General features: G+C 33.8%; 9 protein-coding genes across 16 annotated transcripts; 7 read left to right on the top strand and 2 right to left on the bottom strand.

The window, feature by feature from the left end:
• The first annotated feature begins 769 nt into the window (after positions 1 to 769).
• On the top strand, positions 770 to 1,472 carry LOC132315027 (norbelladine synthase-like). The gene is made up of 2 exons (XM_059813790.1): positions 770 to 1,035; positions 1,135 to 1,472. Exons 1-2 carry the CDS (start codon positions 852 to 854, stop codon positions 1,416 to 1,418), a joined length of 468 nt encoding a protein of 155 aa, XP_059669773.1. The 5' UTR covers positions 770 to 851; the 3' UTR covers positions 1,419 to 1,472.
• Positions 1,473 to 11,364: 9,892 nt separating this feature from the next.
• Positions 11,365 to 12,229, top strand: LOC132312883 (norbelladine synthase-like). The gene is made up of 2 exons (XM_059811443.1): positions 11,365 to 11,671; positions 11,827 to 12,229. The coding sequence occupies exons 1-2, from the start codon at positions 11,491 to 11,493 to the stop codon at positions 12,111 to 12,113; spliced, it is 468 nt and encodes a 155-aa protein (XP_059667426.1). The 5' UTR covers positions 11,365 to 11,490; the 3' UTR covers positions 12,114 to 12,229.
• Positions 12,230 to 13,738: 1,509 nt separating this feature from the next.
• LOC132315026 (norbelladine synthase-like) lies at positions 13,739 to 14,461 on the top strand. Its single transcript, XM_059813789.1, has 2 exons — positions 13,739 to 14,002; positions 14,102 to 14,461. Exons 1-2 carry the CDS (start codon positions 13,750 to 13,752, stop codon positions 14,392 to 14,394), a joined length of 546 nt encoding a protein of 181 aa, XP_059669772.1. The 5' UTR covers positions 13,739 to 13,749; the 3' UTR covers positions 14,395 to 14,461.
• A 3,700-nt stretch (positions 14,462 to 18,161) lies between these two features.
• On the top strand, positions 18,162 to 19,609 carry LOC132312882 (norbelladine synthase-like). The gene is made up of 2 exons (XM_059811442.1): positions 18,162 to 18,439; positions 19,204 to 19,609. The coding sequence occupies exons 1-2, from the start codon at positions 18,190 to 18,192 to the stop codon at positions 19,488 to 19,490; spliced, it is 537 nt and encodes a 178-aa protein (XP_059667425.1). The 5' UTR covers positions 18,162 to 18,189; the 3' UTR covers positions 19,491 to 19,609.
• A 1,911-nt stretch (positions 19,610 to 21,520) lies between these two features.
• LOC132312881 (histone acetyltransferase MCC1-like) lies at positions 21,521 to 26,739 on the bottom strand. 6 transcript variants are annotated; one of them, XM_059811439.1, is made up of 7 exons: positions 26,503 to 26,739; positions 25,137 to 25,216; positions 24,499 to 24,654; positions 24,258 to 24,402; positions 23,935 to 24,034; positions 23,624 to 23,852; positions 21,521 to 21,971 (listed from the first exon to the last, which is right to left on the bottom strand). In XM_059811439.1, exons 3-7 carry the CDS (start codon positions 24,618 to 24,620, stop codon positions 21,773 to 21,775), a joined length of 795 nt encoding a protein of 264 aa, XP_059667422.1. In that variant the 5' UTR covers positions 24,621 to 24,654; positions 25,137 to 25,216; positions 26,503 to 26,739; the 3' UTR covers positions 21,521 to 21,772. The 6 variants fall into 6 exon arrangements, with proteins under 6 accessions (XP_059667422.1, XP_059667416.1, XP_059667420.1 ...); XM_059811433.1 differs by having other exon boundaries at positions 24,499 to 24,779; positions 26,503 to 26,738; XM_059811437.1 differs by having other exon boundaries at positions 24,499 to 24,722; positions 26,503 to 26,738.
• Positions 26,740 to 29,368: 2,629 nt separating this feature from the next.
• Positions 29,369 to 33,875, top strand: LOC132312878 (heat stress transcription factor A-1b-like). Of its 3 annotated transcripts, none has more exons than XM_059811431.1 (3): positions 29,369 to 29,498; positions 29,624 to 29,857; positions 31,602 to 33,465. In XM_059811431.1, the coding sequence occupies exons 2-3, from the start codon at positions 29,636 to 29,638 to the stop codon at positions 32,886 to 32,888; spliced, it is 1,509 nt and encodes a 502-aa protein (XP_059667414.1). In that variant the 5' UTR covers positions 29,369 to 29,498; positions 29,624 to 29,635; the 3' UTR covers positions 32,889 to 33,465. The 3 variants fall into 3 exon arrangements, with proteins under 3 accessions (XP_059667414.1, XP_059667412.1, XP_059667413.1); XM_059811429.1 differs by adding an exon at positions 33,673 to 33,875 and having other exon boundaries at positions 29,388 to 29,857; positions 31,602 to 32,932; XM_059811430.1 differs by adding an exon at positions 33,520 to 33,666 and having other exon boundaries at positions 29,388 to 29,857; positions 31,602 to 32,932.
• A 1,832-nt stretch (positions 33,876 to 35,707) lies between these two features.
• Positions 35,708 to 40,822, bottom strand: LOC132312880 (syntaxin-22-like). Its single transcript, XM_059811432.1, has 7 exons — positions 40,329 to 40,822; positions 38,990 to 39,083; positions 38,532 to 38,770; positions 38,100 to 38,174; positions 37,218 to 37,375; positions 36,999 to 37,099; positions 35,708 to 36,169 (listed from the first exon to the last, which is right to left on the bottom strand). The coding sequence occupies exons 1-7, from the start codon at positions 40,505 to 40,507 to the stop codon at positions 36,104 to 36,106; spliced, it is 912 nt and encodes a 303-aa protein (XP_059667415.1). The 5' UTR covers positions 40,508 to 40,822; the 3' UTR covers positions 35,708 to 36,103.
• Positions 40,823 to 43,871: 3,049 nt separating this feature from the next.
• On the top strand, positions 43,872 to 46,854 carry LOC132312877 (laccase-17-like). The gene is made up of 6 exons (XM_059811428.1): positions 43,872 to 44,043; positions 44,191 to 44,342; positions 44,472 to 44,716; positions 44,834 to 44,962; positions 45,319 to 46,281; positions 46,589 to 46,854. Exons 1-6 carry the CDS (start codon positions 43,933 to 43,935, stop codon positions 46,717 to 46,719), a joined length of 1,731 nt encoding a protein of 576 aa, XP_059667411.1. The 5' UTR covers positions 43,872 to 43,932; the 3' UTR covers positions 46,720 to 46,854.
• Positions 46,855 to 58,724: 11,870 nt separating this feature from the next.
• LOC132312876 (binding partner of ACD11 1-like) lies at positions 58,725 to 63,115 on the top strand. Its single transcript, XM_059811427.1, has 5 exons — positions 58,725 to 58,877; positions 60,358 to 60,461; positions 60,596 to 60,671; positions 62,204 to 62,284; positions 62,358 to 63,115. Exons 1-5 carry the CDS (start codon positions 58,872 to 58,874, stop codon positions 62,865 to 62,867), a joined length of 777 nt encoding a protein of 258 aa, XP_059667410.1. The 5' UTR covers positions 58,725 to 58,871; the 3' UTR covers positions 62,868 to 63,115.
• Positions 63,116 to 70,332: the final 7,217 nt, after the last annotated feature.

The raw sequence follows: 70,332 nt of genomic DNA, 5'->3' as shown, positions 1-70,332 counted from the left end.
AGAAGACATTATATGTATTATATATATACAAACTTATAACTTGTAACGTTTTATACCATCGATATAGTATTAAAATAAAATGATGTAATGGTAAAAATAAATGAGTATTACTTTGTGGCCTTGTCCACCCACGATTTAAATAAATAAATAAATAAAGAGATTTGCCTTGCATGTGAGTTAACATACATGCAAAGATAGTTTCTGTTGGGAGAGTTTTCTTCTCCATGTTCACAGCTTTGTGTTGCGTCCTGCTTGGGCTTTCGTTATTTCTGTTGCTCCTTAGGAGCTGCCTTTGGGCTTGTATTTTGGTTAGCCTGGGCTAACTATGTTCCTTTCAAAGTTTATTAATAATAATATTTATTTACTTTTCAAAAAAAAAAAAGATAAGAGTGGATGACCACCTATTTTGATTTCTACTCTCTTTGGTTTTTTTTTAGCATATTATGACGTACATTTTAATTTTTTTTATGTCGTGTTTGACTTCAGAGAGCCTGATCCAAGGGATATTGACTTATTTGACAGAAAATAATAATAAAAAATAATAATCTGGTCAGCCGCCGCTTATTTTATTCACTTTATTCAGAAATTTTCCAGGATAATTTGTCCAAAATTCTGGTCGAGCACACCTTTATTGAAATATATATTATATATATTTCAATAACCTTGTCCTCAATCTCATGCATACAAACTAGGTCTTATGTGCATTTATAGTTCAAAACCTGAAGTGGTAAATATTAATTAATGTCCGTCTATATAATATACAGATACACATACTCTCTATATAAGACTTGGGATGAAGTAGTACAGAATACCCAACAAGCCAATATCACAACCCACCAAGAAGAGAAAAAATGTTTGGTACAGTTTCGGAAGAGATGGAAGTGAAAGTTTCAGCCACAGAAGCATGGAAAGTCTACGGAACGCTTCAGCTGGCAAAGCTTGTTGACAAAGAGCTCACTGATGTCGTTCACAAACTTGAGATTATACATGGTGATGGAGGCGTTGGCACAATTCTCAAAGTAACATTTCCACCAGGTATATATGTGTGTGTGTGTTTGTGTGTCCGATTGAATATATATATACATATATGTAGTATTATTTTACTGAAAAGACGTATGTTTTTTATTGAATTAGGGACGCCTTTGTCTTCTTACAAGGAGAAGTTTACAAAGATGGATGAAGAGAAGCGACTGAAAGAAGCAGAGGTGATTGAAGGAGGTTATCTTGATTTAGGGTTTACTCTGTATAGAAGTCGGTTTGAAGTGATAGAGAAAAGCAAGAATTCGTGTATAACCAAGGGCACAATTGAGTATGAAATCAAGGAAGAGGCAGCTGCTAATGCTTCAATTGTTAGTATCCAGACGATGGTGAAAGCTATGGAAATTGCAGCCAATTTTCTCACCAAAAACAAAAACTAAACTGTGATATGCATCCACCTTCAAAATTGTCAGTTTATAAGTGTTATAAAATAAATTTCGATGCAGCTTGTTTACTTCTTTTTTTTCGATAAATTAAACTTTCTTTTATATATATAAATTTTGTTGTTGTAACTAGAGATGGCTTTTTTAGTTGTTTTCATTTTTATATATCTGAGCAAAAATTCAAACTTAGACCAACCAGTATTGATGAACTATACGGTGAATTTTGAATAGCAAAATATTATAATTAGCCAAATTAGCACAATTGCTTATTGTAAATTTTGACTAGCAAAATACTATAACTAGCCAAATTAGCATAATTACCGACGCTATTAGCAAAATACTATAACTAGCCAAATTAGCATAATTACCGACGCGACTAGCAATACACATATACATTGCCGGCCGGTACATTATCACTAAACTGGCCCCTTATATACAGTATTTCTATAGAGACTAAGTTTGAAAGCAAGTGTTTGTTTATGCCCTCACGGTGCTAGCAGAGTTGGTGGGAGGGGGGACCTCCAAGTGCTAGACCACCAAATTTAGTATTTATTGAGTGTGGGTTCGATTCTCCTTAAGCGCTACAAGTTCCTAACTTACCTGTTACTCGTACTATGGAGCCGGGGTGGGTAGCAGGGAAATTATCAGATAGTTAGAAGTCCAAAAGAAGAGTAGTTACGAGGGTTTCCAAAAAAAAAGGGTGGGGTGTGTTTGTTTACATTGTTGTAGTTTCTCACGAGGGGGTGATGTTAATATTTTTTTCAACAAATATAATAAAATTCTTTTTTCCCATGTAAGCCAGATTGGGTCGTACCAGGTTAAATATAGTGTTTCTTTGTTTTGTTTGTGTAGTTTATTATTTGTTGTTTGAAATTCTATAACTATTTGTCACTTGCTTCCGTTGTGCCAAACGATGGTTTTGCTTACTGTAATTTTAGCCGAATGAAAGCCAAGATTGGTGTAGTTGGTTGAATGTTATATTCAATCTTGAATTAACCATTTTTCAGACCAAATAACTAACACAATACTCGGGAAGAAGCTTGAACTCAGCTCCCGTTTTGAATTAACTCTCAGTTTATCTATTTATACATTCGCTCTATCTTTTATTTTAGAATGTAAGAAAATATCATTAAACTAATTATGTTCATGTTGTTATTTTATTTAGGGTAAAGTACAAATAACCCCCTTGTACTATTGACAAATTGCAACTAACCCCCCTAAATTAAAAGAAAAACCCCTAAACTATGAATTTGTTGCATTTTAGTCCATTCCGATGACTGACTTAACCGGAAAAATAAAAAGTCTGAATTGCCCTTATGATTATTCACTACTGTATAAGGTATATAAATATATATGCGTTTATATATATATATATATATATATATATATATATATATATATATATATATATATATATTTCTGGTTTTAAACTGAATTTATATATATGTGTTTATATATATACATAACGTTGGAGATTGAAGAGAGAGAGAAGCATCAGGCTGGAGATTGAATCGTGAAGAAAATGAAGGAAAAAGATGGTGGCGGCGGCGGCGATTATGGTGACGGAAGAGGAGGTAAGTCGGCGATTATGGTGACAATGCGGAGTCGATGCGTCAAAACCCAAATCATCCTCGTCGCCGCTGGGATCTCGCTGCCATCATCTCCTGCGCCTGCCCCGCCACCGTCTCTTGCGGTGACAGCTGGAACGAGCTCGGATGGTGGAGAGGACCGGCGAGCAAGGTGGGCTGAACGGCGATGGGTTGGTTCGGCCATGGTTAACTCGCGGCGATGGGCTGGTTGCGGCTTAGCTGCACAGCGGCCGAGCTTCGCCTTATCCGCCAACCTCCCTGTTCCGATCGGGACGGTCACCCACTTCTCATTTTCATCAACCCCAAATTACTCCGCAATCATTCTCCACAAGTGCTTCCACTTGAACAAATCGTCGTTGCTGCAATTGAAAGCTTCGTTGCTTGCGTACGGATCCATCGCCACCCATACTAGTGCTCCGCTATCAGACCGGAATCTGACGCCACCGAGTAGCAGTTCCATGTCGCCTTCGTTCCCGAGGGAGAACCAGAGATTGTGTTTGAAGGGGGTGATGGCAGTGGGTTAGTGGGGGTTTGGTTTCACGGTGTGTGATGGGTTTGATGGAGAGAAGGTTGGGCTGTGGTTGGTGATGACGGGTGATGGTGGTGGCGGGATTGGGGTGGTGGCTGTGGGTTTGTGTACTGGTTCGATTGGGTTTGGTGGTGTGTCGTTGAGATGCCGATGGAGGTGGTAGTGATGGTGGTGGGTTTGATTTCGTTTAACGGTGTGTTTTGGCATGAGTTCAGGAGGATTTCGTGGTGGTTATGTTGGTGGTTGCGGACAGTGGTGGTGGTTATGTTGGTGGTTGCAGAAGGTGGTGGTGGTCGTAGATGACGGTGGTGGTGGTTATAGGATAATTTGGTATTTTCATATATAGAAGGGCATTATTGTCCAAAAAACTTAGTTTGTCTGTCGCGTGTGAATCACGCACTCATTTTTGGACTGCCGGTCACCGGATGGGGTGATCTGCAACTTTTTTGTATAGTTTGAGGGATTTTTTGCATTTTTGATAATTCAGGGGGTTAGTTGCAAATTTTTCTATAGTTCAGGGAGATTATTTGCACTTTACCCTTTTATTTATAAAATTAATTATAATGATACTTTCGAAGTTTGACTTATTGATAATCATATATTATAAGTTAATTTTTTTTTTAATAATAACATCCCTCAAATTTGATAAAGTTAACAAAAACACTCCTATGACAACTGACACATGACATATGATGAATTGACATTATTATCCTTTAACTTATAAATTAATTTATTTAAAATATAAAATTACCTTTTTAAGCTTCCATTCAATCTCAAACCCAAATAAACATGTATGCATTTCTATATCTATATACATATATATATATATAGATATTTTGTCCCGTCTGTTTTTTATTTGGACAAAAATAGCCTCAATACAATCTCTCTACTTATAAAAACAAATGGGTATTCAAGTAATTTCGTAAACAAATACCCACTAGGTCAGCGATTGTGGGCCTGTCTTCTCTTCTCTATCATGCAATTTATCTCTAAAATGCATTGCAGGGACCATGTCGCTACCGCCGCCGCCGGCGGAGATCAGATCTGGCCATCAAACCACCACATCTCCCCAACAAAACCCGCCACCACCATCCCGCCGCACAACCACCAACAGCAAACACATATTTCCTAAGGATTAAAAACCACCAACACCACCTCAATAGCTAAACACCGCCGCCACCCCATAGCTGATAACCACCGCCGCCACCCCATAGCTGATAACCACCGTCGTCATCCCCATAGCCGAAAAGCACCGCTACCATCCCCATAGCCGGCAATCTCCACGTGGGGGTGAGGCCCCTTCCGACAGCGCGTGAGGCCTCTTCCGGCAATGGGTTGGGGCCAAAAATGGGCGATTTGACTGCATAGTGCCATCCCCTTCCCTTCGACGATGACGATCTGAAACCTCCAGCGCCGAAAATTAACGCAATCCGAGACATTGATTGATCTCGATCTCCACAACATACGCACCTTATTACTTGTTTTCAACACCAACCAGACGATGATTTGCTCCGATTACTCTCAGGCGGCGGTTTCACACGTTGTTGACTGGATTGCAGAGTTCGTGAGAGATGACAGAGTTAGGGCCTTGGCAGAGGTGAGGCTGGTGGACACGTGTAAAAGCCACACGCTTTTAAAATTGCTAAAAGGGTAGTTTCGTTAATTAAAATAGTTGATATTTTAAAGGATTAAGTGTATTAAACTCCCTAAACTATTCACTCTATTGCAAGAAACCCCCTTAGAGCAGGTTCAATAGTGCAATTTCTGGCGATTCTAGGCCAATTTTGAAGAGTGGGCTGCTCCAATAGATTCTTTAAAAAATGGGCCCTATTAAAATAATTTTGATCGAAGTAGCCAAAAACCAAGATTGGTTTGGCGAATTGCGGGCCTGCATCAGGTTTCTTTTTTTTTTTTAATTCTGGTCCAAATAGTATTTTAGCCCAGAACACTATTTGGGAAGGCCTGTTTGGTTGGAAAAAAAAAAGAAAAAATTAGTTTTTTGGTTGAATTTGGTCTTTTTTTTTTTTTTTTTCCCTCAAAATAGTTGAACCAAAGAGCCGTTAAGGCACAGTTTGGCTGACACAAACAGTGCCTTAAAGGTTTTTTTGGGCAAAAAAAAGTTAAAAAAAAAAATTAATAAAAGTGTTTTTTTTTTAAAAAAAAAAATTTGCTTTTTAAAATATTCCTACTAACATATGGTCGTTTTAGGCACTATTTGGCTGACTCAAACAGTGCCTTAACGGCTATATTGGCACAAAAACCTATTTTTGAATTTTTTTTTTGAAAAAATTCATTATATATATATATATTATTTTTTTTATTTATAAAAAAAAACCTTTCATTTTTCCTCTATAAATACATCAACCCTTACTATTATTCACTTCATATCCAATCCATCTTATCTAGTTTTCGACCTACAACTATAATCACTAAGTTATTTTCTCAATCTTTTAGTTATATTTTTTACTCAAGTTTAATTCCATGGATCCTCCGCCACTATATTACAACTACAATTCACAATTCAACCAATCAAATGATAATTTTGATCCTTCTTATTTGTTGGAGAAGAATCTCAATTTGTTGGAGATGAATCTCAATTTCCGTCTCATCAACCGTCTCAAGTTTCCAACATTCCTACTAAAGTGCCACAATCCAGTAATTCCCAGCTTCCCAGAAAGCAAAGGGCTATTCGGCCTCCTAATTGGTCCACGGTTAAAGATGAGACTTTATGTTTTGCGTGGATGACCATTAACACTGATGCGGTCATCGGTTTAGACCAACAAAAGGCAGCGTTATGGATCCGAATTCAAGAAAGTTTTGAGCAACACGTTAGTGGTGCTGGTACACCTAAAAGAGATCATATCGCCTGCTTGAATCGTTAATCCATCATGTAACAAATGATTACCAAATTTTCTGGATGCATGACCTAGATCGAAAGGAATTACCCCAGTGGGCAAGACAATGAGCACAAAGTAAGTTATTTATTATATTAAATTTAATTGGTAGATATTTTAAAGATTTGTCTTCTAATAATTATTGATTTTTATTTTTTTAGATGATAGCAGCGAAAGAGTTGTTTGCTCGTCAAAATAACACCAAATTTAAGTTTGACAGTTGTTGGAACATTTTAAAGAGCAACAATAAGTAGCATTTACATTATCAAAAAGAATTGACATCCAAAAAAAAAAAAAAAAACAGCAAAAGAGGAGGAGTGGAATCCACATTGATGATAGTGAGCCTATTGGTCACTCAAACCCATCTACTCCATCAAGTAATGCAGCAACAACACCAAATTCGGTTGAAGGATCGACGCACATAGACGAAAATGATCCGACGAATTTTGAAGAATGTCAGGGACCAGAAGGACGAAAAGCAGCGAAGCTGAGGCGAAATAAGGATAAAAGACAATTTGAAAGTTAGAATGATTTCATTAGCAAATTTGATCATGCAACAGCCCTTTATCAAAGACAACCTAAAACTCTTGAGGCAGCTCAAATAGCACGAGAGGCACGCAAAGCAGATAAAGAAAAAACCAGACAACTCGAGCTTCAAAGCAAACTAAGAGAGATTGAAAACAAACAAAGAGCTGAAGAGATGTTAATCTTGCAAAAAGATCCAGAATCGATGCCAACACAAGCCGGGAAAGCATGGTCAAGCATTACATATGATTGTTCTGTTTTTTCTAATTGTTTTATGTTTTTAATTCAAGTCGTATTGTATTGTTTTTTTTATTTTTATTGTATTGTTTAAGTTTATGTTGTATCGTATTGTTTTTAATAATAAATATTCTATTGTTTAAATTTTTTTTTATTTTTTATGATATAGCCGTTTTAAAAATATAGCTGTTAGGAAAAAGTTAAAAAATAAAATTTATTGAAAATTTAAAAAATATTAAAATATTAATATTTTTGGAGAGCGAAAATGCACCATTGGAGTACATCTGATAGCTAAATTTTGGAGATTCTAAAATGCTAACGTAGCTATGGGAAATGCTGACGTGGCTATAGGAAAATACTGATGTGGCAAATTCGGAGAGTTCATTGGAGATGCCTTTAAGCTATAAAAGTTGCAAAAAAACACCTTAAACTATCATTTCTATTGCAGATTGCTCCATCCGGTACAATATTGCGGTCAAAAATATCACATGCTGTCACATGACACAAATTTTGAAATTTTATGACAATAGTGCCCTTTAAAATATGAAAAGACAATAAGGCCCTTCTTTGTTACGGTTACACAACCCAAGCACGTCTTATGTCCAACTGTCACTATTCATCTTTTTCAAGGTGCACACAGTGCTCCAACTTCAAAAACCAAACATATGAGGCTGGTTAGGCAAAGAAACTTGCTCGCCACACATGGAGAATTCTATGACGACATGTTCTATATATATTTTTTCTAACTCTGTTGTGAATGTTACATTGCATCTATAACACATTGAATTCTCCAGATCGAATTCTAAAAAGTCAAAAAATAACGGGAGAAAGAGATTTATTTGATATATAATAGGAAGTCATACATATTTATAAATATATATACACACGTATATGCATATATGGGATTTAGCGAAGTTTCATTTATTGATTTTTGATTAGCAGGTTTCCATTAAAAGTTTCGCACGAAACAAACATGGTAAGTCAAAAAGATACACCCACGTGTGTGTATATATATATATATCGTGAGTACAAAAACTTCTCTCTTATATACATATAAGCATAAGAAAATTCCCAATTCTTTAGAACCCATCAGAAAATTCCAAAATTGCTTCCCCAGATCAAACTCACTCTTCTTAGAAGAAGATGATCATGTGACTGAAAAGGTTGATTCATACCAAGAGAGTGGATTTGAAAAGGTTGATTGAGAGTATGGATTTGAAAAGGTTCCAAGTGGATGATAAGAGATCGTGTACACAACAACAAATAAATACACGCATGTCCTCCTTTTGCTCATCAGCCTTATCAATGACATAAAAGATGATGATCATCTCAAAAGTGTTGCCCCTGTGATGTTTTTCTTCTATTTCGTCTGCTATACTATGGATGCCTGTAGTCTCTTCTCTTTGTCTCCCTTAAAACTTTCCTTTTTCTGTGTAATTGTGCTTCTTATGGTTTGGGTTGTGTTTGGTGAACGGCGTAGAAGTACAATAGATTTTTTTTTCTCTCTTTTTAACCAAAGGCCGAGACGAATTAAAGGTGTCAGTTTAAAATGACGTCCTATTTTAAAAGGGTGCGCTGGTCTTTTCCGTTTTCCGGCATCTAAAGCTGCCGTGATTGGATTAAATGCAAAGAAAACATAGTTTAAGGAGGTTTGTTTTAGATTAAGGGAGTTTCTTGCAATTTGATTATAGTTTAGGGGGGTTTAATGCATTTAATCCTATTTTAAATGAAAAATTAATATTTTTATTGGAGGGCAAACAAGACATTTTACTCTATTTTAGGCTGTGTTTGGATCCATATTTGACCAGGGGGTGTCATTGTTAAAAAAAAAATGCTAACTTACATATGGCTGTCAATTGACCAAATCTCAAGGGATATCATTGTAATTAACCCTTATTTATATTAAAAGGGTGAAGTGCAAATCCTTGTGATTTCAAAAGTGTGCAAATAATACTCTTCGGTAATCAAATTCCACTTTTGTAGCTTGTAAAGTGAGCAAACAAGTGCTTCTGACATAAATAAAAAAATGATATGTGCGTGTCGTGTGATCAAAAAAAACCTCCTTAATACCAATTATGCCCTTTTGAACTTTCCAAATTGCCCCACACTCATTTTTATATATAATACCACTATTTCATTATTTCTCTCTCTATAAATACTACATCTATATTTAATATATTTTCTCTCTCTCTCTCTCTCTATATATATATATAATTTCTCTTTATAAATTTTTGTTTTTATTTATTCTCGCTATAATTTAATTCTCTTTGTGCAAGGACTCTTTCCATATTTTATTAAGGACAATAATACTCTAGTCCTGCCCTAAAATTTGTCTTCTAAGCGTAAGTGGACCAATCGACTTTTGTTCAAAACAAAACCAAAAAAAAAAAAGGGAAAATTATATTTTGATGACTAAAATTAAACATAATTGCTATATAGTGACCTTAAAGTCAAAAAAAGGTGAATAGTGACCAATTTTAAAACTTAATTGATATTAAGTGACCATTTGATGGTTTATTACCTAAATAGCCTTCTTATAATATATTATTATGTAAGTAGACAAATTTACTCTTTACATTAACCTAAATAAACACTTACTTAAATTGACTAACAAAAAGATAACAGATTATTAGGTGAGTCTCTGAAGAGAAGATCAAGATGAGAGAAAACTGATGATGGATATTATACATCATTTTCTTCAAGATTATAAGAGACCGAGAAAATTGTAAATTTTCTTCTTATTCATTATTTTCAAGGTATAATTATTATACTTTACGAGTTGATTTGTCTGAGAGATCTTCTTTAAGATATAAGATTGTAATTTTTAGGAATTTTTAATACTACTTAGTTATAGTTCAAGAAAGAATGGCTATTGTTGATTAATTTCATAATTTTACTAACTGTTAAAGGGTGTTTCAAAAGTATGATTTGCCACTGTAAATGTTATGAGCATTCATGTTGGAGAACCTTGAAAAATAAATAAAGGATGAAAAAGAGATAATGTTGATAAAGAAATTTTAATTTTTTAAATTGGTAAATTGTAAACTAAAAAGGAAAATATTAGATGGTTGAAAGCCTTGAAAAATAGATAAAGGGTGAAAAAAAGATAATGTTGGTAAAAAAATCTTAATTTTTTAAATTGGTAAATTATAAACTGAAAAGGAAAAAAAGAAAACGTTGGATTAGAGAGAGAGAGTAGGAGGAGGATGAATTTAATGACTTATTATTTATATTGGATGTCAATTTTGTCATCTAAAATTTATTTTTAAAATGTTTATTAAACTTTTAAGTATTTTTGACCAAATTATCCTTAAATGGTTACTTAATATCAATTAAGTTTCAAGATGGGTCACTATTCACCTTTTCTTGACTTTAAGATCACTATATAGCAATTATGTTTAATTTTGATCACCAAAATATAATTTTTCCAAAAAAAAAAAAAAATTTAAACGGATTAGAAACTTAAGAATTCAGACCCATCCGAATCCAAAATCTCAAACATTCTTCTCTCACTACTCTTTCTATATAGCGAACCATCACCACCACATTCTCTCACTACTCTCTCTCTCTCTCTCTATATATATAATATATATATATATCAAAAGTATTTGAATTGAACCAAAAACAGAGAATCCAAAAGCTACCAAGCAGAGAATCCAAAAACTAAACAAATAGAAATCACATAAAAGCTTTTGAATTGAACCAAAACCTCAAAACACCAAATCCCTAAAATTCCAGAGCTATACAATTCAATCAGAATGGATTATTTAGATCCAAGAAAGAGACATTGTGTGACTTACCCATGATAACGACGGCACCAATAGCACTTTTTCAGTTGGAAAACTAAGTTGTAGAGAGATAGGATCAGAGCTTAGGGGTTTACAGATCTGTTGTATCTGAATGATAAAACAAACGGTGTAGCTTACCAACATGGCCTTTGAAGTAATTTCCAATTCTAAATCTTTTTTATTATTTTTGTTATGAGAAATGTGGAGGGTATTTTAATCTTTTTGCTTATCTGCTATTATTTAGGTGACACAATAAGTCCTTATTTTCTTCACTTTATTCAGAAATTTTCCAGGATAATTTGTCCAAAATTCTGGTCAAGCACGCCTTGTCCTGATGCATACAGACTATGTCTATGTGCATTGTTCAAAACCAAGAAGTCCCCGTGCGTAAAACTGTAAATATTAATTAATGTCCGTCTATATAATATATAAATACACACACTCTCTATATATATCACTTGGGATGAACAAGGTAGGCAGTACAGAACACCCAACAAGAAGAGAAAAATGTTTGGTACAGTTTCAGAAGAGATGGAAGTGAAAGTTTCAGCCACAGAAGCATGGAAACTCTACGGAACGCTTCAGCTAGCAAAGCTTATTGAAGAAGAGCTCACTGATGTCATTCACAAACTTGAGATTCATGGTGATGGAGGTGTTGGCACAATTCTCAACATAACATTTCCACCAGGTATACATTTGTCCAATTGAATACATACATACATATATATCTATATATATATATATATATATATATATATATAATTGTATTAGTATTATTATTACACGAGTGAAATGCTCAAACTGAATACAGATTTAATATTTTGTATATTTTTATTGAATTAGGGACGCCGTTTTTTTCTTCTTACAAGGAGAAGTTTACAAAGATGGACCATGAGAAGCGAGTGAAAGAAGCAGAGGTGATTGAAGGAGGTTATCTTGATTTAGGGTTTACTCTGTATAGAGGTCGCTTTGAAGTGATAGAGAAAAGTGAGAATACGTGCATAACCAAGACCACAATTGAGTATGAAATCAAGGAAGAGGCTGCTGCTAATGCTTCAATTGTTAGTATCCAGCCGATGGTGAAAATTATGGAAGTTGCAGCCAATTATTTCATCAAAAACAAAAAGTAATTTATGATTTGTATTCACCTTCAAAACTGTCATCGGCTTATAAATGTTATCAAATAAATTTCATGTAGCTTGTTAAATTTGCTTTTTTCAATAAATTAAACTCTTTTTTTCATAAATTTTTTTTTGTTGTAATTAGAGAAGGGTTTTTTTTTTTTTTTTTTTTTTTTTCACTTTTCTAAATTTAAGTAGAACTAAAATTGAGTAACGTTTGTGTGTGTGTGTGTGTGTCTGTGTGTGTATTTTTAAAGAGACTGAAACTCTTACCTTTCATTTTAAAAGGTAAGAAATACGCTACTAAACAGTCTAGACTGTAGCTCATTTAAAAATTGAGTATAATTGAATAATGTTTCTTTTATTATTGTTTTTATCGGCTTTCAATTCCTTGGGAGTAATTATTGAGGCGCTGAAAAGTATAAACAAATATGCGAGTATACTCGGCTATCATGATTCGTGACAACCACCAAATAGTCAAGTGCTTATCCAAGGTTCAACAACCTCCAATAAAATTAATGATAATCATGTTATTTCATACCTAACATCTTTGAATGGGACCGCAGACCTAAGGAAAATCAATTAAACCCTAACAAGGGTTTTATTTCCTTTCAACATGGTGTTTTAGGGTTCTCGATTTAAAGTATTCATCTAACCATACTGAGTTGTAGAAACATGAAATCGAAATTGAAATAAAGCATATTTAGCCAATTTAAAATGTAAAATCATATTTAAGCTGTTGGGTTAGACCTAAAATATTAGTACTAAAGACTTTTCTATCTTAATTTAGATACGTTTCAATGAGTTAGACCCGCGTTTATCAATTAAACATATCTACAGAATAAAAATCATTGACCTAGTGTTTTAAGTCACTTATTTGACTAACTAGTAAGTACTAACAATATGTTTGGATGCTACTGTTTAATTATATGTTGACAAAATGACAAGTATAAATATATGCAATAATTATTTTAAAAAATAAATATATGCAATAATTAAATTATCAAATCAATAAATAAAGAATCTTTATATAACGAGCCCTTAAGATAAATTTCGTCTCGTTTAGTACTGAACGAACTTAATAGTATTTGTCTTGCAAGATATAACGATGTTACTTTCACGGGTAATTGCAGTTCAAACTAATGAAAACGGCGAACCAACCTTTGTGTTATACTCTCTGAGATTCGAACTCAAACTCAATGCAGAACTTTAGGGAATGGAAGAAAGAGATAAAATGGAAATGAAATGTATGATTCAAATGGCTGCTCAAATTAGTATATAGCACCTGTTCGGAAGAGGCACGTCCCATCTCAACGGTGGCAACATTTCAGAATTGGAAAGATTTAAAAATTTTGGACCAGGCCGAAGCCGAATAGGCCCAATCTTCCAACCTACTTTCCTCTTCTAACCATGATCATAGATTCATATGGACTAATTTGGATCCAATTTCTCATTCACCCGAACTTTCAAACACCTATTAGCTTACTTGTCAAAACCCACGTGCCAGCAGCCTCTAATTTTTCCAGGACAAATTGTCAATAATTCTGGCAGCGCGTCTTGTCCTCATGCATGCAAAGTATATCTATGTGTATTATTTACTGTCTATCTACACACACATTCTATATATATATATATATGACTTGGGATGAACAAGGTTAGTAGTACAGAATACCAAAACAAGCATATCACAACCCACCAGGAAGAGATTAGAAAAATGTTTGGTGCAGTTTCAGAAGAGATTGAAGTGAAAGTTTCAGCCACAGAAGCATGGCAACTCTACGGAACGCTTCGGCTAGCAAAGCTCCTTGAAGAAGAACTCACTGATGACATTCACAAAGTTGAGATTATACATGGTGATGGAGACGTGGGCACAATTGTCAAACTAACATTTCCACCAGGTATATATATATGTGTGTGTGTGAGATTCGATATATATAATTTATTTTTTCATACTGAAAACAGATTTAACATTTTGTATGTTTATTATTTGTTTATAGAATTAGGAACGTCGGATTTTTCTTATTACAAGGAGAAAATTACAAAGATTGATGATGAGAAGCGAGTGAAAGAAGCGGAAGCGATTGAAGGAGTTTATATTGATGTAGGATTTAGTCTGTTTAGGGTTCGGTTTGAAGTGACAGAGAAAAGTGAGAATTCATGCATAACAAAGACTACAATTGAGTACGAAATCAAGGAAGAGGCTTCTGCTAATACTTCACTTGTTAGTATTGAGCCAATGGTGAAACTTATGGAAGTCGCAGCCAATTATCTCGTCAAAAATAAAAAATAAATTGTGATACGCATTTATCAATGTTATAAAATAAATTGAAATGTGTCTGTTTGCTTTTATCTATAAACTCTTTTTCTTTCCTTTTCTTTTTTTTAAAAAATTTGTTGTTGTAATTATAGAAAGTCTGGAAGCTATTTTTTTTTTTTTTTTTTGGGTGTTTTTTCGCTTTTCTAAATCTAAGTAGAACTAAAATTGAGTAATGCATGTTATTATATAATCCTGTCAAAAATTCACAGCACATATGATTATAATGGTTACATCTGATCTTCAGATGAGGTGATTGGGCCTGGGTTAAGTTTGGGCCCTTCTAGCCTCGCTTTCTCCAGCAAAAACTGAATGACACTGGTAATTTTTACTTTCAATAATATAATTTGTTTAGCTTTCCACACATCCGAAAAAAATAAAAATAAAAATAAAACGACCAATCTCTCACCTTTCCAAAAGTAAAGAAGAAACAATTGAGTAATATATATATATATATATATATATATATATATATATATATATTTTGAATGGTAAACAATTGAGTAATTCAATGGCAGAAAAGTAAGACTAATATGCGTGTCAAATCGGCTCTCACCAAAGTCAAACGTCTGAACAATGTTCAACAGCAATCATGTATTATCCTTTATAAATTGAAGAAAAAAATCAGTGACTGATTCAAGATTTTGATCCAAATTCAATCCCGTTATTTAAATATGAATTGAAGAAAAAAAGTTCATAATATGATAATGATACAAATTTAATAATTAGTTATTTTACTATATTAAATATGCATTATAAATAATTCAATCTGATTATACTATTTTATATTTATATATATATATATATATATATATATATATTAATTAATTAATTACTATTATATTTATTTAGTTACATAGTTTATATTATGTACCATCATATATATTAACAATTTTTCATTTCATCTGAATATAATTTTAATTTGAATCCTCCTAATTAAATAAGAAACAGATTGGAGCATTCAATTTGGTAATTGGTTAACAATTCCAATATAATAATATGTTAGCTTAATACATTGATGAGTAATGCGATTGCCGGAGTGCTCTCGCACTATTCTTTTTTTAGGGATTTGGGAGAAAGAATTAATTAAAAAAGAATTATTTGTAATAAGGAAACAAATAATTCTTTTTTCTCTCTCTTCTCTCCATGTTCTCTCTCTTGATTAATACCCTCAATCAATCCGTCTCTTTTTCTTTCTTAGTTAACCCTCAATCATTCTTAGTTATTTCTCGCCACATTACATCATTCATCCCATTATTGAAAGATTTGATATTGTAAAGCTTGAAGGTTTGACTTTGGCCCATTTTTTCTCTGCCGATCTCATTACTATAATGAACTTGAGACTATTATGTGTATTTATAATGCATACCCTAGGTACTTTATGATTTTAGAGCTTCCAACAAATAGCAGTTCAAACTCAAGGTCTTATTTCTCACTGTACGGTTGAACTAGAGTAGAGTTGTTGCTTTCTCTACAAACAAAATTGAAAAACAGTTTCATAACTCCTCTAATTTGATTTTTATGAAAGGCTTTGGATTCTTTACCTCAAGGTTTGGATTCTTCATCCTTTCATTTCGTTCTTAAAGTTCGAAATACAATTGAATAAGTTAAGAAAAAGGTTATAATATCAAATCTTTCAATAATGGATTAACCAAGAGAGAGAAAGAGACAGATTGGTTGAGGGTATTAATCAAGAGAGAGAAAGCGAGAACTTGGAGAGAAGAGAGAGAGAAAAAAAAATGATTATTTGTTTCCTTATTACAAAATATTCTTCCTTAATTAATTCTTTCCCAAATCCCTAAAAAAGGAATCATATAGGTTTTTTGTGAGAGCTCTTTAGACTTTTTGCAGAGCGCTCTCACAATAGCATTACTCTAAATTGAATATGAATTTGATCAGGGCACTCCTAACTTTTTAATTTCCTTTTTGAATCGTACTTTAATTTTTTTCCTTTCAAATATATCTCAATTTTTTTTCTTTTTTTCTTCTTAATTTATTTTTTTTTATATTTTTTTTATTATTTTTTTTTTTGGAAAAATGTTCAATTAAATAAAATTCTTCTAGCCTCGCTTTCTCCAGCAAAAGCTGAATGACACTGTACTTTTTACTTTCTATAGCATAATTTTTTTTTAGCTTTCCACACATCCAAAATAATAATAATAAAAAAAAAACGACCGATCTCTCACCTTTCCAAAAGTAAAGAAGAAACAATTGAGTAATATTTTTTTTTCTTTTTTCTTTTTTGGAATTGTAAACAATTGAGTAATTTAATGCTGAAAAGTAAGACTAATATGCGTGTCAAATCGGCTGTCACCAAAGTCAAACGTCTAACCGATGTTCAACAGCAGCCAAGAAAATAAAGGATAATCATGTATTATCCTTCATAAATTGAAGAAAAAAATCAGTGAATGGTTCAAGATCCCGTTATTTAAATATGAATTGAAGAAAAAAAAGTTCATAATATGATAATTAAAGATACAAATTTAATAATTAGTTATTTTACTAAATTGAATATGGATTATATATAATTCAATTTGATATATATGAATATTAGTTATCTACTATTAAATATATATATATATATATATATATATATAAAAATTATTTATTATTATATTTATTTGGTTACATAGTTTATATTATCTATTATCATATATATTAACAATTTTTCATGTCATCTAGTTCCTGAATATAATTTTAATTTGAATTCTCGTAACTAAATAGGAAATGAATTGAAACATTTGATTCGATAATTCATTAACAATTCGAATCTAATAATATGTTAGTTTAATAAATTGAATATGAATTTGATCAGGAACACCATAACTTTTTAATTTCCTTTTTGAATCGTACTGTAATTTTTCCCTTTTTAATTATATCTCAATTTTCTTTTTAAAATTCTTTTTTTTTTTCTTTTTCAAAAAAATGTTCAATTAAATAAAATTCTTTTTTTTTTTTTGTGTGTTATATCAATGTTAGTTGAGTTTTTTTATTTTTTATTTTTTAAATGTACCCCTTTGAATTGAAATCGCATTTCCGTCCCTGAATTTAATTGAATTCGATCCGTTGAGCTATTCACAGAGAATACTAAAAAATATTATAAATTTTTTAATCCATCCTTATTACTCTTTATAATATACTGGTAGTTTTTTATAGAGGCAGGTCATAGTACCCTTCATATATTAAATCCTCCCGGTGTGTTTGTGTGTGTTTTTTTTGTTTTGTTTTTTTTTTTTTCTTTTCAAAACTACAAGATGTTTGTGCGCTGTGAATCATGATTATGTTAGGAATTCCTTATTCAAGTACTTGAAGATAAGATTCACATAGATTGACCATGGTGTGAAGCCACTGGAGTTGAATGAGATTCGGCTAAAGCTCGATTATTTCTTTTTAAAAGACTTAGTCAAGCCAAATGTGATTTTAATTTTTATAACGAATTTAAATTCAGTCGAAATCATTAGGACTCTCAATACGAAGAATTAATTAGAAAAATTAGTCGATATCATTACGACTCTCAATACAGATAATTAACTAAATTTTCTGGTCAAGCACACCTCGTCTGACAAGTCGTCAAAATTTGTGGTCGTTAAAAATTCGTCAAAATTTGTGGTCGTTAACAATTTGTCAAAAGTTGTGACCCAGGTCCACATGCTTAGAAACCATGTCACCATGTGACCGTGTCTATGTCATAGTTCCACAAAACTCTAAATATTAATGTCTGTGTCTATATATTAATATATACACACAAAGTCTATATATATATGACTTGGGATGAACAAGGTAGGTACTGCAGAATACACAAAAGGCAAAATCACTACCCACCAACAAGAGAAAAAAATGTTTGGTTCGGTTTCAGAAGAAATTGAGGTTCAAGTTTCAGCCAATGAAGCATGGCAAATCTACGGAACGCTTCGGCTGCTAAAAATCGTTCAAGAAGAACTCTCTGATTTCATTCACAAAGTTGAGATTGTAGAAGGCGATGGAAGTGTTGGCACAGTTATCGAAATAACATTTCCACCGGGTATACTTACAAACATTCATATATATATATATATATATATACATATATATATATATATATACATATATATATACATATATATATATATATATATACATATACCTTAATTTGTTTAATTTGTTTAAATTTATGAAATGCGCTTACTAAAATTACAATTCTCAGCCACTAAATTTTTTTTTTTTTTTTTGGCCTTTTGTACTTTATATTTTTAAAAATTTATAAAAAAAATTCCATTGAAATTATAAAAATATAATCACTTTATAAATTTGCCCCCACAAATTAAAAGGTCACCCCACTTATAAAATTTTCTGGATCCGTCACTGCAGACACTACACGATTATTAATAATGTTTAAGATCCTTGAAACTAACACGATATTATTATTACACGCGTAACACGACACGAATACGATATAATTATTACACGCGTAATACAGCACGACACGAACACGACACAATTATGAATCAAGATTTGATACGATATGAAAAGACACGTTTAAATCATTTTTTACACAAATACGGCATGTTTATTATATACGTTTAGATAAATAGGTTATTTTTTTTTACACGAACACCACACGTTTAGCTAATCGTGTTTACAAGGTTAAACACGAACACGATACATTTAGTTAGCAGATCAATTTGTATCGACACGGCAATTAGCCCAAACCCAAATCCTCTTATCTCATGTCGTGTCAAATATTGTCACCCCTAAAATTTTCTCTTTATATTATCTAACATTTTTGTATGTTTTTGATTGAATTAGGGACACCGGGTTTTACGTCTTACAGGGAAAAGTTTACCAAGATTGATAATGAGAATCGAGTGAAAGAAGCTACGGCGACCGAAGGAGGTTATCTGAATTTAGGGTTTACTCTGTATAGAGGTCGGTTTGAAGTGATAGAGAAGAGCGAGAATTCGTGCATAACCAAGTGCACAGTTGAGTATGAAATCAAGGAAGAGGCTGCTGCTAATGTTTCAATGATTAGTACCGAGGCACTGATGAAAGTTATGGAAGCCGTAGCCAATTATCTCGTCAAAAACAAAAAGTAAATTGTGATATGCATTCCACCTTCAAATTTGTCAGCTATTTGGTTTATCAATGTTATAAAATAAATTGCAATGTAGCCTGTTTGCTATTATCAATAAATTAAACCTTTTTTTGTCATAAATTTTGTTACTGTTACAGAAAGGCTTAAAGTTTTTTTTATTTTTTTATTTTATCAGACTCACTGGTCTCCAAAGAGATGGTGTCAAAAATATTAGAAAGTTTCTCATCCTTCCGAATACTCTTTATAAGTTACTGTTGATTTTTGTAGGGGCAGGTCATGGTAAACCCTTCTACTTCCTTTGGAAAGAAAAGAAATGGATTCAATGGATTTGGAAAGAAAAGAAATGGATTCAATGGATTTGGAAAGAAAAGAAATGGATTCAATGATTTGAAGGGATTTGGAAAGAAAATAAATGAAAGAATAGTGTGAAGTGTGTTTGGTTTATCCTAAATGGAAAGAAAGAAATGATAGGGAGAGATTTGGTTTTAAGTAGTTTCATTAAACTAGTGTCAACCATGTCCATGAAATCCCTGATTCGTTATCCTCCCATAAATGGAAAGATTTGGAAAGAAAGAATGGTTAAGTAATACTTTTATAATTTCAAAATTATCCTTAACAATTAAAAGAACAAACTTTTCATGACACTTGATTCACATCATATAAAAGGTAATGATTGTAATTGGGTTGTTAGCTTTTTTTTTATTTTCTAAACTCAGACCTTTTCCAAATAAAAATACTATCATTTTATTTCATTTCCTTTATAATTTATTCAAATATGAATAAAGATTACAGTACCCTCTCTAAATTTTTGCCTCTCGATTTTTGTTCTCTAAAAATAATAATTTTTTAATAATAATTTTTTTTATTTTTTTTACCATTTATATATATATATATATATAAGTTTATAAGAATTGTTATATGAAAACAAAGTTTAAAAAAAAAATTAAAAATTTGAGTTTCAAACAAACAAAGAAAAAATCATTATTTATTTACTGACTTTAAATAATAATAATAATCATAATAATAATAAAAGACGAGATGAGAAGGGATGGGGGGGGGGGGGGCAAAAAGTCAAAAAAAAAAAAAGGTTTTGGAAAGTGATATAGGACCATCGCCCAAAATTCCATTGTCTTGGACCGTTGATCTATTGGGTCAAATACCACTAGCACTATAAAGAGCCTCCTACTGGCCCCACTATCAGGCGAGGTAACTGTGGCCCAAAACTCCTCCTTTCTCACCAAAAAAGCCCTAGTGCAGACGGCCTAAAGAATGCGACTATTCTATTCGTTATTTTCTCTAGTGTTTAACATAGAAAATGATAAGGGAGAAAAAGAAAATCAAATTAATTGTCCTTTTAATTTTAATATAGAAGCAACATGGAATCTTATGCCTGCGCAAAATAATACCCTTCACAAGTGTGAGAAAATGAGTACAGTGGAAAATAATTTTGTTATCTCATTCCTAATATCTTTGTATGGGAACTGCAGCAATTTTAATTATATAAGGTTTTCTTCGGACAAATCCCTAGAAATTACACATAATCGCCATAAATCACGACCATCAAATAAACCTAAAGAGATTGATTAATTTTCCCCTTTCAACAGGCATTTTAGGGTTCTAGTTTAAAGAGTGCATGATAACTCCTGCCCTCGGACTAGAAGATGAAAGCTTGGTTTTTCTTCTGGAAGGAAAGCAGAAGTTTTAGTGGTGAAAGATTACGATAGGAGGAATAACATCATCTAACCATATTGGATGCCAAAACATGAAATCAAAATTAAGAACTTGAGTAAAGCATATTTAGATATTGTGCCTCACTAATATGGCCATTTTGTAATGTGTATATGCACCATTCGGTCCCTTGTCTCGGCATTTCTCGTACAGTGGGGCACTCTCACAAGCAGCACGAAGGATAATAAAATACAATGACAAACACCCTGACACGAGAAAAATTAATTTGTGCTTTTCTTACTCTAAAAAAAAAAAAACGAAAGAAAAGAGTACACATCCTGTAACTTCTCTTGTAAAGAGAAATTAGGCACATCAAGATAATACTTTGATATAGAACATTCAATGTGCTACATAAGACATTGTTCAATGGCTTGAAGGTATACTTGGAAGGACATAGGAAGGAAGAACAGGAAGAGAAGAAAAGAAGATAATAAATACATTAATATTAGGTCAGACGAAGGAAGATGGGGAAGAGAAGAAAAGGAGATAAATACATTAATATTATGATATTTGGCCTAATTTCTTTCATAACAACATCTGACTAATATAAAAACATTAAACAAACTGGCATCCAGTACCTTCAGAGGAGAGGATTCTCTTGCTTTGAGTTGTAGTTACAACGCAACAGGTGTCTTTACCTTTGAGCCATCTATGGTCCCCCTCCTTGTTCCTCCATAGCCTTGCGGCCACCGATTTAAACCCACTCCTCACATAAGCCACCACAAGCGCCAAAAGCTCTCTGCAGAACAGAAAACTGATAGGATTTACCATCATCATTCATAAGCATTAAGCACAAACCTAACACGGTGAGCATCCCTTGCAGTCACAAGGAATCTCATCGTGTCATATTCAAACGAGTTTATCAATTCCCCACAGAACCATATGGATGCCGCAAAACTTAATTCAACTATCACTAATATGATCTTTTACGCATCTTGCCCAATTTCAAAAGCTAAAATATAGTTTTCATATATTTCAAGAGCCGAGTTACTGCCTCTTGCTTGCTGGTGCAGGGATTGGAAGTGCTATATTTGGGAATCATAGAGTAAGATGCTATGGTGTTACAAATAATATACAACTCAAGTCATGTGGCAAGGACAAACACGAAATAGTCATTGTTTTCTTTATTGAAATAACCAAGAATTGAAAACTGAAGGCAGGTCTTGGCACAACGGTAAGGTTGATCCATTGTGGCATAGAAATACGGGTTCAAAACAGGAGACAGTCTCTCCGCATATGGAAGTATGTCTGCATACATCAACCCTCCCCAGACCCGCAGTGGTGGAAACTTTGTGCAGTAGGCTAGCCCTTTCAGTCTATACAGGAAACTAACAATCCATTGTACCTTTAATTAATATTTTTCCCAAAAGATTCTAGTCTGGCATAAGTTATTAGATTACATATTTTCATATATATTCAACTATAACATCATAATTTTTTTTTTTTCATAGGCCACCAATATATCATCATGTGGGTTACATACAAAATGTCCGTTACACTACTGTTTCTTGTCAAAGGTTCCGGTTAGGCATTTGATTAACATTAATGTGGGAAGGTATTCTTTTCTTCTTCTTTTTTCCCTTTTTTGTTGGATATGTAAAAAATATTTATTGACATCTATTAGATGAATTAAGGAAGGGACACTTACTTCAGGGTTAGCTGAAACTTGATGTGAAAGGCTCCAGATTATGAGAGGAAATGGCTCAGAATTTCTCAAAGGGCCAATACCTTTGGAGGCATTTAGCAAAATCTACATCCTAATTAGTTCCGGCTCTTCACTTTTGTTTATATTATATTTTTGCTCTTTAGAATTTTACAAGCATTGCTCTCATTATCTCATGAAGTTCCTTCTCTACCCTTCTTCGACAACATAGCGTTTAACCCTTGCACACTCTATTTCTTTAATAAAGATCCATTTTCTCATCAACTAAAATTCACAAAACTCTCGCTCCTTTTCAGAAAACATACTCTAAAGGTGAAGTTAGTTGCACCAAGATAATGCTAAACTCACCTTTTCAAGTCATGATACCTTTTCTTTCCAAAAAGACATGATGCATCAATGATCCCCAAAATGATAACAAGTGCAGCAACTATTATTCAAGTTATATAAAATTGATGTCAAAATAACTAGGCACTCAATTCCACATAAAATAATCTTCCTTCTCCTCCAATATAGAACTAACTCCAAATATCACTTTTGCTCTAAAATAATAGGAAATCATCTTGTGTTTTTTTTGTTTCTTCCTTTTCCTTGCCATTTCTTGATTTTTCCTCAATTAAGGATATATACAGTAAATAATTAGGAGTTTAGGGCCACTAGTTGTTTTGAGCAGATATCACCTGGTCTTCTCTAGAATCTCTACAGTAGTTCAAGTACAATCAAGAAAAGAAGAATAATTTACTTACAATGGTGAGCAAGGAGATCGACCCCCATTGACATAGTAAATGAACAAGTATGAATCATAATGCTGGCCATTGATGAAATAAAAACCATACAATCGCCGTACACATTGGAAGGACATTTTCTGGTACAGATGGATGGCAGGATTATTGTAAGAAATCACGTGGAGGTAAACTGCTCGGCAAGTAGGAAGACTTGAGGCATATTTAATAACCTCTCGAATAAGTGAAGAAGCTGAAATTTTAACAGCAGAAATATTATTGGTGAAAGAATGATGAAATTCAAGGAACGTGCCATAGAAGTAACAAATTATTACCTATTCCAAGGTTTCTATAAGATTCTACTACTCCCAGTGTCAGAATGTAAACTAGTGTTTGATCTGATTTTGATGAGTCAAATCTGAGCAAATCTTCTATCTGCAAGGCAAGGGCGGTTTTGAATTGAATACACTCATGAAACAGAATCTTAAATGCCAATTATGCCTTAAATACAAACAAATTCTTGAATGAGGACTCAGTTAGCTATGGGTAGTGTATGTGGCTTGCAAAATGAAGCACTAAGAACCCCTGATGTACTTGAGAAACCATGCTCTCAGTATGACTCAACAGTCAGCGATGCCCAGCTAGACTGAGGGCTCACCTCACTCTCTTTTGCCAGAACAATTCGTGCAGTAACAAATCCAATAAGTTCGTCCCTTTGACCATTAGGTCGATTACTGTCAACAGCTCCCCACGACACGATTTCACGGCCATTAACGACATTCTGAAAGAACTCAGGCTCATACCTGCAAAAATAACAATATGCTCGTTAACAAAAGAAGCAATGACATCATCTTATAGCCGACAACCCATTAAATAACATGAGAATGAGGTCACCAGACCTGATAGGAAATAGATCACCATGGATTTTCTCAACAACCTCTAAATCAGAGGATCGTATAGGCCTATAAGATATGATTGGACGGTGGGAACCTTTCAGGTTTATCATTGAAGAATATGGCATCAATCCCAGCAAAGCTTTGATATATTTGGAGTACCTGTCCAGGAATTTGTCCTTCCATTTATGCTACATCAACCATGAGGGCCATCCAGTAATCGATAGAACCTGGTAAAATGCTTGTTCTGATTAAGAAGTAGCTGTAACTACTGCTTGGTTTCTCTTCTGTTACATTAGGTTGTGGGGAAGATAGATGCAAACAAAAGAATTTTCAGAAACGTGTGTCATTTAAACCCCAAATGGCTATAAGATTCTTACTCTTTTCTTTTTCTCAATCTTCTCATGAACTTAAATAAAACAATGGCCTCAGATAAGTTTGAAAAAACAAGCAGAAGTTGCTTATAAGATGATATATTAATCAAGCATATGTATCAGATAAATTAGATTTTTTTTTTCTGTAAGTCATCTCTTAAAATTGCACGTGAAAGGAAACTTAGAACCCATCAGTATAGAGTTCCATATGATGCTAGTATGCTCAAATACAGATAAAAGGGAACAAATTAGTTGGTTAAAAAGTATTACCCGCTCTTTCCTAGACAACTAACATCCAAGTTCACCAGTGAAATTATTGTACTCTTTAGGGGTGATTGTTGACCCACGACCTGCAGAGTCAACCGGATCAATTATTTTACCAATAGGCAAAGCTTCTAAAGTGTAGCAGGAATATAAGAAGTTCCCCATTCCCAAAGCAGTAGAATTATTGTAGCACAATGATAAAATTTATATTAAGAAAATCATTATCTGCGAAAAAGTAAAATTTAACAGCAAAAAAACAACATGCAAACTATTTACTGCAACTATCAAATTATAATGAGATAAAAAGGATTAACTAAGATGAGACACATGCCAATAGAAATATATAGGTCAATATATGACAGGAATTTATAACAAAAGCACCATTCAGTCTAGAAAATCACAAAACCAGAAGATGATAAATTCCTCCAAATGAAAAGTAAAATCCGATCCCAGCTTCAGCTCAAAGAGGGCTAGAAAAGCTTAAAAAATGATCTGTTTCACTAGGATATGGTTAGCAAGTCAGCTTCTGACTTGATCACTGATGCAGTGAAAACCTTCTGAAAGGGATAATTCCCAAGCCTTTTTAGGATAAAGGATTAGGAAGGTCTTGCTGCAGATTGTACTTGGGTCTCATATGGTGGGCAGTGGGCTAGCCTAGGATCTTTGCTTTACCAGGATGTTGCAAGCCTGGGAGCTGGATGCAATTGATTATTTTCCTTGTTTGTTGTTTACTTAGGTTGTAGATGTGGGGGAGGCTGACTCCATGAGAAGGGTGGCATCAAAGGACACAAGGTTTGAGGTTTATCCCTTCTACAAGGATTTGAAAAGAAAGCTCATCCAATCTTTGTAGAATGCCATTTGATACAACAAAGTACTTCCAGTCAAATCACTTCCCAAAGTTAACAAGACCTCATAACAAGCTAAATCTAATTTATAAATTCATGTGTTCTTGAATAACACAACACCAATTACAGGTCCAAATTCCAATTTATAAACTCAAGACATCTCCAAATGGAAAGAGAGAGTCATAATCATATACTATCTAACTTTATTTCACATAACTACAATTAATATTCATTGGAGTAATCGATTCGGATAATAAATAAACATCAATTTCCATCACTGATTGACACATAATTAGAGAATTGACTTCGTGTATCAACAATAACGAAGTTCGAATTATCAAATTTAAATTCTTTTTCAGAGTCCCATGCTGAGAAGTGTAAAATTAAATTAAAAAAATTAACAATCATCATCAGCAAAGAATAGAGAAGAGATAGAGATGTCCGAATACATTCACAAAAATTGAGCTTTTAGGGCGTATATAATAGATAGCAAGATGAGATCTATAAAGTTGAATCAAAGCTCTTACCTTTTTTATGTGGCGTAATTATACCAAAGCTGTATCGGAGATAGTTCGGAGAAACAGAAAGATATAGAGAGAGAGATCGGATATTGTAGAGAGAGAATCAGAAAGATGTAAGAAAGGGAAAGTCTTTTCCTTCGAAATATATTTTCCGGGAATTGTTTCGTCGGATGGAAAACCAAACAGAAACGTTTGGAATCGAATACTTTCGTGCCTCCCCCTGGTCGTCAACGACTCGTTACTCCGAGTTTAACATTCTGTTGAGGCAAAATGGCTAAAATACCCCCCACTTCTATTAAACAATGTTTAAAAGATTTTCTTTTTTCTTTTTCTTTTCGGTTTTTAAAACTATTTTATCTTCCAAAAGATTACTAACAATGACACAAAAATTAGAAAGAAAAAATAAAATAAAATAAACCATAAAAATTAGTGTGATACACAATGAAAGAGAACATCAAATTGAAAATAGAATAAAAGAAGTTAATTTATTTTAGTTTTTTTTTCAAAATTACAATTATAAGAGTTATTAATTGTGTTCACAAATCACATTATTAGTAAAATGTATTAGTAGTATATCAGAACATGACATATATATATATATATATAAAAGAAACAAATGAGAGAATGAGATGGATTTTTTACTAAGTAATATGTGTAAATATGTTGCTCCCTAAAAATATACAAACGTATGATATAGAAATGATATCTTATTATAAAGAATTTGTTAAAACACATAATGATTGTTGGATAAATTTCTTTTTTTTTTAATAATTATTATTTATATATATATTTGTATCATATCTAACTTTCATTATGGTTGGTGTGAATAAATTACCTTTCACAACCACACACACACCAATCAATAGAGACTATATAACTTATATGATACATAACTTTGATCATACTATAAACAAATAAAATACTTGAAGTCTTGAATATATACACACACATATGGATGGAAATACATATATATGTGTGCCTTTGCTTTATTTAGAAATGGAGCCTCCCACTCAAGAAAAAAATGGGACCTCCAAGTCTATCAATAATAAAAACAACTTTACAGTAAGAATGAATTGGAAATTTCTAGTTACATACAGAATTGACTTAGATATTAAAATAACAAACTTGTTACATTTTCAATTCAATATTTGTTTTTAGGGGTAATATAGCGCATTGGCAGAAATTTGAGAGATAAAAATATTGAACGGGGCATAATTTTGTGTTCATATATTACATATGTATAATTTTCTTTAATTGTAAACATTCCTCTCTCAATAAAAAATGACCTCTTAAAAGTCCGAAATTCAAATTCTAAAATTTTATTTATTTCCAAATAATAAATTAAGGAGAGAGGAGAACAGTTGGAGGAGAAAGAGAAATATAAAGGGAGAAGATGGACGTTTTAACATCGTTTCCACTTCTCTTTCTTTTCCTTATTTTAAGGATTAAGGTTAGCTAGATTTTTGTCTAGAGTATAATTGAAATAATATATATATATATATATATATATATATATATATATATTTGGAGGGTAAATATATAGTTTTATTCTGTATATAAAGTCGACCTATAATCAAACTTAATTATTATTAAAAATATACATATAAAAACTTTCTATATCATAAAAATAATCTCCAAAATCTATAGACAAAATCTTATTAAAAAAAAAAAACAAATAAATTCTTTAAACAAATCTAGTATTTAACTCTGAAATTATGACTTAACGATAAAAATCATCCCATTCAATACTGACACCCAGTGAGCTATTATGATCAGTTTTAAATAAGTGATCAATGGATGATTTATTGATTGGTTGTGTGGTGGGAGAAGGACATAACCAAGGTATCAAGCAATGTTTTCAAATCATGAAAAAGTCATTAATGATTGTAAATAAATAAATAAATAAATCTATCTATCTTACTTGTTACTATTGTTGAAGATCATCCTACCAGAGTAAAATGTCCGTTAAGTCACGGATTCTTATGATGGACAAGTTCAAATTATCTCTGGTGAAGCAATTTCTTACCACAGTAAAAACATTCAACATACTGAAATCATATTTCAACGGATGTGCTCTAAATTTTAATCAATTTTTTAAACATTGAATATTGAACAAATGTGAGGCGAGTTTTAACTATATTGAAATCTTTTTTATTTTTTCATTGAGCCTTCTTGTATCTTCTTGTTACCGTAACATGATATGTTTCGAATTTGATGACAAGAGTTCAAAACTCGGACCGAAAGTTACTGAAATCATTTTCAATACTCCATATTATTATTTCTAATATTAAACTACTTAAATAATGTTCTAACATATTATTATTGTTCTTATTTTAATGTCAAATTTATGTTAAAATTTAAATAAATGTATTATTGAAACATAATTTAAATGTGTTAAAAAAAATTACCCTGCACTAAGCATGACTCATCGTGATAACCAACAGCCTATTTGTTACAAGGGGATATTGATCTCAGGTCGAATCCAAATGGAAGAGTGATTAGGTATAAATGGATAGATATGTAGCGTACTCACCAACTTAAGTTTTTGAATCAAATGGTTAAGCGCCCATTTATTATAGTTGGTATTAAAGTCATACTCAATCTTTAATCCGGTACCCCCACGCCAAGCGTCCAACCCAAAAGATATCGGAGTGAGCCACCAGAGTATGCAAGGTGGCCGACCGCAACAAGTTTGCGAGGGAGAGTGTTACAAGTGGTTACACTAGTGGCCGAAGTTTTTGATATTTGTCCAAAATAAATAGCATCCTTCAATAATTAAGAGAAAAATAAGGGGGCAAAATTAAAAGAAGATGCCTCGCTGGCGCAATGAACCATCCTCGACATTTCTGCCGTGCACTTTTCACCGCTTGGTGCCAGTTTTTCCGGTCTCTCTCTCTCTCTCTCCCTCTTCCTTCCTTTTAATGACTGATCCTCTCTCTCACACTTGCGCACCCACAACCACTTCAGCTTGCTGCACAACAACCCATCTCCTGTGATTTAGGGTTTCTTTTCTATCTCTAATCCCCTCAATTGCTCTCTCGCTATATGTATATATATAGAATCTAGGTATACATCTACTATCTCTAAATTATTATCGTTGGATTGATTTCTGATGGACGGAGTTCAGGAAACAGCGACGATGGTGAGCTCGGAAGCGAGTGTGATTGGGAATTCTCCTCCACCATTTCTGAGCAAAACATACGACATGGTGGATGATCCGTCAACGGACTCGGTGGTGTCATGGAGTAGCAGTAACAACAGCTTTGTAGTCTTGAACGTACCGGAGTTTTCCAAAGATCTTTTGCCCAAGCATTTCAAGCACAACAACTTCTCTAGTTTCGTCAGACAGTTGAATACTTATGTGGGTATTTCTATTTATCTATTCATTCATTAGTGATTTATTTATTTATTTTCCAGTGATTTTTGGTTAATCAGAAACTATAATTTCTGAATTTTGTTTATGAATGCTCTCACTTTTACTCGGATGGAGTTGCAAATTGGATTAGGGTCTTTCCCAGGTTTATGGAATTATTGTATAAATGGAACTTCCGGATCATTAATTGTTTTTTATAAAATTGACTTATTAAATGGCTTATCAGAAATTATAATACTTGTGACTTACCATTTAACGCATAAAACTTCAGTGTCATTGGTGCAAGTTTGAGACTCAGAGCAGTCTTGACTTGAGTCTCCCCATCTTAGGACCTGCTATAGCAGGACCAAAATTAGGTAATGTCCCTTTAATTTAGTTTAGTTGTAAGTTTATAAGTTAAATAGACTCTTGAAACTTCAGTAACATATGTTGCAATAAATTTATTGTTACAGTATTTTTCGTTATTTTTTCACTATTTTGGCCAAAACATCAGAAGATAACGTAGAATTTCATTGAGATTCTGTGAAATACAGTCAAAGTTTAAAAAATTTGGGATCTCCAAGTTATTAACTGGGAATTTTAACAACACCGAATGTGTACCTAAAATTTTAACTGACTTTCTTTTTGAAAGATAATGGTGATTGGTGGTACCAAATTTGATGGAATGGTTTGTCATAAAATAGTATGATGTTCTGCAGTGATGTCAAAGCTGCAAAATAGATTGTTGAATCGTGTAAGAGCAATGATATTTTATGATGTCTGTGAAGCAATATATGCCAGCCCATTACCCATGGTTAACATTCCTGTGAAGGATATTCTTCATGATCTTTATGCCAACAATTTAATTTGGGAACAGCTGCAACAACTGAATGGATGGAGAATTTCAAAACAACATTTTGAGGATATATTATGCCTACCTTTAGTTAAAACACAATGTGCTTGTGGGAATTCGCCGTTTTATTTGATTATTTTCTGAGTTTATCTGATCTGCTGCTGCAAGTGTAACTAAAACGTCTTGTTGAATTGGTAGTTTCTATGTATCTCTGACATGCAACAGCTTTTAACTTAATGTTTTATAAATAATCTAGTGGCATGCTTTATTGACATGGGGTTATTATGACTCTAATGCTGGCCTTATGGCTCTACTGCAACGACCATAATTTGATGTGAGATATGTTACTGCCTTTGGGCTGTTTTAGTTGGTTATCATTGGTTATATGTCGTAGATATGCATAGATTCTCCACTATATATCAAATTCATCATATTGTTCATTTGTGCCCTTAATAGGGTAGTTCTTTTTTCTTTTCTTTTTATCTTTTTCTTTTTTTCCCTGTAAACTTATTGGAGTTTTGGTGTTAACCTCTCTTCTTCTTCTTTTTCTATTTATTTTAAATTTTGGTGCATTAGTCATTGGTGGGTATTTTTTCAGACAGTTGCTTCTGTGTAGTTCCTTTAGGAGCATTTTGTTGCTTAAAATTTATAATTGAACATAATGAATTCAACTGATGTTGGTTTAGTTCCATGTGCCTACTGCATGCTTTTCCAAAGTTAGGGACCAAGTGTGTGTTTTTATAATTTATCTTTTCAAAACCAATAAAGTTCAGATGCAAATTCTTCTACATGTTGCCTTTGCTAGTGTCTTTCACATAATTTTCTTATCAATGTATCATGCTGTTGATTGTTCTTAATATTTGTTTTTGTTTTTTATTTATTTTATCTTTGATCTAGCAGGGTTTCAAGAAGGTGGATTCTGACCGCTGGGAATTTGCAAATGAGGGGTTTCTTAGAGGCCAGAAACACCTCTTAAAGAGTATTAGCAGGCGAAAGACTACACATGTCTCCAGTCATCAACAACCTCCTCAAGTCCAGAGCACGTCAGTTGGGTCTTGCGTTGAGGTAGGGAAGTTTGGGCTTGAAGAAGAGGTAGAAAGTCTCAAAAGGGACAAAAACGTCCTTATGCAGGAGCTCGTCAGGTTGAGGCAGCAGCAGCAAACAACAGATAACCAGCTGCAAACTGTTGGGCAGCGTGTTCAGGTGATGGAACAGCGGCAGCAGCAAATGATGTCATTCCTTGCGAAGGCCATGCAAAGCCCTGGCTTCTTAGCCCAGCTGGTACAGCAGCAAAATGAAAGCAACAGACACATTTCTGGAGTTAACAAGAAAAGGAGACTCCATAAGCAGGACGAAGAAAGTCCAGTGGTCAAGCTTGGTGCTGCTTCACCCGATGGACAGATTGTCAAGTACCAGCCTCTTATGAACGAGGCAGCAAAAGCAATGCTTAGGCAGATCTTGAAGATGAATGCATCTGCAAGGCTGGAACCGTCAATCAACAATTCCAACAGTTTCATGATTGATGATGTGCCGTCTCCGTCGAATGCATTAGATAGTGGTAACTTTTCTAGTCGAATCTCTGGGGTGACCCTTTCAGAGGTGCTACCAATGTCTATGCAATCTTATTCGCCGGCAGAACCAGGATTTCCTGTCAGTAGTTCCTCAGCTGCCCATTCTGAGATCCAATCATCCCCTGATGTGCTATCTAGTCCATTTGAAGTAGCTCAGTACCCAGAAATGAATGTGCTTAATTCTCAGGAAGCTACAGTTTTACCTGAAATTTCTCATTTGCATGGAATCATACCAGATAGCTCTTTTGAAGTGCCTAACATAAGTTTTGAGGAGCCTGAAATTGGGGATAGGGGATTTATTGATAAGATGTCAGGGTTTGTGGATAGGCCAATGCCTATTGTCCCTGAAGAGTTTTCTCCTGATCCTGATATTGATGTCGTGCTTGATGAGATCCCTAAGCTTCCAGGCATTAATGATGTTTTCTGGGAACAGTTTCTTTCAGTGAACCCACTGGCTGGCGATACTGACATGATCAATTCTAACACACTGGAAGGTGCTGTTGGGAAGGAACAGGAGCTACGGATGGGACTGGAGAATGGTTGGAACAACACCCAACATATGAATTATCTTACTGAACAGATGGGGCTTCTTGCGTCTGAGGCAGGAATGGGGTGATCTTGGGTTACCAATTGTATATTGGTGTCTGTCTTCATCCAGAGGTAAAATTTTGAACCTGCTATTACTACAATGTGATTGATGATTGTCCCCATCCCACTTTGTTGACTGTATGAGGGCCAGCTATTTGTTAGGCTGGTACTTGTATATCTCCATCCCTCTTCACTAACTGTACGAGTCAGCTAACCATTTGTTATGGGTTCTCAGATCATCCATTCCCTTCTTCACTAACTTGAGTGAGAGTTCATTTGCGGTGCTCTCACCCACTGATTTCCATATTCTTGATTTAGTCTTTGCATGTCCATGTTCCTTTTCTCATTTTCACCAAGTTGATGCTCGGTGTTGACGAGATCTAGAAGAGTCCTTTTTTTAGATTAGACTTGCTATACAAACAATGATTTTCACGAAATGTATGTATTTATGTATGTATCTTTTCACAGTACTCTAAAATTCCACAAATGTCAGCATTATATCATGTATTCATATGACATGTATTCATATGACTTTTGGATTTACTTGGAATCACAAATGTATTTTAACAAATAAAGAATGGCATACATGTTAATTATTTTGTCCATATGTTGGTTGGATTTCCCTTCTGAGATCCAATTTCTTGTTAATGCATGTGCAGACTTTTTAGGACTTTCCCCCACCCCCTTTTTATCTGAAAGAAGTTATTCAACTCAATTCCGGAGTCCTGGATTTGTAAATGTGCTTGGTGAATGTACTCGACAAGTGTGGTTTGTTGGGTTTCCACTTTTGGATATCTATATGGTTTTTGTAGGTTGGTGCTCTGCGCTGCTGGGAAGTCAAAGCTTTTGTTAAACGATGGAAGACCAGATCAAGTTGAAGCTTTAGTTTTTTTACCCCTTCTATCTATATTTTGTAATTTCATTTTGGCACGTGATTATCTAGAGACTTCCATACAAATATTAATGATGCAATATAGTGCTATGATATATGAAGTATGAATTACATTTGATGAGACGATTTGGAGGATGGGTTGATTGGAGTTGGGGCACAAGACTCTTTCTGGCGGTAAATTGAGCCCACAGAACCTCTAGATTAGTAGTATTAAATCCAATATTGATGCCATGTTCTTCCTTTTCTAATCTCCATGAGATATCTGATTTTAGCACAGCCACCGGACGTAGTTGTGGGTTGTGCAGCCAATATAGAAGCTTATTGATGGGATAGATGAATTGGCTGGAGGTAGGAGCTGTATATGAAATCGGCAATATCTATTCTTTCTCTCTATGTTCTTTAGGTGAAGTGGCTATTTTATAGGAGGTTTTTTTTCCCCGATATTTATCAGACAACTTCATCGACTGTTTTAACGGCACATATAATTATTTGTGCGAGCAATTCCTATTAACATGGTCTAGATTAAGGATGCTTTGTGACTGGACTTTGCATCTCATAAGTAGAATAACATGAGCATGAAAATGCCATTTGCGTCGGCCTTGCAGACCAAAATAGTGTTCCGCAATGCTAAAGACGTGTTCACAAATATGCATGTGAAACTAAACTGCTGCAAGTGATTGTTTTCAAGGTCAGACCTGAGCAAGACTTTCTCACTTTGTGTCGTAACTGCTGCAAGTGATTGCTTTTAAGTGCTGGCATGGGCAATACTCTCGCTTTGTGGCATAATATCTGGATTCAGATTGTAGTTTTCTGGAAGGAATTGCTCTCAATCTCAACTTGTTTTGTATATGCACGAAGTCCATAATTCTCATGTGCTGTCATTTTAGTTGGCATTAAGCCATTTAGAAGGAAAATCATGTTGATTGAACTCAACATAAAGCGAGTTGATGAATTTTAGAATGACCTGTAGTATAACTACCATACTTGAAACTGTACTTTACCTGAGCGAGATAGCAACCATCAGCAGCTGTAGTGATCTCGCATAGCATGCAGGACTATTTGAGATGACGGGGTTTGGTGGCAACAACGGGAAGCTGAGCAATGAATAAGGGATGCAAATGGTTTCAACTTTTATTGATACAAAAAGAGGAATCGCTTGCATGATCTGGCTATAAAATAGCCCTTTGGAGTGTTTGACCCACATATACAAGTATTAGACTGTACTGCTCTGTTCGGCAGGAAGGAAGAAAGAGGGGTGGAAAGAAAATAGGAAGGAAGGAACAAAATTATTTCATTCGGTAAGAAGGAGACACGGAGGGAAAGGATAATAGAAGGGATGTCTTATCCCTCCTTTACAAATTTTCATCTGCCCAAATTTGGGCAGAAGACGAGAGAAAATAAGTGAAACTATTATAAAATTGTTAGATATTGAAGACGAGACGAAGAAAGTAAGATAATTACAATATTATCCTTTCCAAATATTAAAAATTAAGCCCTACACATCTCATCTCACGGAAAAAAACCCTATCAAGGTATGAGTCATGTGTTATATATATATCAGGTCATGTAATCCTTGTTTGGTCGAGATCTAGATCTTATATATATATATATATATATAAAGAACCATACAAGATCCATATTTAGAACGAAAAAAAAAAAAAAAAAAAAACTCCATGTTCACACTAGTTCGAAAAACATAGTTACTTCATTAGTGTTGTCATATATTTGTAAGACTACAACTAGTGGTGCAAATAATTTTGAGTGTTCAGATTTTATGTTGTAATGCAAGTTAAATATAACGCAAATGGTTGAAAATAAGAATTTTAGTTTGACATGACTCTACTGGGATAATATTTATCAACGAAATATGTTGATAGTGGGGTACATTTTTTTATATTATTATTATTCGTGATAAAATATGATTATATATATATAATATTAAAGCAAACAATAAATTAGAGTGAAATTAATGGTACTGTTTAAATGAGTAGCGAAGATAATGAGTAGTAAAGATGATGGCTATTTACTAAGAAAAAAAATAATGAAGAGTATAATGGTAAAAATAATTTAAAATTCTCTCTTTCCTTCTTTCGCAACAAACAAAGGAATTTGGTACGTTCTTCTCTCTTCTCTTTCATCCAACCAAACAAAATAAGAAAAGTCCATAATCTCTTCCATAGGAATGTCTCATCCTTCCCTTCTTCTTTCCCTTCCATTTAATTTACTTCCTTCCTAACGAACGGAGCCTACATGATCAACTTCATACCTGCTAAGTGTGAGAGGGTAGCTTACCATATGTGATCAGGTCAGATGTCTGAGCAACCACCTCAAGTCTATGTCTGAGACCCACTTCACGCAATGACAAGTATCATAACAATAAGTAGAATGATCCCAAAAATCACCAACAGCAAACAGGTCTGGATGAAAAGTTAAATGTCAATATATTTTCCAAAAAAATAAAAATAAAAAATGGTAAAGAGCATAAAAACTACAGTTCTGCAAAAACTACAAATATAACTTGCAAAGAACAACAAACCACACATTGTTACTTCAATTCTAACACAATTGTGTTGATGTTCCACAAGAGTGCAAGCTAACATGACAACCATGGTACACGATATTGGTCGCGGTTTAATAGATTTGGACAAAGTCAATATAAACTGGTCGATACGAATCGCGTATCGAACTTGAAAATGGGTCGCCTATCAGATGATACGGCGAATGATGGTGGCAATTTACAAAATCTTCAATGGTTGATGCATACCAACAGGCTAGTGACCTAGTGGTACAAGATCCTTACTTTCCAAAGGAAGGTCATGACTTCGAGCCTCAGTAAAAGCATGTGCGTGTGAGTACCAACTAAGAAAAAGAAGAAAAAAAAAAAATGTTTGATGCATAGAGGCATATTGAAGTGGAATATGGAGAGAGGAGTTCAACAAAGCAAAATGAAATAAAAATACAAACCTTAGTATAGAGTGTCCTGTGAATTAGTGACTATTTGAGACCAAAACTGTAAGAGCAATGCTATGAGAGTAAACACTCTAACTAGTCGTGGGCTCACAACAATATGAGACACCCGACTTTCAGATATCGTCAATTTTATAATTTTCCAAACCTTAATGTCACTCTAGATAACAGTGCCATTTTATGTTTAAGCTAGTATTTTTGTCTTACCACAAAACAAACTATTCATTCAAAAAGAGTTAAAAAAAAAAAAAAAAAAAAGAAAAAAAGAAAAAAGGTTACCATAGATGAATTGGATCTTTGAGTCTCGGAAGCTTTGGCCAGTTGGGAAGTAGCTTGTCTAGTTGCAGTATTGGAATTATCGATGTTTGAACTAATATCATCTGAAAGAAGGTAAGTTGTGTTTTTCATATGATAGAACGTACAAGCAAAGCTTGATGAGTATTTACCAGAATGGGAAATTTACAAGGTAAAAAAAAGAAGAAGAAACAAAAGGCTAACCAATAATAACTCCTTGCTTATGTACCAAAACAGCCAGATCTTTGAAAATCTCGTTCGCCTCACTTATCTGCAGCTGAATTTCTTGGATTCCTTGCTCTCTTTCTTCAATAATGGCTTCATTTAAAACAATCTCATTGTCCAATAGTAAAACCTCCTGTCTGCACCAAATCATGTAGAAATTGGATATGTTATCTGATAGAGCTTTTAAATTTTTTAAAACTGGATTACTTGGTGTATATTATTTCGCTCACTGGGATGTTGGGAGGAGAAGAGGGGAAACAGACCTAACGGACATTATTTTGTACAAAGTAAAGTCCGCTGGGAAGTGAAAACGGGAGACAAACTTTACATTTGACATTATTTTGTACAAAGCGAAGGAAGAGAAAAAGGGAGACAAACCTAACATTTGACATTATTTTGTACAAAGTGACTGTTTTTAATTTACTGGGAGGAGAAAACGGGAGATAGATTTAACATTTGACATTATTTTGTTCAAAATGGTTGTTTTTGGGTATTGGGAGGAGAAGAAGACTGGAAACATACCTAACATTTGACATAATTTTTTTCAAAGTGATCGTTTTTTTTTTTTTTTTTTTTTTTTTGGTGAGGGGAAACAGACCTAGCCTTGGACATTATTTTATACAAAATTATTGCTTTTTAGTATGTTGAGCGGAGAAAACATTATTCAGCACCTTGGACATTATTTTATACAAAATTATTGCTTTTTAGTATGTTGAGCGGAGAAAACATTATTCAGCAAATTTCAAGCTGTAGCAGGATACATTTGCCCACACAAACCATGACAATGAGCTCCCGAAAGTAAACAATTTATGAATTTGAATCATACAGATAATATACATTTGTATACCATAAATTGCTCACCTTTTAGGTTCTACAAGAAGAGACAACTGTTTGGTGCTTCTGGATGGACTTATCTCCATCTTGTCTGCAGTGTTGCTTGTATAAAATGTGATCAAAGACATCAAGAATTGAGTATGCAAAAGTACGTTTATCTTAAATACAATATAAGTGATATACCAACTTATTAGAATATACAAGGATTATCAAGTATAGTGTATTGAGATGTAATTATACTATCGTTTGTAAGCACCGAATCGATGCATTGAAATTGAAATTGAATACGCATACGCTATGTTTAGAGTACCGAATCAGCGGCTTGAATTTGGAATGGAGAACAATTTAGTTAAAAATTAGGACGAAATTTGTTCCAATTTCAAATACTGATTCGGTGCTCCAGACGCAACAATAAACAAATCTAACCATATAATAGTAATTAAGAAGTTCACTAAATACCTGGATGGAAAAACTTCCTTGGGAATGAAAGGAGCATAATTTGACGCAACAATAAACAAATCTAACCATATAATAGTAATTAAGAAGTTCACTAAATACCTGGATGGAAAAACTTCCTTGGGAATGAAAGGAGCATAATTTGTTTCCCTCTCAGATGCAATCCTTTGAGCCTTCTGAAATTCTTTAAGAACTGATTGGAAATCTTTTGCAAGCTTAGCATCAGCAATCTTCTTGCTCGCCTGAAGTTGAAGCAAAAGTTTACAAATGGACAATGGAAAAGAATCTGTTTGGTTCAGTTTTTTTAGAACAGTTCTCTACAATTCAGAAAACTGTTTTCAGATAATTATAAAAAAATAATAATAATAATTATATGAAAATAGACCAATTTTTAACCAAATTTTTATAAAATAATTTTTGAAAATTGTCAACTGAACATATTTTTGTAGGAACAAACTTACACTAACTTTAGCATCCCGATCTGTTTCACTAGCTTGCTTAAGCTTTGCTGAAGTCTCTTTCACCAATTGCCCAATGTGTAGCCTTGTCTTGTGCCTGCCAGTGAAGTCAATCTGATGTCAAAATTGGCATATAACAGACATATAACATACCAAGCAGCAATCATTCCATATATAATCTACACTACCTCAAAAAAAACAGAACAAAAAAAAAAAAAAAAACAAAACCGCAAAAAGTGAGGGAACAAATAAATCTTAAATATGAGTCCAAAATTATGAAATCGTAGTTTTTTGGTTCAGTCCTGATTTGGGGTGTTACCGCCTGGTCCGGACCAAACCGTTATATAACCTATATTATATATATGTATATATATATATATATATATATATATATATTCATATTTTTTTAAACTTCATAGTGATTAGTGAACTAAATCTATATACATTTAGCCATGGTAAGAAATAATTATGATAGCTGGGAGCTTCAAACATTAGCTATTCCGTACTTCATCTCTCTTATTTTTTGAAATTTTGAGTTATTTTTTTATTTTTTTTTTTTTTCTTTTCCCAGTATCTCTAAATGGTAAACAGGGAATGTTGTATTTTTTTTCTTGTGATCATCTGGTCACTGTCTGTTTGTTTGTTTCACAAGTCACAGGTGCCTGATATTATTGACAATGCATATGTGATTGTCATCTAGTCATTGTCGGTTTCCTGATGTATTATATACAGGGAAAAATAAGAAATTTTGTTTTTAAAAAATAAAATAAAAAGGAAATCAACTTAAACTGACAAACCGAACCAAACCAAACCGGTTTTTTACAATTTGGTTTGGTTCCATGGATATTATAGTTCAGTCTTATTTCAAAAATAGTGAAACAATTATAAATTGTTTGGTCCAAAAAAACTCTCAATTCGATCCAAACCGGACCGTGTGCACCCCTAACCGCAACATTACATGCATTCACAATTGCTCGAAGCCCATAATTCATTCATTAAATAAAACCCAAAATTTCGACCTTTTAGTAGCTGAGAAAATGTCACAAAAATAAAATACTTTTCCTACATATATATAACAAATGGCTCAATAGGAGTGAGTTTTATTCTTATTATTATTATTATTTTCCTTTCCTCGAAACAAAATGCATTACATTCAAACTGTTTTTCCCTTTCCTTCTCCTCACTTCAATATTCAATTATTCTTTTTTGGCAACCTAACAACACATTGAACAATATAAATAAAAAATAAAAACTTTTCTTTTTAAAAGTAGTATGGGATGAAAAAAAAAAAGGTTAAATAACATGGAAATGAAAAATTAGAAAAAGCAATATATATACTAACAGCTTTTGACGAAGTTGAAGGGTGTCCCTGGGAGTGCCAAGGGTGTTTACGAGACGCCGGAAAGAGGCAACCGCCGTGTTGAGCTGGAAAACGCCGCCTGCAACGGCCTGGGAGAGGTCTTGTTTTTGTCTTTCATTAGAACAAAAATGCCGACCTGATTCAAGATCTTCAAAGCTCATGTTTCCTTGTAAAGTAAGTGAACGGGTTGAATTCACATTAAGGAAGTGAAAGGGTTGAAGAAGAAGAAGGAAAGGTTTTGGAGTTTATTTGGCGGAGAATAATATATAGGAGAGACTACTACGAGTAATGTAATGTGTGTTACTGTGTGCAATTTTAGGTAATGACGACAAGAGGAGGAAGTTGCTCGTGGAGTTTCCTAGTTTTTGGCTTTTTGCCTTTGTATATCTCCATGGGCCCTACTCCTACCTACAATAATGCTACCCTAATCATTGGTTTTTAAGTTTCATTTAACTTATTTACTTCAACTATCAATTTTTTATTTCTTTATTTTTATTTGCTTTGGAATTATCACTTGAACTATCCAATCAAAGGAATTATCATTTTACTGAGCAAAATGCAATAAGTGGGGGTGAATTGTAGTGAATGAGATTCACATTTCAGCTTATATCATACATTAAATGGATAAAAATCTTCTCCGTTAAGTCAATAAATTAGAATAATCGATCTAAATAACATTACTCGAAAAACTATATTTCTTCTTTTAATTGTATTTTCTAACGTTTTTCAAGTTAGTAAGAGTGAGGATGGATGACAAGTACTATTTGTGGACAGTGGTGTGGTTCATGCATTGTCACCTGAAGTCCGCACTAGCTGGGGCTTGAAGATGGCTTGGCTTGTCTTGTCTTAGATGGAAAGCTTCCCAATCAAAAGTTGCTTCCTCCACCACCAATTCTTCCCAAATGTTAATCTTGCTTCACTTCTGGATTAACTACTCTTGGTTTGCAAAAAATTGACCGCCTTTTTTCTACCCATATAATTAATTCATTGCCTTTTTTCTTTTTTCTTTTTTCCGGAGGATTTGTGTTTCCTAATTAAAATTTTCGGTTTTGATATATATATATATATATATTTTTTTTTTTTCTTGAGGAGATTACGAAGAAGAGTGTGCTAACTTTTTTAACTTCCGGAACATGTTTATGCAAGGGTGAAAATCAATAATTTTGTTGGAATATTGAGCTTTTATTTTTCTGTTTTCTATTTCTAAGCAAGGCATGGAAATTAAATTTAGTTTTTGCAATATAAGAAATGGAAAAAGCTTGGCCAGCTTACCAGTTGATAATACTTATGAATGGTGTTGTATTGTAACTTGTAAGAATACTTGTGTAGTCAAATAAGGCTGCAAAAACTTAGGCCAGCCGTCAACATTTTTTTTTTTAATTATTATTTTTTTTGGGTAAGTAATAAGAGTAGTTGTGTAGGTACGGAAAAGTACTGCACCAAGAGACAAGGCTTCAAGAAGGCAGTCACAAAATAACCAACACCATACAACCAAAACTCTCAACAGAGCAAGAACAGAGCAAAAGTCCATCCTACAGAAATAAACCACAGCAGAGCACAAATTCATAGCTTTTAGGGATACATCATACAATTTCACATTTAAGAACAGCCACATTTTCAACAATTTAGTTCCAAAGAAGCAACTGTGGATCAAGTTTTAAATGGCAATCTAAGACTGTTTTTTGTCGAAACAAGCATGGCATTCAACATCTTCAAACCAATGCAAACTAGTGAGAGCTATGCGCACACAACTTCACAGCATGTCCGTATCTCATGGACGAAGATCGAACCATCTATGATAATCTGAATTGAGTAATACAGACTGCGTTGCTTCATCATCAGGAGTGTTTGTTCAATTAGAAAGATCCATGAACTACTTAATATTGTAATATGTAAATTATAACAAATAATTGCCTGAAGAAAATTAATATATTTTTGTAGATAAATTGTTCAGAATTGGTGGTGTTAGGCACATGAATTTATGAATATTAAGTCTAGAAATTGCATACGTAAGAACCTTTACAAATATACGATTCTATGAAGATACTGACCCAATGAAAACTGTTAGGAAACTTCAAATTTACATTATTTCTGTGCATATGAAGAATGATAACTGAAAATTAAGAGATTAAAATAAGGTCATTCTTGAAAACCAGGAACAAGAAGGTCACTAATAGTCCAGCCACATGAGTTCTTTGTTTTCCAATAAAAGGTCATTAATCATTATGTTTTAGGCACTAGTAAAATGAAAAATGATCGAACTCATTGATTTGGTCCTTGTATACAATTTTTGGTTTATGCTAAATGATAAATGTTGTGCTTATGAAACTCCTGTAAATATTGTCAAAGGCTCACTAGAGGTCTTTTGAAGCCTAAGCGCAAGGCAAAGTACGCTTAGTGAAGCAAGACGCACAATTAAAAAATTAAATTATTATTAAAGCATATTCATATTCCTTATTAAGAGCGCAAATGTTATCAATGGCGCACATAGGCACACAACAGGCGTAAGTGTTGCACGTGTATGAGCCTGAGCATACGCCTAGGCTCGCCTTTGACAACACTGGACTCACCGATTTGCAAAATGAAGCCTTTATTGGTGGGACATTAGGCAATGAGTTTTTCTTTTCTTTTCTTTTCTTTTTTTCCTTTTTTTTTTTTTTTTTTTTTTTCTTTTGTTATTTTATTGGGTAGGTGACAATGGGTATTCCTTATTGCTGTCGTAGTATCAAAATTTTGTTTGAACCGAACAAAGTTTTCTCAGTAATTGTCCGAGGCATGTGGATCAGAATATTGTATACCTGATGATAGATTATAGAGCGTTCTAAAAGGCCCGATACTACCACCTGACAAAAGTAAGTCTTACTTAATTTTCAAATTTACTATTATTGTACAAGAAGCTTTGCTTAACTTTATAATGAAGTATTCAGAATACATGTGGTTAATATTAGAATGCATTTGTTTTAGGAGGGAAAGGGATTGACTTCAGTAGACATCAAAGCTGTTATAGTTTGTACAGTAAGGAACAACCGACAGCTAACAATGGTAGGAGGTTGAAGGCTACCAGGCAACCATTGCCAACATAATGCTCCAAATTAAATTGATTAATTGTCCAATCCATTTCACTCAATGAAATCATGTCTATTTTATTTTCTACTCAAACCATATAAGTTGTTTTCAATGAATTGAAAATTCCCAATATAGTGACTCTTATACCCTCATTTTGCTGTTCAAACAAGTTTGGAAATTAAATCATTTGTTTTGTGGAAAAGGGCATTCTGGGAACTCTGTGAAAACCGTTAAATTTATTATTTAATCAAATAAGACAATCTAACTTGGACAGCCCTCAAAGTAAGGTTGGCCAAAAGCCTATGTCAATTAATTCAACATTATCTGTTATTTGGAGGTATGGTCTGTCTTGTAGGTGATAATCCCATATTAAGCACCTAATTAACCAAAAGCACCATCTAATTGCTCACTATATATACACTCTTCACTTGCTCTCTGTATCTCCATCAATCAAGCTTGAGTCACACAAATTACCAATTGTCTCTTGTTATCTTCTCCATCAGCCAAAGTACACACAGACATGGGTTTTTGCTCCCCAAAGGTCTTACTCTTTGCTTTGAGTTTTTTGTTAGCTTTTGCAGAGCTTGTGATTGCAAAACATGTTGGCATTACCAGGCACTACAAGTTTGATGTATGTATTGCAATTTATGTACATCAATATACATACATACATATATATATATATATATATAGATATATAGCTAGCTTAATGCATCAAGAAATGTACTGCATATATAATATGACCTAACTTGATCTGATTTTAATATGTTATTTACAGATCAAGATGCAAAAGGTGACAAGGTTGTGCCAAACAAAGAGCATTGTGACTGTGAATGGGCAGTTTCCAGGGCCTCGGATCATTGCAAGGGAAGGCGACAGATTGTTAGTTAAAGTGGTTAACCATGTTCAGTACAATGTCTCCCTTCATTGGTACGTAACCACCACCCTGTTATGATTATATGTAGTTCTTCTGGTGGTTGTGACTTGTGAGTGTTAATTTGCTACATTAATTTTGATTTTGTATATATATTATATGACTAGAACTTTTGGGCATGACAGGCATGGGATCAGGCAGCTTAGGAGTGGATGGGCAGATGGACCTGCATATATTACACAATGTCCAATTCAGACAGGCCAAAGCTATGTATACAACTTCACCATTACTGGCCAAAGAGGAACCTTATGGTGGCATGCTCACATTTCATGGCTGAGAGCCACTCTCTATGGACCTATTGTCATCCTCCCAAAACGACACGTTCCGTACCCTTTCCCACAACCCCACAAAGAAGTCCCCATCATTTTTGGTAATTTAAGTTGATCATGCATGTAGCAGAAAAAAAATATTAAAAATTTGTTAATCACTGTCTATAATTATTGAATTGTTCTCATTTTCAATGACATGACTTTGTCTTGGATTGCAGGTGAATGGTGGAAGGCAGATACAGAGACAATTATCAGCCAAGCACTGCAATCTGGTGGAGCCCCAAATAATTCTGATGCCTTCACCATTAATGGTCTTCCAGGACCATTGTACAACTGCTCAGCTAAAGGTATATATAATGACTGAAATACAAAGGTTTATTTGGTTAATGGTTTTCTATTTTCTAACAACTAAAAAAACACTTTTATTTTACACTTTAAAAAAATATATATATATTTAGAGAACACTCAATTTCACATAACCACCTTTTGTAGTTATTTGAAAATAATTTTATGTTTTTTAAGTCTCGAAAATTATTTTTAGATAACTAAATCAAACATGCATTCACAAAAAATACACTATGACAATTATGAAAAAAAAAAAAAAAAAAAAAAAAAAAAACCACTTTTGATTGATAAATTTTAGTATTAATTGGGAGAAATTATTTATTTGTGAATTGAAATAAGACAAACTATATATTTGCAGATACCTTCAAACTGAAAGTGAAGCCAGGGAAGACATACCTCCTCCGTCTGATCAATGCTGCACTCAATGACGAGCTATTCTTCAGTATTGCTAACCACACGGTCACGGTTGTGGAAGCTGATGCTGTCTATGTTAAGCCATTCAAGACCAGCATTGTTCTCATTACCCCTGGACAGACCACCAATGTACTCCTCAAGGCCAACTCTAACATCCCTAACAGTGCCACCTTCCTAATGGCGGCTAGGCCTTACGCCACTGGTCCTGCAACCTTTGACAACACCACAACCGCCGGAATCCTTGAATATCACCACCCTTCCTCCGCCACAAAATCCCAAAAGAAGAACCTCCCACTTTTGAAACCAAAACTTCCTAAATTCAATGACACATTGTTTGCAACAAAATTCACCAACAAACTTCGCAGTTTGGCCACCAAGAAGTTCCCTGCAAATGTACCAAAGACTGTCAATAAGCGATTTTTCTTCACCGTGGGGCTAGGAATAAGCACATGCTCTAAGAACCAAACCTGCACAAACAACACTAGGGTGGCTGCTGCTATTAACAATGTGTCATTTGTGCAGCCAAACACGGCTCTACTTCAAGCTCACTTCTTCGGACAATCAAAGGGTGTATACACCACTGATTTTCCTGCAAACCCACCTTTCAAGTTTAATTATACAGGCACTCCACCAAACAACATTATGGTGAGCAGTGGCACAAAAGTGGTGGTGCTTCCATTCAAAACTAGTGTGGAGCTGGTCATGCAGGACACAAGCATTATTGGTGCAGAAAGCCACCCTCTTCACCTCCATGGCTTCAACTTCTTTATTGTGGGTCAGGGTTTCGGAAACTATGACCCCAACAATGATCCGGCTAAGTTCAACCTTGTCGACCCACCGGAGAGAAACACTGTCGGTGTCCCCTCCGGCGGTTGGGTTGCTATCCGATTTCTTGCAGACAATCCAGGTGAGTATCAATGAATGTAATGCTATGGAAAATTAATGCTACTTAGAACGAAAATTCAACCCGGAAATATAAGTAAAGGGATTTCTATTCCTTGAAAAGATGCATTGAATAAAATTCTCAAAATTGGACCTTCAACTTCACAATTAATCATTTAAAAAATCTTTTTTTCTTTTTTTTTAATTACATGTTAAGTGAATATGGACCATGGTACATAGTCACATAGTGTGACAAGTAATCAGTAAATTGTATTGCTGTTGAAATCAAAGGGTTAATAATTTGACGATGTTTCGTGATGATGTGTAAACAGGGGTATGGTTCATGCATTGCCACCTGGAAGTCCACACAAGCTGGGGGTTGAAAATGGCCTGGGTTGTGAACGATGGAAAGCGTCCGAATCAAAAGCTGCAACCTCCGCCGTCTGATCTTCCCAAATGTTGATCATGATTTTCTCTTTAGCATTTATTTGTGTAGTGTTATTTCACGTTAATTCTTTTTTGTTTCTTCATTTTTTTTCTTGTTCCCACCTCTGCCCAGAGAGGGCAAAGGAAAAGAAAGTTTTAGGCTTTTAGCTTATGATGATGATTGCTTTGGGTTGCATTTTCACGGGCCCACTCAAAGAAAAGAACAAACAGCCGAGATTCATCCGCCCAAACAAACTGAGCTCAACTATGATACCATTTATGATTTATCACGAGTCTAGTGTTTGCGACCTAATTCAAAAATTTTAATTATTATGTGAGGTGAAGTGCAAAAAACACCCCTATAGTATGCATATAGTGCATATTGCACCCCTTTATTGCAAAAAACACCCCTAAGCTATGACATTTGTGCAAATAGATCCAATTTATAAAACTTAGACTAAAATGCCCTTAGCAACACATTTTAATATATATATATATATATATATATATATATAAATATAATTATTTTGTGAAATTGGCCCTTCTTCTTCATTGTTGCCGCTGCGGAGAGGGAAGTGTTCATTAAAACCGGCAAGCTACGACGGTTTAATAGTAGGAAGATTGCTATAAATTCCTTAATTCCAAGTTTGCACCTTAGGAAAGAGAGGCGTGGTACTGCTGCTCAAAATGAACACCAAATCCGACAAGAACCTCTCTGAGCTCAATCTCTCTGGCGTCCTCGCCGCCGATGTGGGTCACCTCCGCTACCTCCTCAATCTTCTCTGGTCCACCACTGCCCAAACATCATTGCCAAGTTCCTCCTTGTTCGTCTGCATTGTCAGCGCCGGGTCAACCTCTGTCCTCAATCGTCTTCTTCCTCAAATCGCAGACCCATGCCCTTACTGAAGTCAATTACGCTCCATGACAGCATCGTCGTCGTGAACGCCATCTCACCTCAGCTAATCTGGGATAAAAACAATAAGATAATTTTTAGGAATAAAGAGCAAAATCGGGACTATGTATCATAAATAACTTAGATTGTCCAAATACGGTCCTCATCAAGATAATGATTCATTTGAGTTTGAGTAGAAATAAATAATTATCCAATATAAAGAATTATGTTATCCAATATAATATTTATTTACACATACCTCTACTGAGATAATATCAGTTAAAGAAATTTACAAGTTTAGAAAAACTGTACATGTGTAACCCAAGGAAATAAAAACAACAACAATGACTTTGTTTTATAATTGAAACACACTATATAATTATATATACTCCTCTATAAGCTCCACCCAGAAACAGTTGTTGCATATTTCAGTCCCACCTTCAAAAGGTGAAAAATCATCCCCTCTAAGCTATACAAGGAAAAGAGGAAGAACATTTCCGTATATATGCGAGGAAGCCACCATTGACATTTCACCAAAAACATTTTTGTGGCGTAGACTATGGCTTCAAATTAGCCAACCTTTTTTGAAGTATTGCTCATATTTAATACAACACACGCACTCAAAATAAAGAGAAACTTTTCCAATAGCTGGAATAACTGGAGAGCCGTACCTGCTGCTTGACTCCCAATTCCCGCATCAGGCCGAAAATTTCAGTTTTTGCCGTGAGCCCATCCCCATAGTGGAACCTCTATCTGACCCTCATCTCAACTCATAGACAATTCTTTCTTGCCGGTTCAGCACCTCACAGGAATCCCGACCCTCGTTGTCGTACAAAGGTCGCTGCACCTCTCACCTGTTCCTTCCTTGGCCACCTTGCCAACCCGCTGAACCATCTCATCGGTCTCTGTCGGGGCCTCCTTTGGAGAAAGAAAAAGGGTTAAAAGAGAAAATGAGTGTAGGGGCATTTTTTGAAGAGTAAAAGGGTAAAATAGGGATTATATTAATTGAGGGGTGTTTTCGCACAAATTGAAAAGAATAGGGATGTTTTTTGCACATTTTTTTAAATAGGGGGTAAAAATGCTATGAAATGTATACTACATGAGTGTTTTTTGCACTTACCCCTGTTATGTGATACTAGGGGGTAAATCCACGCATATAATCCTTTCTAAATAATTAAGGATACCATTATCATCAATAATTAAGGATACCATTATTGTACCAGAAAGAACTTGTGGATAACATATAGGACTTGAAAATCCACACATACAATTCTTTTTTAAAATCCCCGCATGTATATAATCCTTTCAAAACATTATACATAAAATAAAAAATAAAAATGAATAATGGCTTATTAATTTGTTTTAATTTCGCCGGCCGGAGCCAGCCCCCACATTGAGCTAGCTCTTGCTGCCTCGGTCACTTAGAGGACTCAGCCTGCAAATTCATATCTTCGAGTAGAGCCTTTATCTCTTCCAGCTCTTTCTTCTCTTTGATTGGTAGCATCAAAATAAGAACAACGTTATGAGCCCTTATATTTATTTATTATTATTATTTTTTTTTAAGTACGTATATTGATGTCACAATATACCATTATTTAAGTTAAGAGTGCGATTCAAAAGCGAAATCTCAAAGGCTTACCTCTGAATTCCTCTGCCGACACACCTATATGCCCCTAAGCCCATGTATTAGGTAATCCATATATTACAAGGCGTATTTTTTTTCTATTTAATCAATTTAAACTTGTCACGTGATTTGTTCGTGCACTTAAAGTTAAAGATGAATTTTTTTGCACTTTACCCTTTACCCTAAAGGTAACCTAATAATTTGTTAAACTTATTAAGTGAATAAATTGCATACAGCCTCTCCTCTTTTAATTTTTGGCACAAAATTTTAGAACAATTTTTTTTTTTACTTAAAACTTTGTGAACTATCTAATTGTTGCAAAGTGATGTTATAATAACCAAATGCCCCTTAATACAAATTTAAGAGAATTTAGGTTTTTCATAAAATGATTTTTAATTTTAGGTTTTCTTTTCTTTATAAATTTTTTAAAAATAAAATTTAAGAAAATGTAAAAATTACACACCATTAAAGTGATGTTATAATGATGAAAATGTCCCTTAATATAAATTTAAAATATATAGGTTTTCTTTAAAATGATTTTCATTTTAAGTTTTCTTTTCCTTTCTTAAAAAGAAAAATAAAAATTATTCCGAGGTATTATCATTTTCTTACACCATTACAAAAAGTTCATAAATAATTTTAACAACACTATCCGAATAAGTTATAAAATTTTTACAAATTATTCCGAGGTACGTGAAGTTATGAACACATTTTTCAGACGGGAAATGCCTGGATGGATTTTGAGTGTGTGTGGGAATAATATTTTGCCTAAACACAAAAAAGAAAAAAATAGTTAGCTACTCTTGCTATCATAAATTTGAAATCCACACGTGCAATTGTCTTAAACATCATAATAGATGAATGAAATTTATTTGAAATCAAAAAATTTTATCTTGAGTAAAAAAGATTAGCTATATATTCTTGGCAACATATATTTGAAATTCACACATACAATTTCCTTCAAGTGGTGGAGTAATATCTATGACTCCAACTTCTTACCTAACTCAAACTCGAACTCTCGCTGTCTCCTTTGCCAAAAGATTAAAGGAACTTTCTATTTATAAGCCTTGAAGGCCCTTGACATAATGGATGAATAAATTTAATTTTAATTTAAAATTAAATAAAAAATTAGCTACTCTTGTCACCATAGATTTGAAATCCACACACATAATCCTTTCAAACATCATAAATAAATAGTTTTGATTCGAAATCAAGAAAACTTAGGCCCTGTTTAGCCATTTTTTTGTTTGGTATTTTGTTTGCTTTGGATAGTGTATTCTAACGAAACATAATTCACACAACATGAAAGTGTGTTTGATAATGTTTATTGTAATTTGAATAGTACGGAAATATTTTCGAAATAAACGCCAAAATCCGAAAGTATCAAATTGTTATTTCTAATTATTTTCGCACTCTAGCAAAACTAGTGATGAACACTAGCTAAAATACAAAAAATCTTAAATGACCTTTTAACTAGTCATTTTATTTTTCAAATTTGTAATATTTTTTTACCAAGCATATTTTTATATTTTGACTTCTAAAAATATTCCACCAAATATAACATTACCAAATATACTTTCGATGATCATTGAAAAACATGAAATAAAAACATGAAATAAAATTATAATTTTTATTTCGGGTTAAAACAAAAACATGAAATAAAAGCGGTTGCCAAATAGGGTCCTAGAGCCTGTTTGGTACACGATTTGTTTTTAGTATTTTTGTTTTTATCGGTACTTTTATCAGTAAACAAATACACTTGTTAAAAAAATATTTTGTTTTGTAACATTTCGTAAATAGAGGCTAAAAATTGAAACACTAATTTGATATTTTTACATGATTCAGCATTGTAGCTAAACAATAGAAAAAAATAATTTATAAATATCTTAAATAAATAATATTTTTAGACTAATTATTATTATAGAGATACTACTTGGGTAAGCAAATATGAGTGTGCATAAAAAAGAGAGAAGACTTTACATAAAAGCATGTGGCGGATACCCATGGCCGTAACAAGATCATCAATAAAGCTCGTTACGTCAAAGGAGGGCAGCCCATGACTTCAGTGAAAAACAGGTCAAACAAAAAGATAAGATTCAGTCCAGTTCAAATAAGCTCAAATGGCCCAGTTAGTCAATTAACTACAAACTATGTAATAGTCCAAGGCCGGAACTTTCAACAAACACAGAGTGCAGAAGGTCCATTAATATTTTTCGCATTTACAATATATTTTTATATTTCATATAAAGAAAACTATTGCTTGGAAAGATATTTCACTGCCCAATGAATGGACTCTTGAGAATGAGAATCACCCAGTCAAAATAAATAATGATATTAGTAATCTTGATAGAGTGCAGGAATTTCTTGACGGAACAGTCAGAATAAGCTTTGATGAACAACGCCTTCTGATTCGCTCACGTCCTTATACCTCTTTTGATAGACCAGATGGTAGTTTATTAGACAAGGAAAGTGAAGCTCCTCTTCTAGATAGGAAAAATCTCGTTTTCATCCCCAGCCAAAAGATACTAAGTTAAAAGGTATTCAAATAGAAGAACAAGTTACTCACCCTTGTTGTGTTACTCCCCAATCTAATAAATCTAGGTCTACACCTACCTCTCCTACACCTTCTGATTTTATTGCAAACCTTAATGCACTGAACCCTCAGTTAAATACTATTAGTAAACCTTTTAAGTATAATCTTTCAAAATTACATGATGACTACCCATCCCCAAGTAACAAAGAAAAGCGAAAATCTTTTCACAAAACCCATACTGAAAAAGAACAAAATTAGATTCTCCATCATTGGCAAACCTTCGTGATGGAACACCAGCTAGAAATCAAAATTTTTGATTATCTAGAAAACTGTCATAACAAAGTCAATGTCCTAACTAAAGTTAATTGGAAAACCTCTGATACAACAACAATCTCCTCAAAGGGGAAGGGCACAATAACATAAAATAAATCTTAAAATAAATTGACTGAAATTAACTGATATTTATGAAAGATAATTACTTAAAATAAATTAACTAAAATTAACTGATATTAATGAAAGATAATTACAACATAATATAATGAAAATAACTTACAAACTGATAGATTACTGGTAGATGGTCGTATACAGCATACTGGAGATGTAATACAACGAAGATAGAAAAATGAATATTACAAATGAAGACTGATAATATGAAAACTGAAACCTTGCCTGAGCAAATATCAAAGGGTTTAACTGGTTGAGGCCTTTGGGGAGGCTGCCGGTTTGCCATCAGATTTCTGAAAGAATTCTCTAGTGAGAAAATCTGGAATGGAATTGTTACTGCCTTTAATATATTCTATATCAAAATCAAATATATTTAATATGGCTTGCCACCGGGCAAAAATTTGTTTAGAAGCAATATTTTCAACATCTTTTTCTAAAACATATTTTGCACTTTGACAATCAACTCGAACTAAAAACTTTTGATTTAAAATATCATCTTGAAATTTACTAATACATAAAACAATAGATAAAATTTCTTTTTTAATAGTACTGTAATTACTTTGTGCTTTTGTCCAAACACCAGAATGGAACCGAACCAATTGTTCAGGTGCATTTGGACTGGTCCGTTGTTTGAGGATGCCACTATAACCAATGTCTGAGGCATTAGTTTCAATGATTTTGAAAGAATCAGTAGTTGGAATGCCAAGACAAGGCAATGACTTAACATATTGCTTGATAGATTTGATTATACTAGTATGAACAGAAGTCCATGGAGGAGGATTACTTTGCAGACGATCAAAGAGTGGTTTACATTGCTTACGAAGATCTTTGTAGAAATCAGCAATGTAATTGAGAGATCCTAAGAACCTTTAAAGTTGTGACTTATCAAGAATTTCATCAGGGAACTTATCGGCAAACTGGATTGATTGGTCAATAGGACGGATTTGGCCTTGATGAATGTGATAACCTAAAAAACGGATTTTGGTTTGGAATAACTTGATTTTTGAAGTAGAGACTACAAGACCATTTTTTTGGATGACAGTAAGAAACGTTTTTAAATGTTTCCAGTGTTCATCAATTGACTTTGAAAAGAGGAGAATGTCATCAAAATAAACAATGAAAAAATGACTATAAGGATTAAAAATATCATTCATGATATTTTGAAATTCACTTGGGGCATTTTTTAATCCAAAGGGCATGACTTTCCACTCATAATGACCAAAGGGAGTGGTGAAAACAATTTTATACCTATCTTTTTTTCTCAAACAAATCTACCAAAATCCTGATTTCATATCAAATTTAGAGAAAATGACTGCCTGACTTAGGCGGCTAATAAGGTCCTTCTTATTGGGAATAGGATACCTGATCCATTCTAAAACCTTGTTAAGGGGCTTGTAGTTTATAACTAGACGAGGAACTCCTTTCTCTATTTCAGAATTTTTCTGAACATAGAAAGCTGGGCATGACCAGGGTGACTTGCTTTTTCTAATGATCTTTTTATGTAAAAGATCATAAATTTCTTTCTTGCATAATTCCATAACTTCAGGACTCATTTGGATTGGTCTTGCCTTAGTGGGAATATGTCTTCTCTTAAAGCCTTTAACGTAAGGTAACCGAACCGAATGTCATTTTCTATGCCAAAAGGCAGTTAGACGATCAGAACAAACTTGGTTTTTAATTTATCGTGCGAAATCTTGAATTTTTTGTTGAAGCACTGGGTCAGCTAACTGATCATCAATGCATTTATAATTAACTTCTTCTTTTAAAAATTCTAACTGTTAAGTTTTACTTTAAAGTAGGTTTACGGATTTGGAAACAGAGGAATCAATTACTGATTTTAATTCTTTCCTAGAGGGGGGCTTAGGAATTTAAACTGGACTTCTTGTCCAAAAGAATGAGTGACTAATCCTTCATTATTAGTAGTGAATGGATAAAAGAAGTAGATAAATGGAACTCCTAGGATTAACTTATCAGTCATATTTTTTACCAAAACAAAGGATGTCTTGAAACATACATTGTTTTGACAAATATGAGCTTTAGATAACTTGTATTTTATATCAATTTTACTTCCATTAGCTGAGCTTAGCCTTTATGAGGTTTTCTCATAGTATTTGATTGGTATGAGACCTTCCTGAATGCAATTAAGATCAGCTTCCGTATCAATCAAAGCAATGACTTCAAGTTTGAAATCTTTGTTGATGATAAGGGTAACTTTAGCATACCATTTTTGGAATGATATGTGATTTAAAGTTTGGAGTTTTTAAGAGGGTTCTGAATGGATTGAATGTTCAGAGCCTTCTTCATCAGATGATTCTTTTCCTTTGAAGGAAAACGCAGGGTTTGTGTTTAACTCCTTGATATTGTTTTTTATGACTTGGTTTTCTAACTTGAGATTTTTAATTTCGGTTTTAATTATGTTAATTTCTGCCTGAAGGTCCTGAATGGTGACTTCTTTAGGCTGGTTATTAAACCTTTCTAATGTTTTATATAGGCTAAAATTGGGTTTACTAACCGTTGGGGGTTTAGTTTCTGAGTTACCCAATAATACCTTAAGTTTTTTAAGATATAAGGTTTTTAACTCATGGTTATCTACTTTGCTGATTAAATCAATAAGTAGATGTTCTTGTTCATTAGTTTTTGTGAGAACAGCAAGTGACTTATTGGGATTGCAGCAACTATCTTTACATCCTAATGTAATGTTGGGAGAACTAGGAGAATTGTCAGATGACTGGGATGAAGAACTGACTTCTGGGTCACTACTACTATCATCAGTGTCTCTTAACTGGAGTATTTGATAGATAGAGTCTTTAATTTCATCATAAATGTGCAACTGATTGATCTTCTTTTTAGCATAACAGTCTTTTGTAAAGTGTCCTAATCGACCACATTTGTAACATTTAATTTTACTAACATCTTTGGTATTTTTGTTATCTTTTTGTCTAGAAGTGTTTTACGGAATTTCTTTTTAGGTCTAGACTTTTCTTTAGAATAGTATTCATTTTTAGGGAATACTGATTTTCTATTCTTGTAATTCCTACGATAACCTTTGTGACTGTTGTAGGTTTTCTTGTAGGGCTTGGAGTTTTGTCTTGAGGGAGCTATAGGAGGAAAACCGTACTGTTCACAGATGGTTCCCATTTCATATTTAGCTCGTTTCCTTTCATCTTGTAAATGGTTACTGATTTTCATGTCAATACACATCTTTAATCCTTCTTTTTGGATTAAGCTAATGAAATTGCTATAAGTAAGGTTATCATAATCAATGTTACCTGTGGCTTTACTAAGAGTATGTCTAATTTTGTGGGTAAAGAGATTGGGTAGGCCATTAATGAATTTTTTTTCCAAAATAGTTTATTACTATCATCTCTAAGCATGACTCTGGAAAGGAATACATCTTTGTACCATCTAAAATCACTCATGGTTGGACAAGTAAGGTTGGTAAACTAGTCATGTATTCTGGAAGTGATGTTACTTGGAGTACCTATGAAGTGTTCAACTATGGTATAGACTAGTGTGTTAACTCCATCAGGAATACCACGTCCTATGGTTTCATCAAAGATGGGAAGGCCATTGTTGTCTTTTTGGACAACATTTTTTTATCTTGTCACGAGAATCTTCAGTGAGATGTTTTTCCCACCATGATTTTAATATTCCTGAAAATCCCGAAGTAAGTAAATCAACAATTTTCGGTTGACTAAGGTTATGTGAAGTAACATAATTGTTAGCTACCATGGATATATGATTGAGTTTATTGAGAATTTCCTGTTCAGATAAACCATCTATATTCCATTTATAAAGTTTATCGGAAGAAACAGAGAATTGATTTTGGATATTTCGTTCTTCATATTGGAGATCAGGAGGCGTCGGTTTTGGGTATCAATTTTTGGTAAGACTAGTGGAGTTGACGCGTTTATTAGTTAGACGATTGAGTTCTAGGTTGGAGAAAGCATTCTCAATATTCTGGATGTCAGAGGGGTAACTAGAATTATTAGAGGAGAAACTATCAGAATTGTCAGTATTATTAATTACAGTGATAATTTTTTCGTCTTTGACTTGGGATTTACCTTTTTCAAGGGTTTTGAGGATGGTTTCAATTTGGAGGATAACAGAAGGATCTGGCAAGGCTGCTAGGAGACCTTTTCTATGTGTAGGCATAGAAATAATGGGTGTTCCATGTAAGAAGTAGTAGGAGTTTTTACTGAAAGATTGGGAGGTTGGGTTAATGAAAGCTCAATTTTGTCTAATTGGGTACCAAGAGTGTGTAAATACTGGTTAGTGAAGTTATTTTGTTCAATTATTTTTCTTGTATCAGCATCAGCTGTGGTACTGACTTTTAAAGGAGAGGCAATGATTTCAGCTTCCATGTGATCAAGTATTTTTTTTGATCAAATATATATTTTTATTTTTATTATTATTATTATTATTATTTTTAACATTACCAAATATATTTTCGATTACTATTAAAAATATTATATAATAGAACAATTATTTTGTGCATATCAAACACAACCTTAATGTTTAATAAAATTTAAAAATTTCACATATAATTCTTTTAAACAAACATGATAGACAGAATGAATTTAATTTAAACTGAGAAAATTTGTGTTGAATGAAAAATTAACATTCTTGTCATAATAAATTAAAAATCTACTCGCACAATTCTTATCAGGAATTTAATTTGAAATGAAAAAATTTGTGATGAATGAAAGATTAACATTCTTGTCATAATAAATTAAAGGGTTAATTATAATGACACCCCCCTGAGGTTTGCCATAATGACAGGCATACATGTTAAGCATTTTTTTAACAATGACACCCCCTGTCAAAAAATGGATCCAAACAATCCCTTAAAAGATGTGAAATGTCAATATTACCCTTAAATATTTTATTATAAAATATTAAAATTCTTAAATGACACTTCTACCTATCAGTAAACCTCACCAATCTCTTTCCTCGATCTCTCGCCTTCTTTCATCAGAATCCCCTCCCCCCTCTCTCTCTCTCTCTATATATATATATATATATATATATGTATGTATGTATGTATGTATATCTTGAACCCTGACAACACACCACCACCGACCACCAACCCCAACTTCACTTCCATCCCCACCGTCCTCCACTTACACCAAAAGGTATTTTTATAATACAAAAATAGGAAAAATAATAATAATACTACAAAAATAAAATAAAAAAGCATTCACACAAGAGGGAGTGGAGAGATGGTGAATTTGGGGGTTTCGACGAAGAGCGAGTGGAGGATGGCGGATATGGACACCTTTGTCAGTACCGATTGCCGACGAGTTGTCGGAGTTCCTCACTTTTGTCCTCGACCTGCTTCATGGTGCTGGCTCCACATTGCGGATCTCAAAGATCGGCAGGAAGAATGATTCGGCTTGTCTGTCTAGGGGTGATGTCCCCCTTCGCCGCCGCCGACGGTGGCTCCATCAGTAGTGGATGGTGATGAAGGTGGGTGGTGGTTTACTGGATTACTTCTTAGGCACATGAGGAACTGGCCTAACATATTTTTAATCGAAATCTCAATCAATATCATTTCCGGCGAGCTTCAGAACATCAGTACACAACATCATCCATCTTCTAACCAAGACTCATCATCTTGGCCTAATTGCCTAAAAGCTTCAACAGACTAAATCGATACCATAAATATCCGGCGTGCGTCAATCCGGTGAAGAGCTATAGTGAACTTCTGATCATCACCGTTTAAACCAGTGAAGTTCCGGTGAGTTTCAGGTACAACAAATTTCAGGGTGAAACAAGAACAACCACGGCCAAATCCTAAAAACCCACCACCAAACTCACGGCTTCTCCCTCAAACCCACCACTAAATCCTAGCCCTCTTTATCCTTAAATCGCTCACCACCACAATTGCCACCATCACCACAAAGAAGTATATAGGTTTTGGCGGCGGCGGCGGTGGCAACATCAATGAGTGATTAAAGTATATATATAAACGAACGGCTTTGGAGAGAAAGAAGGAAAATAGTTTGTTTTATTTATTTATTATTATTATTAATTTTATTAATAAAGGTTAGAAAGGTAATTTCAGTACTCAATTTGGTCAATTTATAAGTCAAAGGGTAAATTTGTCAATTCAGATGTGGCAGGCCATCATTGGGGTGTCTTTATTACCTTTATCAAATTTTAAGGGAAGGTGTTGTTTGAAAACAACTCAACTTGTATATATCTGTTATTATAGTAAACTTTGGAGAGTTTCATTATAATTAACCCTAAATTAAAAATCTACCTGCACAATCCTTTCAGTCATATCTACGTCAAATTTTAAATTTGTAATTACTATTAAATTTAAATTTATAATTTATAATTTTATATATTTTAAAATAATTTGAAATCTTTCTCAAACTTATTTCCTGAAAGTGATCCTCGCCACGTCAGCAGTTAAGATGACGTGGCGAAACATGGTAACAGCACATTTTTTAGTACGCGAGACGATCTTTACACGTAAATTTATATTTTCCCGAGAAAATGAGAACCGCGTGACGAGCCCACGTATCGACTACAAGTCCATTTCATTACCCTTGTTGTTTTTACCTTCACTTCACCCCCAAGTTTCTCTCTCTCTCTCCTCCGAGTGTTGTGCAATCTGTTTCTCTGTTCATCTCTTATCCAAGTCTGTTCTTCAATTGATCGTTCTCTGGTTTACTCAAACTAGATTCAATGTCGGTTAGTATTGGAAATTTCTTCATCCCTCTATCTCTATTAGATTAAAATTTGGATCATTTGCTAATTTTGAATGTTTTATCTGTTTTTAATTAGGTTAGATTCGTTACTATTATTTGACAATTGCGTTTTTTTATGCACAAGTAAATTCTTGTGTTCTACAACTCTACATGATCATACTACTGCTGTATGCAGTCTCTTAGATCTGATTGGTTGCCGCATTTTTTATACTAATTTTAGTTCCTTTGTGAATTTTGTTTCTAAGGAAGTAATTTACTCATCTTAGTATTTTATGTATGTTGTCTTTGAAATTTTTAAGTAATTTGTGTTATATGGTCAGTCTGCTTAATGAAAGTTTCCTATCTGGGTGTGAATTAATCGATACGTGAAAGATCAAATCATGCATATTGAAAACCCGAATATGTTTAAAAGTAAAACAAGCTTCGATTGATCTCTGGGTCAATTGAACTGTTACTGTTCTAATTCAATTAGGATTTCAGATTCTAAAACAGTTTAATACACTTCAAAACATGAAAATAAAGATTCTTACTTATCAAAAAAAAAACGTGAAAGTAAAGATGAAATTATGCATATTGAAAGCCCTAATATGGTTAATCATATGGATGCATATTGAGAGTTGAGTTTTTTCTTTTTGTCCTTGTTGAAATTTTGAATTCATCTTTTTGGTTGGACAGAGGTAATTCAACTAACTTTTAAAATAATAAATAAAAGCTAAAGTGAAACTAATATATTAAAGATTACAGACTCCGTTTTGTACGAAATAGCCAACCTAGGTTCTATAGGCCTTAACACTCTTAACCCTATATAACTTCTATGTACAACAAGTTGCCCTTATGCTACAAAATGGAATTGTCTGTGTATTTTTGTCCTCAACCTTCCACTTCCCAATCACCAAAAAGAAGAGGGGGTTGGATGACTCAAACTATGAATTTATATTCGTTAGTTGGAGTCATTTTGGAATCCTTAATGTTAACATTAAAGGGCTATGCTGCAAGGATGAATTAATGCATCCTCTTTTCTTTTTTTCTTTTTTTTTTCCTTTTTTTTTTTTCTTTCACATCTATATCCTCTGCTGAAAAATGAAGACTAAGACAGGAGTTTCATAGAGGGAAAAAAAAAAAAAAAAAGCCCTTTATACCCCGGGGGAAAAAAAATTCCCTCTATGGGAATTGAACAGATGACTTTCGCATATTTCTTAGGGCCTTTAAAGATCATGACTCTGCCCCTTAATTAAAATGGTGCATTTGACTTCAGGTAATGTATTTCTTGAGGGTTGAAGGATTTTTTTCCCACTCACTTATAAGTTGTTGCTTTACCACATCTACATATTATGCTTATATTTGTGTATGCTAGTTGATCTGATTTGATAGTATGGACATTTTGGATTACGTGTGGAAGATACTCAATGTGATCTCATCCTCTCTTTCTCTCTCTTTCTCTTGTATGTTTTCTGTCATCGCAGATAAGAACGGTGAAAGTCAGCAATGTCTCCTTAGGTGCTTCTGAGAAAGATATAAAGGAGTTCTTCTCTTTTTCTGGTGATATTGAATATGTTGAAATGCATAGGTCAGTTAGTTTTAGTAATGTCAGGTTTTTTCTTCTCTGCCTTTTTTATTGATGATGATCTTCCATTTGGTTGCCTCGCCTAGAATAACAAAACAACTCATAAACTGGAATTATACTTGTATCTTATTTTCCAGTGAGAATGAGAGGTCTCAAATTGCATACATTACTTTCAAGGATTCTCAGGGGGCAGAAACTGCGGTTCTTCTTTCGGTATATCTACTTCTTAAGACCTATGGAATTAATTATTTTATTTGTTTTAGAATGTTTGTTGTTGACTTAACATTAAATCATTTGATGTGACCCTGCACTTCTATACTATAAAGTTATGTACTTTGTTTCCTTGTTGACATGACCGAACCTTGTCACTAACTTATCAGTTTCCCATATGTCTTTTTGGTCGACATTTTGTGATGCAGGCAGAATTTCAAATAACTGATGCCGCCTTACCAAGAGTATACGATCAAATCATCTTCACAACAATATTAAAATGAAATAAAAGACTAATGTTAGAGAAAGTAGAATTGCAAAGCAAAGCAAACTTTTTTTGCTGTAAAAAAAAATAAAAAAATCTCTTCAACTAAAACTGTAAACCCTAGCAATTACAAGGCTTTATATAGAGTTTCTTTCTCCCCAAACCTAGCCTTATATTAGAAAACTACCAAATATAAAATAAAATCAAAATAGGAAAGCCGTTGAAAATCAGAAAACTACTCAAAAAGGAAAGCTGATGAAAATCAGAAAACTACTTAAAATTAGGAAACTTTCAAAATATGGAAAGTTTATGAAAAACACAAATTCCACTTGGAGAAATTTGAAATTCTGCCTGCATCATTTTGTCTTTGATCGGTTTCGTTATATTAGAGAATAATTTCAAAACCTGTGTCTATATTTTGGTTAGCCACTGAACTGCCATCTTAAGGTTTTTGAAAGAGTAGCTGCTGTGAGGATCACAGGATAAGAACTCTTGTTCCAAAATGTAGTTTTCATGAACATAGTTTAAAATCAAATTTAGTTTTTTGAGAACCTTGTGTACTTCATATGAGGTGGTGGTTTAAATTTTCTTTTGAATTTGAACCAATTAGTTTTTGTGCAACTGATGTTCTAGTCAAGATCATGGAACAGATCTGACATGATTCCACATCTCAATTAGATTTTACATAGCTATTTTTAATTGATTTATTACCTTAAGTTAGATTCTTGCAGATTTTATGCATGTATTAGCTGAGTATATTTTGGATCATGTGCATTATATGGAATGTTGCATTTCTTACACTACTTATCAAGATTTTAGTAGCAATTCTTTTCTTCAATTAAATTGTGCATTAGGGGATACACATGATTTTTTATCGATAGGAACATATTAAGTAGCCATATTTATGGAAAAATGGAGATAGGAAATGATTTTTTTTTAATTTTTAATTTATTTTTTTAACATTTGAAATACATCCATTAACTTACTTCCTGAGCTTTCTACTTGTAAAACAAGTAGGATTACCATCATGAAGATTACACAATCCAATATTATGCCATGTTAACTTTTCTGTCCTTCATTTTTCCTAGTTTCACTTTTTGTATGATCAATATTATCAACTGTGATGCCTTCTAGGGTTTCATATGCAAGTCCATAATTGTGAAGGAATTGTATATTTTCTTATTATCTTACCCGTAGTTTTGTGTAGCTTTATACTTCTATTCTCTATTTCAACTTCTTGTGTATAATAATTACTTTTTTGCTTTTCCAGGGATCAACAATTGTTGATCAGTCTGTTAACATTGCTCTTGCTCCAGACTATGAGCTGCCACCTGCTGTTTCAGCCCCTGCTGTATGATCTTCTCTTAATGCATTTCTTTCTTAATGATTGTTCTAATGTGACTTAATTGTTCCAACTTCTGTAGGCCACAGAGAACAAAGATACAGGTGGTGCTGGATCTGCTGTTCAAAAGGCTGAGGATGTCGTAAGCGGCATGTTGGCCAAGGGTTTCATCTTGGGCAAAGATGCAATTAACAAAGCGAAGGCTTTAGATGAGAAGCACCAGATCACTTCCACCGCCACGGCTAAAGTTACTTCTTTGGATCAAAAAATAGGTCTTACCGAAAAAATCAGCGTTGGCACTACCATTGTGAATGAGAAAGTGAAAGAAGTGGACCAAAAGTTCCAGGTTTCTGAAAAGACCAAGTCAGCTTTTTCAGCTGCTGAGCAGACGGTTAGTAATGCTGGATCAGCCATTATGAAGAACCGCTATGTACTGACTGGGACATCGTGGGTTACTGGTGCTTTTAATAGGGTTGCCAAGGCTGCAGGGGATGTGGGGCAAAAGACAAAGGAAAAAGTGGTCGAGGAAGAACAAGGAAGAAACATAGCTGCAGGTTATTCCCAGGTACATGACACTGAACACCCCAATTGAGCAGCCTTTCAATCCTATGCCTGCAGTGGGCTTGATACTTCAATTTGTTAAATCTGGTGTAGATTAATACTTTTCTTTTGGTTTGGCAGTATAAATATAGGTTATCAAATATTGTTGGGTATGTAAGCTTTATGTGAAAGCATTTTGTTTGTTTGGACAGCAGTAATAAATTCTGCATTCTTGAGGTTTTTTATATGTGCATCTCATAACTAAATTTGCAACGAAATTTCTGTTAGATCTACGGGGTATATTTTGGCTTTTACCATCCGCACAGCATGTGAGTTTTGAATTAGTTACAGGTTTTTACAAGAATTCGTTGGGATTGGAAACAATGACGGAGAAAGTGGATAGGATAATCAAGGTGATGATGTTAACAATGGTTGAATTCGCATTGAATGTGAGACTGAATTCGACATGGTTCCAATGAAATCTCTCTTTCTATGTTTGTGTGTGTGTTTGTGTGTGTGTGTGTGTGTGTGTGTTTGTGTGTTTGTGTGTGTGTGTGTGTGTGTTTGTGTGTTTGTGTGTGTGTGTGTGAGAGAGAGAGAGAGAAAATGGGAGCTACTTGTTAATTTTTCACTCTCTTGTCGGTTATGATGGTAGAGATTAGAGAGGGAGGAAGATGTTGGATTCTTCAGTTGAGTGGTGGTGTTGTTTTCAAGGTATCTAGATGTTGATAACATGATGGAGGTGGGGAGAGATGAGGAACAGCGACTTTGTATGAGTGCGTGTGTTTTGGTAAATGCCGACTTTGTACGAGTGTGTGTGTGTGTTTTGGTAAATGCCTTGTGGTCCTTATAACAACCCAAACCGAGTCCTCACCTAAACCGGAAGTGGCCGAGGGGTACTATGGTTATTTCACATTAATTTAATGATTTAAGGTCCATTAAGGATAAAATCGTCATTTATTAGAGTCATTTCATGAATTAATTGAGGTCCGAAGGCTTTATAATCATATCATGTCATTCTAATGCTCCTAGAGTTAATAGGGGTATAATGGTCTTTTTGCATGGTCAAATAATAATATTAAACTCAAAAGGGTAAAATAGACTTCTATCGTGGCTAAGTAGTGATATAGAAACCCTCATGGGCAAAATAGTCATTTTCTGGTCAAGTTATAACATTCATACCCTTCGGGGGTAATTTTATCATTTTCTAGGGTAATTCTGGACTTTGGTTGAGGTCTGGGGGTCTTTGGGTAATTATATTGAAATATGAAGTCATTGTGCAAACATTAGTTCAGTTCATCTAACCGCGTACATGAATGGTCCAGTGGAAAAATCGTCCAAAAATCATATCTAACCAGATAGACTCTATCTAATCGGTTAGATGATGAAAATCATGCAACCCATTCTCTACCCCATACATCTAATCGAGTAGATGGAATCTTCTACCCGGGTAGAAGAACACCACATATCCTATCTAACCGATTAGAAAACTCCATCTAACCGGTTAGATGGGAAAAATCCATCAAAACCAACACATTGTCCATTCATTTAACCGAGTAGATGTTCCTATCTAACCGGTTAAATGATGCCCAAATATGAATTTAACGAAATTTTTGCTTCCCAAACCCAATCAAATGCAATCCCCAAACAACTAAACATGAAATTAAAACTCCATGAACATTATCAACCCTTAAACGTTTCATAAAATTAACAAATATCATCATTCATACATCTTTGAAACATTTATACAGGTGCAAAAGAATATGTTTACAAGATGATGAGGCCTTCATGGCCATAATTACAAAGGCTTCGCTTGAAACTCACAAAAGAATATAATTACATTACAAAATCATTGTCCATACTAGTCTATTACAAAAGATATCAAAAGCTCGTCCCTTCACTCTAAGCTTGCGGGGGTGCATTGTCTACGACTTCCTTGCTATGTCCTGAAAATGATAATTAAGGGGTGAGCACAATGGCTCAGTAGGAGATGCCTAAAGCATTAGCTTTGGGCTCCCTTGAATCAACATACAAAGAATAGATAAAAGGAGTTGGGATCATACACGGGAATACCAATAAGCTGAAATCAACCCAAACACACCATTATGCAATGTAATGACATGTTTTGCCGACCATATTCCCGGCCCAACTCAACTCACACCGAAAACCGCTAATCGACTTTACCGAGGCGAGATTGACTACTATCTCTGGCCTCAAATCCGACGACCATTTGGGGCCTAGTAAATCAACTTTACGCGTCCAAGTCCGGCACGCGATCCCTTTAGGTTAAGATTAGCACCGGACTCGCGAAATCCGATTTCCTTAATAAAATACTTTATCACAACCATTCCCAAACAATGTCCATGTCATGAAATAAATTCATGAGTTATAACATCGAATTAACATAACTCATATTTCCATCAACAATTTAAGCATGCTTGATTTCAAAATAAAGCACATCATCAACTTCAACCAAGAATCTCAATATAGCAACTTAAACACATAGCATCCTTTCATAACAACAATGTAGCATTTCAATTATACCCACACATAAACATGATGTTTTTCACGAGACACACATATATCATCTCAAGTCCCAAAGAATCATCATTTTATGCAAGTAAAACATGGAATCAAAGGAATACAATTCAAAAAGAACTAAAGCATGGTGAGTTAGACACCCCTACCTCAAGTATGGAAGCCGAACCTTTAGCTCCCAAACTCGAAAATCCCCAAATGGATACAAGACTGGTATAGAAATGTAGACCTTGAAGAATAGAACAACTTTTCCTTTTTGCTCATTTCCTAAATCTCACATTAGCTATCTCAAAATCTAGAGATTTTAGAGAGAGGAAGTGAAATGGATAAAAAAGAGAGACAAAAATGGGAGGAAAAGGAAATGAATGTAATGTTACCGATTTTTCTTATTTTCTATTTTCTGGAATTTTTTTTTAATTTTTTTGGATTATTTTAATCATTGCCTCGTTTTGCGTGCCACGCGGGCCCCGAGGGTCGTTTTGGTCATTTCCTTGAGCCGAGAGTTTTAGAAGTATATTTTTAATCATTTTAAGACAATTAGAAGTAACAGTGTCATTTTTAGAATTTTTCAAAGGTCGGGGCGATTTCCGGAATCGGGAACTTCTCCAGGTTTTGTCATTTTAAGAGAGGGGCATAATGGACTTTTCTCATATATCTGTATACATCTATATCTATATATTAGAGGTAGATATTTGTGGGATATGGATTGTGTATAAAGTTTAAGGGCAAGATGGTAAAATGACAAAAAGTTGATTCCACTCAAAGCTTGACGAGTGACACGCTTAGAACCATGGAATTATTGTAAAAAAATCAACCCAATTTCCTCTTCCTCTTCATCTGGCCGAGAACCCCTTCTCTCTTTCTAGTTTTCCTTTTTCCTCTCTCTATATATCTATACATCTATATACACAATTGCCTCCATTGTTTTAAGTCTTGGTTTGAGGTGTTTAGAGTGAGGTTTTGGAGGTGACCAAGAAGGGAAGTTAAAGAGCTTGGAAAGATCTTCCATTTGGCACCCATAATGCTAGGGTTTGGAGAATTTCAAAGCTAGGGCTTGCTAAGGCCTTGTTTGGTTTGCTATCTTGAGGTAGGGGAAGTCTAAATTACGAATTCCTATGATTTCAGTGAGTTTCTATGTATTTTCTTACATAAAATTCTTGATATTGTGAAGCTTGCTTAGTTATAAAATTTTGGTTGTGATATTAAGCATGAGATGATTTTGATCTAATTACTTGAGTTGAGAATATGATGATTCCCTTTATTTGTACTAAGTATGCTAACTCTCTATGATAAAATGTGAAAAATATGATTTGTATGGTCAATTTTATATTTGGGTGTTTTGATATGATTATTACGATGATTTGTATTTTAATGAATTGTAGTATAATGTGCATATCCTTGGTATGGGGTGAGTTGAGAGGATTTATGTTTAATATGGGAGAGAAGGTTAGGAAATGAGATGATGGTGGTGTTGTAAATAAATTTAATGATTATGAAGGTTTTAGGCAGGTTGGGTTGGAAAGGAAGAAGGGAACATTTGCATTTTATGTGTGATGGAATGGTTTGTGAATTTGGGAAATTCATATATAATTGATATGACTTATTATCCCATGATCCCTTTTCTTTGATTTCCCTTTCTTTGGTTGTGGCTCACGGGATTTTTAAGAATGTAATTTAGGCTTTTTATACTGAGCTGTTGAACTCACCCTATTTTTATTAATATTTTTCAGGAAACTTGGAGATGAACTGATGAATTATATGCATCCATGGATATTGATGTAGTTGGGAATTTATTTCATTTATATCAAAGCTATGTAATTTTGGCCTTGGAGGCCTCAACCCTTGTATTTAACCTTTTTGAAATTGTATAAAATGAGATTTTGTGTAATTCGTCTTTAAACGATGTATCGGACTTGTATTCGATCTAATTGAAGGCACGGGAGTTTAATTTTGTTGCATACACTGTCAATTGCATGTTTGGGAACGGGATTAGACTTTATTTAAGATCACCAATGGACCAAGGGAGTGTCCATATGTATGTATTTCAGTATCTAGGCCTTTTCTGGGTTAAATCTTTAGATTCTGGACTTGGGGAACCAGTTCAAGGGTGTTTTTGGTTCGCATTATGACTTTTTATCCATGTGGCATAGGTACCAAGATTTGGGAACCGGTTCTAGCCCTCCAGTGTGTATTTTTCCCTTGACAGTGTATCAGCTTTGACTATATAACTTCGTTTAGTCATAACTTCTTCGTTCTAAACCCAAATAGGGTCATTCTTGAGTCCATTTTCAAGAATTTTGAGTTAGATTTCCAATGAGACCAACCTCATCCTCAAATTCCATTCATGTTGAGAGTTATTGCTATTTTAGTAAAACAATGTCGGGATTTCCCTTGAACCGGGTAAAAGCACTTTTGGGAAATCACATCCAATGACCGAAGAACCTTTTCAAATGTCATGGAATGACTAGAAAGATTGTTTTAAAATTTATTTGACTAGTTTGAAGACTGATTACCCTCTCATATTGTAAAATGACCATTTTACCCCTAGTGTGTCCTCGGGTTTTGGTAAAGACCCGGTTAGCCATTCCGACCCTGGGTTTGAGTCTTTACAATGAAGTTATGGCTAATGTTTTCCACGACTTCATCTGAAATGATTGGCTCAAAATGGATGAAAAGTTCACCCAAGCTTAAATGCCAAAAATGCCTTTCAAAGCTCACTAAAACTACACCATTACCACAAAATATCCATCTCCACCCACATGATACATATATCTATATATATACATGTTATGGAAATTTAATTTCATAAACTAAAATATTATAAATGTATCACACTAAAACTTTATATAAATATAATTGATAATTAAAGTAAGTTTTGCAGAAATTAAATCAATAAGAATATGGTAGTTTTGTATGATATTAGTTGCATGCAAATATATATATAGACACACAATTTAAATATAAATGTTACATATAAAAGACAATGAAATGAAACAAATAAAATATAAAAGTAAAGTTAAAGAAAGCCTGGCCTGATATAGAGAAGCACGTAATAAACACGCTGACCTTAAGTTGATAGCCCTCCCCTACGTGCAAGTGCGGACTGTGCTAGTCAACTCCAAAATACAACCCAATCAACTCTCAGCGGCGCCTCTTCTATATGTACACAGGAAGGCAAAATGACTAAGTTTCCAATGTCGAGTTGCCCAAAATATTGAAATATAGGTAAAATATATGAAAGATATCGATATGATAATCGCTGAAAAACAATACGCAAATATGGTAGAGCAGATTGGTATATCATTTTGAGTACATCCCATTGCCATATATATATAGGCCTCTTCAAAGAAGCCAAAACGACTAACTCTTTATTTGTTATAATAAAAACCCAATAAATTTTATACGTTATAGCATAACGCTTATGTAAATTAATTAAATAAGTTACAATATAAAATTCAAATAATGAAATTAAATAATAAAAGGGATATTGAAATATTTTAAACGAGTTTTAAAATCTTTTAAAAAATCTTAACAATACATATGCAACTAATACATTAACTCACAATTAAATAAATGCATGGCAATGAGAAATAACATCGGGACCCACACAACACGCAAAATGATGTACGAAAAAAATAAACTTGTCAGATTTGGAGGAAGAGATATTTAACTTGCAATAAAGAACAATGTCCAACTTGGTTGGTCAACTTGTGATACCCCTCGATTCTAGAGCCACGAGCGATCAAGTCCGAGCACAAATCCGAGGGATATCAGACAATCAATATGTAAACAAGCAAGAGTACAAAAGAATTTAAAAATAAAATAATACGCTGAAAAGAATTCTAAATATAAAATCCTCCAAAATAATAGATTAATATAATTTAACTCAATCCATACAACTCGGGAATCCATCCAGTGAACCCCTAATAATTCCAAATGAAAATAAATTACATAACCACAATCCAAAACTAAATACGAAAGGAAGTCCTACGTAATCGGAAGAGTGTGTGACTGTATCTGCTTCATCACGATCATGCTCTAAGCCTGATACTGATGAATACCTTAAAAATAAGAGTGGGTCAGGCCCTCATGCAAGTTCTATCCTACTACAATCCATACATAAACCCGATACGCAGATACATCCTAGACAGCTCGGCAATAACTAAAATAGTCCATATAGATATAGATACCCACTATAGGATACTCACTAGCCTATAGTGTAGTTCAGCCTGCATAGAAGGAAACATATAAATCACACTTTCCAGTGGCCATGTACTTCTCCTGTCATGGAACATCAATAATATCCGGTTACCCATCCTTTGCGATATACGCACCCTAACCATGATTCCGAGACTCAAGCTCATATCACAGTACCATAAATATATATATAAATCATTCCTAATACAGAAACATAAAACAAACATCCGTTATGTCATTCAATTGTTTTAGTTGACAGGACATGCATCCATGTAGGATTTAACTGTTTTAGTTAATCCATTCCGTATGTATGAACAGGTAGGACTTAGCGTTTTGATCTAATCCGTCCCTGATATACCACCGTCCCATACCGGTGCATATAATACATATGATCCATAAATGATGCACACTCAAATGAACATCAAGTACATCCAGAAACCAACATAATATAAATCAGTTATAGATAAGATCCTATCATGCATCCCGTATATGATTATAATCATAGAACCTCCGTTTAAATTGCTAAAATAATAATAAACAATTCAAACTATCCATATCCATATAATTGATAAAACAGAAATTATAATAGTTCATCAATTTAAAACCCATAGCGTGTTATAATGATAATCAGAAGTATTAACTAGCACACTATACCAAAATCCCAAAAATCCTTTCATTCTCTAGAATATGCATCAATATAGATTAATACATACATAAAGATATTAGGCATTCATTATAGAACCTAAAAATCCTTTTCCAATTATTTAAAATGTTAAAAATAA

The sequence above is a fragment of the Cornus florida genome, unplaced genomic scaffold, assembly GCF_030987335.1.
Source record: "Cornus florida cultivar Cherokee Brave unplaced genomic scaffold, ASM3098733v1 CherokeeBrave_3.0.0_Hap2_Chr06, whole genome shotgun sequence".
Lineage (NCBI taxonomy): Eukaryota > Viridiplantae > Streptophyta > Magnoliopsida > Cornales > Cornaceae > Cornus > Cornus florida.
This window is presented reverse-complemented; position numbering and strand designations above follow the sequence as displayed.

Excerpts from the sequence above, each read along its gene's own strand:
- LOC132312880 (XM_059811432.1), bottom strand. The coding sequence starts at position 40,507 with ATGAGCTTTGAAGATCTTGAATCAGGTCGGCATTTTTGTTCTAATGAA. Across the intron at positions 38,771-38,989 it reads ATCGGGATGCTAAAGTTAGT|GCGAGCAAGAAGATTGCTGA; the intron begins GTAAGTTTGTTC and ends CTTCAACTTCAG. Across the intron at positions 37,100-37,217 it reads TAAGCAAGGAGTTATTATTG|ATGATATTAGTTCAAACATC; the intron begins GTTAGCCTTTTG and ends ACCTTCTTTCAG.
- LOC132315027 (XM_059813790.1), top strand. The coding sequence starts at position 852 with ATGTTTGGTACAGTTTCGGAAGAGATGGAAGTGAAAGTTTCAGCCACA. Across the intron at positions 1,036-1,134 it reads CAAAGTAACATTTCCACCAG|GGACGCCTTTGTCTTCTTAC; the intron begins GTATATATGTGT and ends TTATTGAATTAG.
- LOC132312877 (XM_059811428.1), top strand. The coding sequence starts at position 43,933 with ATGGGTTTTTGCTCCCCAAAGGTCTTACTCTTTGCTTTGAGTTTTTTG. Across the intron at positions 44,343-44,471 it reads TACAATGTCTCCCTTCATTG|GCATGGGATCAGGCAGCTTA; the intron begins GTACGTAACCAC and ends TGGGCATGACAG. Across the intron at positions 46,282-46,588 it reads ATTTCTTGCAGACAATCCAG|GGGTATGGTTCATGCATTGC; the intron begins GTGAGTATCAAT and ends ATGTGTAAACAG.
- LOC132312882 (XM_059811442.1), top strand. The coding sequence starts at position 18,190 with ATGAACAAGGTAGGTACTGCAGAATACACAAAAGGCAAAATCACTACC. Across the intron at positions 18,440-19,203 it reads CGAAATAACATTTCCACCGG|GGACACCGGGTTTTACGTCT; the intron begins GTATACTTACAA and ends TGATTGAATTAG.
- LOC132312881 (XM_059811439.1), bottom strand. The coding sequence starts at position 24,620 with ATGCCATATTCTTCAATGATAAACCTGAAAGGTTCCCACCGTCCAATC. Across the intron at positions 24,403-24,498 it reads GGTGATCTATTTCCTATCAG|GTATGAGCCTGAGTTCTTTC; the intron begins GTCTGGTGACCT and ends TTATTTTTGCAG. Across the intron at positions 21,972-23,623 it reads CGATCTCCTTGCTCACCATT|TTTTCTGTTCTGCAGAGAGC; the intron begins GTAAGTAAATTA and ends AAATCCTATCAG.
- LOC132312878 (XM_059811429.1), top strand. The coding sequence starts at position 29,609 with ATGGACGGAGTTCAGGAAACAGCGACGATGGTGAGCTCGGAAGCGAGT. Across the intron at positions 29,858-31,601 it reads TCAGACAGTTGAATACTTAT|GGTTTCAAGAAGGTGGATTC; the intron begins GTGGGTATTTCT and ends TTGATCTAGCAG.
- LOC132315026 (XM_059813789.1), top strand. The coding sequence starts at position 13,750 with ATGAACAAGGTTAGTAGTACAGAATACCAAAACAAGCATATCACAACC. Across the intron at positions 14,003-14,101 it reads CAAACTAACATTTCCACCAG|AATTAGGAACGTCGGATTTT; the intron begins GTATATATATAT and ends ATTTGTTTATAG.
- LOC132312876 (XM_059811427.1), top strand. Across the intron at positions 60,672-62,203 it reads AAACTGCGGTTCTTCTTTCG|GGATCAACAATTGTTGATCA; the intron begins GTATATCTACTT and ends TTGCTTTTCCAG. Across the intron at positions 62,285-62,357 it reads CTGCTGTTTCAGCCCCTGCT|GCCACAGAGAACAAAGATAC; the intron begins GTATGATCTTCT and ends CAACTTCTGTAG.
- LOC132312883 (XM_059811443.1), top strand. The coding sequence starts at position 11,491 with ATGTTTGGTACAGTTTCAGAAGAGATGGAAGTGAAAGTTTCAGCCACA. Across the intron at positions 11,672-11,826 it reads CAACATAACATTTCCACCAG|GGACGCCGTTTTTTTCTTCT; the intron begins GTATACATTTGT and ends TTATTGAATTAG.